Consider the following 72,089-nt stretch of genomic DNA (forward strand, 5'->3'; position numbering starts at 1 on the left):
ACATTCTATGGATTACAATAAGAATAAATATTATCGTTGGGGAAACAGGGCAGGCAAGCTTTTAGCAACCCTATCTAAACCCCACAGACAACGCCGTACCATCACTACACTGACAAACCCTATTACAGGAGAAACAATTACTGACTCTAAATAAATTGTTAATCAGTTTCAAACACATTTTGAAGAATTATTTCGTTCCACGCCTGTTGATGGCGCATTTCAAACCACCCTGCTCACCGATGAAGTATTACCTAAGCTAACAGAGGATCAGAGGGAGGCGTTAGCAGGCAGCATAACTATGGAAGAAATTAATAAAGCCATAACTTTACTTCCTGCGGGCAAATCCCCTGGGCCAGATGGCTTTTCTGGCGAATATTATCGAATGTTACAAACTCACATAACCCCAACATTATTAGAATTATATAAGACAATACATGATAACAACACACCATATGATACATTCAATGAGACACACACAATTTTGCTACCAAAACCTGATAAGGATCCAAATTTGATGTCATCTTATAGACCTATTAGTCTTTTAAAATTTGACTTTAAGATCCTAGCTAAGATTATGGCGTTACGACTCCAAACGATTTTACCCCACATAGTGACAGAACATCAAACAGGGTTTGTACAAGGGCGACATGCCGTAAAGGCTATAATCGCAGCAGTGGTGGCATCTGCAGGTGCGTCGGGTAGTGAAACTATATTGCTGAGCCTAGATATTCAGAGAGCCTTTGATATGGTCTTGTGGCCATACTTGTCTGAGGTGCTGGAGAGAAGAGCCTTTGAGTCAAATTTTGTTGGGCTAATACGTTATTTTTATTTAAATCCTTCATCATCGTTACTGGTCAATGGAATAGTAGGTCCCCGTTTTTATTTGGAAAGGGGCACCCACCAGGGTGCCCCTTTTGCCGTTATTATTTAACCTGGCATTAGATCCCCTTCTTAGAACCCTTCAGACTTGGCGAGAATTTAGAGGTATCTTTGTAGGTAGACAGTAACTAAAAATTTCCGCATTTGCGGATGATATTCTTCTCTATATAGGTAATCCTGAACAGTCCCTGCCCCAAATGTTACGTAAATTGGAACATTTCGGTCTAGTTTCTGGTCTACATATAAATATGAATAAGTCAGTTACTATGTCACTTAAAAGCTCTGCTAGATCTCCTAGATGGACCTTTCAATATCCCTTACAATGGACTAAACAATATATACCATATTTAGGAATTTTGTTACCACGTAATATTTTCAAACTTTATAGACTAAATATTAAAAAAGCAATAAATATATTGAGTGTGGATATTAGGGGGTGGGAACGTCTTCCTTTGTCATTTCTGGGAAGAGCTAATTTGTTAAAGATGGTGGCTATCCCCCGTTTAATGTATCCCTTGCAATCTCTCCCTGTTCTCTTGACAAAAGCTGATACATTTAAAATTAATAAGTTAATTTGTCAATTTATTTGGAGGGGAGGCAGAGCTAGAATAGCCCTATGAAAACTTTGCCAACCGAGGAATAATGGAGGTATAAACTTTCCTGATATAGCTATATATAATCAGGCGGCACTTTTGCAACATTTGGCTGCTTCAGTCCTCCATATATACTAATGTTTCAGTGGAACAAAGTTTTATAATAGAAAGTGATCTGATCAGCTTTCTTCATCAACATGATCAAGAGATATCTGAGATATATAAATCAAATCCGCTACTGTGGACAACTAGAAAGATATGGCATATTTTACGACATAAGGCTGGATTAAACGCCTATTACACTCTTCATCTCCCATTGCTCCGTAATCCCAGTTTCCTTGATGGCATGGCTGCTCACCCTTTTACACTGTGGCGTTTGGCAGGTACAACTAATATCAAATTCTTTGTTTCAACAGAGGGAAAACGTGTGCTTACATATACGGAGGTATCAAATCATTTCCCAATGATAGCTCCGTATCCATTGGCATTTCTGCAAATGTGCTCTTATCTTACACATGTGTTACAGCGTTTCTTTGATAAGGATTGGGATAACACGTTAGACTCTTTCTGTCTCACCATGTACCAAGCCGTAGAGCTATCTCAGTTCATTATACTTTCTTAAGAGATATAATAGACCATTCAACAATTTCCAGGAGGTATGGCTAAATGGTTAATTCATTTCCCAAATCTGATGATTCAGAGATTAGAAAAGGCATTGGAGCTCTCTAGAAGAACTTTGCCTGCCAGTATGTCTACTGAATTATTCATAAATGTTTATCACAATGTATATTTATCCCCAATCAGGCGTTTTAAAATGGGATCATCCAATAATCATTTATGTCCACGTTTGTCAACAAGAAGAAGCAGATAACTTTCATTGTCTCTGGGCATGCCCAATAGTTAAAAATGTTTGGCATCAGATTCGTAGATATGCAGAGACAAAATTTATAAATGATGTCCCTTTTACTCCTGAGTGGGCAATATTGGGGGTTTTTGACCCAGAACAGCGAATGACCTCAGAGAGTAAGAAATTACTGTTGATTATGAGTGCGGCAGGCGGGAAAACAATACTACAAGGATGGTTGGATAGCTCACCCCCCCAATGGTCTCTGTTCATGACAAAATTATATTTTATTTTCAAAATGGATTGGAAAGAGACTTTGATACAAAAAGAAAAAAGGTGGAACGTTTCTTTTCATTATGGGAAACATACATAGACACACTTCCAGATACCACAAGAAAACAAATACATCATAGCTTGAAAAATACCACATGGTATCTCACAAGATTAGCGGTAGATGATCCTGCTATTAATATTAATACTATTTAGAGGGATGGTTTGGCTGTTTCTCTCTCCGGGTCAATAATTTTTTACTGGTTTATTATAGTAAATAGATAAATATAATAGAAAAAAGGTGTATTTCACCCCCTAGCGCTTCCCCAACACCACATGCAAAAAGGTGATAAGGCAAAGAAGAGAGGACTTATAATCACCATAAAGCAACTCCACTTGCTATGGGACCATATAAACATAAATGAGTCTTGCAGTCTCTAGTTACAACAGGATCTGAATTTTTCTTATCCTCTAAGGTTTTAATACGCTGATCACAGCGGAGTATCACATATGGGGATAAAAGATACAAACATAGTGTAGATCCAAATAAAATAAAATATACTTTTAATTAAAGGTTACACTCACAAATGACAAGTCAATAACGAACATGTAGAAATCCATACAGCATGGCACAGCAACAGCATGTACGCGATTCCCTCCTAGGATTCTTTGGATGATGGAAAATGGAATACCAAAGATAACCGCTCCGGATGCAGTATTAAACCATAAGGTAACGCAAGTACAGCCCAGCCTCTGCCAATGATGGATATCGTCCTTAGAGCCCACGCTTAACGCGTTTCAGACCGATTGGTCCTTCCTCAGAAGCGTATAAATAGATAAATGCAAAAGATGAAACTGAAGGTTTGTTTTTCAATTTGAAAGATATGTTTTCAATTGTGAAGCTGTAATTTATACAGATGGAATTTGTTCTTATCATAATCTGTTCCATATGATTCTAAATTGAATGTGATCTGGAACAAAAAATGTTTTGTATTCTAAATGCACATTGTCTCAATAAAAAATGTTTGAAAAAAACAAAAAAAACCTATAATTTAATTTAGTCTTTATCAAAGAAATGGGGGGGGGTTATCCTGCTTCCAGAATTGAGCGATGGCTGCCCTAGTAGCAATAAGTACATATCCTATAAAATACCTATGGTAAACTGGAACATCATCCTGAAATATATGTAAGAGAGCAGCAGCAAACCAGTAACCTCCAGGATCAAAACTTCTACCTCCAGCCAGAGGGGACGTATAGTAGGGCAATTCCAGAAAATGTTGAAAATCTCACCAATTTGGCCACATGAGCGCCAACATAAACTAGATTGGGAAGGCCAAATTTTGTGTAATCTATCTGGGGTCAGATAAATACAATAGAATAATTTCATATGCATTTAGATATGAGAGATACATCTAGACATTTTGACTATAGAATAAATTAATTGGGACCATACATGTGGGTCTAAACATATATTTAAATGATTTTCCCATTTAATAATAGCTGGTGTCTTATCTGGTTCTTCCGTTGTTAGAATTAGAGAATACCAGAAAGATATACCTCCTTTGCGAGAAATTGAGAATATACGTGAACAAACAAACATGAGAAGGGATCGTACCAGTCAAACCTACTAAATGTGGGAAAGATTGAACCCAATGTCTGATTTGAAGAACTTTGTAAAAATCTCTAGAAGGAATAGAGAAACTAGCTTGTAATTAGGCGAAAGAAAGGAAAGTGTTATTTATAAAAAAATCACAAAGGGTACGAATACCTTTGGGGTGCCAGGAGGATAAATTTAAATTTGGAATTAATTGTGAGAGGCCCTGAATAGAGAGGTGTAAAGATGGCAGGTTAAATTGTAGGAGGGTAGATAGACTACCCCACACTTTTAAAGAAGCTAATGTAGCTCTGGACATATTTTTGAAAGACTTTCTAGAGCTGGATGGAATCCAAAGTAAATCACAGAGGGGGAATTTGCCCAACATATCACTTTCCAGCTTAACCCAAGGTTTAGGATTGAGAACATTTGACCAGTCACTAAGTTGATCGATCAGACATGCAATTTGGTAAAGTGCTAAATTGGGATAAGTCAAACCCCCTGATGATCTAGACATCATCAGATATGTTTTAGCAATCCTGGCTCTCTTATTATTCCAGATATATTTATTCAGCACTGCATTAAATCTATTTAGCAATGAGAGAGGGAGTGTCCTGGGAATTGATCTAAATAGATACATAAGTTTGGGGAGAAGAGTCATTTTGACGGCCGCCATTCTGCCCATCCAGGAAACCTCGTGATTCATCCAATCTTTTGTGTAAATAACAAATTGGTTCAATAAGGGACCATAATTAAATTCAAGGAGAGTGTCTTCTTTAGCTGACAAAGAAATACAGAGATAGCGGAGAGACTGTGTTTGCCAATTGTAATTATAACGAGATTTAAGAGAGTACAGGAGCTGGGGTGGGACATTTATTGCTACTACTTCCGTTTTAGATGTATTTACTTTATAATAGGAGGCTGCAGAGTAACTATAAAGCAGCTGTTGTAAATTTGAAAGAGAGGCTTCCGGATGTGTTACAAACAGAAGGACATCGTCCGCAAAAAGACAAATTCTATGGTGTGACCCGTTTATAAGAGGGCCATGAAGGAGGGAGGTGGTGCGGATATATTCTGCTACAGGTTCTATTGCTAAAACAAAGATCAAGGGAGATAAAGGACAGCCCTGTCTGGTACCATTGCTTATAGGGAACAAAGAGGATAAGAAACCATTACAACAAACACGTGCTCCGGGGGCACTATAAAGTGCAAGAATGGCATCTAAAAACCATACTGTAAAACAAATTTGGAGAGTACAGCCTTCATGAATCCCCAGTGCAGCCTATCAAAGGTTTTCTCGGCATCCAATGAAAGTGCCAGAAGCGTGTCCCCTACCTGTGAAAAATGTTCAATTACATTTAAGGTTCTTCGTGTGTTATCTGGAGCTTGTCGGCCCATCACATAACCAACCTGGTCTGGGTTAATCAAATCAGGGAGTAATGGATTTAATCTATTGGCTACACTTTTCGCATATAACTTAATATCAGTGTTTAATAGGGCTATGGGCCTATAATTTTGGGCATGGATGGGGTCCTTGCCCAGTTTAAGGATAGTTATAATTCAAGCCTCAGGAGGAAATGAGCCTGAATTGGTCCCCGCTTCAAACACCCCCATCAGCGCCGGTATAAGGTCCGATTGAAACTCTGTATAGAAATTGTTAGAGAAGCCATCAGGTCCAGGCGCTTTATCACATTTCAAGGATTTGATGGCATTTCTCATCTCTCCCTCTGTCCAGGGGGTATTTAAAGAAACTAGTGACTGTTCGGTAAGGGAGGGCAGAGCAAGGTCTGATAGAAAAGCAGAGATAGTCTCTGATGTGGGTTGAGCTGTGTGCACATCATCTTTCAGATTATAGAGACGCGAGTAATACTCTGCAAAGGCATTAGAAATGTCTAGTGGGTTGGTCAATTTGGCTCCAGAACAATTATAGAGGGCCCGAACTGAAGCACGAGCCTCTTTTCCTCTCAGCTTCCGGGACAAAAGTTGGGATGCCCTATTACCATCCACGTAAAATCTTTGATTCATTTTATCATCGTGAATTAAATTTTTTTCAAAGTGTAAATCTCTAATTCTTCTCTAACTTTAAGGATTATTTGGAAAAGTACAGAGTTGGAAGGATCAGATTTATGTTGGACTTCTAGATCCCGAAGTCTAGTTTCTACTTCCTTTTGATTTTGAGCTTCTTGATGCTTAATTCTAGATGCTACTTGGATTGCCGATCCTCTAAGAACTGCCTTAAGGGCACACCAAAAATTAAAGGGTGTAGTATCCGTGGGTTTATTATATTGAAAGTATTCTGATAGGGCAGACTGAAAGGCCTGCCTCGCCTCAGTAGAGGATAAATGAAAATTATTGAACCTCCATGGTCTACTAGAGGGGAGAGATACACTGCAATCCCACTTAATTGTCAAAGGGGCATGATCAGACCATGTGATAGGGAGAATATTTGCACCTCTACTCTGTTGAAGGAACCATTTATCCATAAGAGCAACCCGAGAGAGAAAGGTGTAATCACGAGTTGTAGTGTGCATTGCCCGCCAAACATCATACAGACCATACTCCAGAATCAACCAGCTAAAAGCCCCCGACACACCAGCAGGGTCAGCAGCAGTACCACCACCTATATTATTCAATTTATCCATACATGGGTCTAGAACTAAATTAAAATCACCGAGTCAGATAATCTGACCTGAGCACACCCTTTGGGTAACCCTGAAAAATTTCCTGATAAATGACAATTGACCAGTATTTGGGGCATATACAGATGCTATAGTAACAGCTTTACCCTCCAGCTCTCCCATCAAAACAAGATATCTACCCAAGGGGTCTGCTACTTGGGATTTTAAAACAAAATTACAATTGCGGTGAAAAAGAATTGCCACTCCCCTTTTCTTTGTGGGGCCTGCTGCAAAATAACCATACGGATAATAAGGGTCAGAAAAAGTGGGAGAAGCATCTTTGGCAAAATGAGTTTCTTGAATCGCTATTACATCCATTTTGTGAGTTCTAAAATAGCGGAGGGCAATCTTACGTTTCTAAGGGGAATTTAAACCCTTAGCATTGATAGACATGAAATCCACCATTTTAACAAATCTAAAAAGATGCGTAAATAGAGAAAGAACATCCTATCTGTCCTGGTTTGATCAACATTGGCATAAAGATACAAAAAAAAGGTAAACAATATATAGCCTGTAAATTGGATCAAAAAAGAAAAGGAAAAAAAAATAAAAGAGAATATAAATAGAAATGACTCCACGGCAGGTAGTGACACGTTTCCCAGCACCTGGGAACAAAATAACAAATAACACTCAAGAATAATATAGCAAAACACACACCGAATGTATCTGAAATAACAAATACTACTTGAAAGATATAAGGAAAAACAAAAAAAAATTAAGCCTATTTTAGCAATAATAGACATAGAAAATAGTAATAAAGCATATACACCTTACATAAATCAATATTGAGAACAAGTAAAATTTAGAAAATAGTTATCATAATCTATATCTGTACGACATATAGAAAAAACAATTGAAGTTTCAAGAAACTGTATAAACCAGAAAACTTCAATAAAATGGCCAGCGTCCACAATATAGGAGACATCATAAATATGGACACAAGAACTAAATTAAGATAAAGGAATGCAGATCATAAAACAATCAACCGTTTTTGCCTGCTAAGAGCCAATCAGAACTGATTGTAGGGATATGTTCAGTAGATTTCGTAATGTGTGGGATACGCCAAAGGTCTAGTGCCTTCATACCATCTTCCGGGGAGCATAGCACTTTTGTAGATCCATCGTAAGTGACAATAAGTTTAGATGAAAACCCCCATCTATATTGGATTTGAGCTTGACGTAAAGCTGATGTGATGCTAGAGAAGGATCTTCTTTTATTTAATGTAGCTGGGGAGAGATCTCCAAAAATTTGTAAGTTGCCCAATACATCGGAGGAAGATCCAGCCTCTTTAGATATTCGAAGTAGATGCTCCTTCACGTGGAAATAGTGCATCCTCATAATAGTGTCTCGCAGAGAGGCTTCAGGGGCATTGTGAGCTTTAGGGAGACGGTGAATACGGTCTAGTAAAAATTGTGTAGAAGGCATGTCTGGGATTAGTTTCTGGAATAGGGCCACAGCAAACTCAGGAAGCTCCGAGAACTGTATCGTCTCCGGAATTCCACGGATTTTAAGGTTATTTCTGCGAGCCCTGTCATGAAGGCAGTGGCATAACTAGGGTATTTGGAGCCCAGGGCAAATTTGAAAAGGGAGCCCCCCCCCCAAACGCTACGATATGTGCGCGGAAAAAATTGGGCGTGGTCACTTAAAAATGGGGCGTGTCAACATGACACACCCCTTTATTTTCACGCTGAACATTCCTATCCATATGCACCTTAACCCCAGTAGTACCCCTTATACAGTACCCCCAGTATGCAGTTGTGGTCCCTCTTATGCAGGCCCATAGTAGTGCCCCTTATAAAGCATCCCCAGTAGTGGTCCCCCTTATACAGCCCCCAATTAGTTCCCCTTACTCAGTACCCCAGTAGTGGTCCCCCCAAATGCAGTGCCCTATGTAGTGTTCCCCCTTATGCAGTGCCCCCAGTAGCAGTCCCCACAATGCAGTGCACCCAGTAGTGGTATCCCCTTATGCAGTGCCCTTTATATAGTGCCCCCAGTAGTAGTCCCCCCCCTATGCAGTGCCCTTTATATAGTGCCCCCAGCAGTAGTCCCCCCCATGCAGGTTTCCCAGTAGTGGTCCCCCTTATGCAGGCACCCAGTAGTGATCCCTGCTATCTAGTGCCCCCTGTAGTGGTCCCCGCAGTGCCCCTAGCAGTAAGCCCCTTATATAGTGCCCCCAGCAGTAGTCCCCCCCCTCCCATGCAGTGCCCCCAGTAGTGGTCCCCCTGATGCAGGCTCCCAGTAGTGACCCCCCCTATCCAGTGGTCCCTGTAGTGGTCCTTCCAGTTATTGCCCCCAGTTGTGGTCCCCCCAGTGTAGTGCCCCTAGTGGTAGGCCCCTTTTATAATGCCCCCAGTAGTAGTTCCCCCCCAAGTAGTGGTCCCCAGTTGAGGTTCCCCCTCCCGATTAAGTGCCCCCTGTAATAGCTGCCCCCCAATAGAGGTCCTCCCAATAATGGTGCCCCCAGTAATAGCCCCCCCAGTAGAGATCCTCCCAATAATGGTGCCCCCAGTAATAGCCCCCCCAGTAGAGGTCCTCCTAATAATGGTGCCCCCAGTAGTAGCCACCCCGCCCACCCGTTGTGCCCCCACCCCAGTAGAGGTCCCCCCAGTGGTAGCCACCCCCATTGTGCCCCCAGTAGTGCTGACAGGTTTTTAAAAATATATATACAAAAACTTACTTACCTGAATCCACGCTGCTGCTGCCGCTCCTCCTGTCCGCGCTGCCGCCGCCGCCCGCCAGTCCTCCCGGGCTGGCGCGCTCAGCATTATGGGACAGACGTCATGACGTCAGTCCCATTACCCACTGCAGGAGCCGGATGGAAGCCCGGCTCTTGCAGTGGGTGCTGCAGCAGTCAATGAGAGTCTATCTGACTCTCATTGGCTGCTGTTTAACACACGCATCGCCGCCAGCGCTGGCGGCGATGCGTGTGTTATGCACAGCCTGAGCCCGCCTCCTAGCGCTATTGGGCAAACACTGGGGGAGGGAACGGGCTCAGGCGTGCAGCACAGGACTGGTGCTGGAAGCCTAGCACCGGTCCTGTGTAAATGTGTAGCGCTGACCGCACTCATTGCGGTGGGCGCTACACTGGCTAACTAGGGCAAGCGGGCCGGTACCGTGGCCGGCGGCGGGCCCCCCCCCCGCGCCTCTGGTCCAACGGTGCCCAGGGCAAGCACCCCGCCCTACCCCCCCTAGTTACGCCACTGCTTCAAGGTCAGCCATTTTCTCCCGAAGTGCAGAGAGTTCCGCTTGGGTAGTTTCGTGAGCGGATATTAGGTCATTGTGAGAGTCGACTACCTCTCCCATCGTATTCTCGAGAAGGTCCGTACGGCCACCTGGTTCAGCAACATCATGCTTCAATTCCCCAACAGTAGAAGATAATTCGGCTGTGATATCTTTCTTAAGATCACCGAGGAGCTGCAGCATACGCCTCACAGTGATAGGTTCATCCATAGAAGCATCATCTGAGGGAGCATGTGTGGATGAAGCTGAAGGGGGAGAAGTAGATTTATCCCATGACATTCGCGGTCGTGGAGATTGTACGGAGTCTTTTGGCAGTGGGGGGGTCACAGATGCAGCCTTGAAGAAACTCACCGGAGGGATACCTTTAGTTAGTTTAGGATTCTTCTTAGGCCCCATGTTTACTGGATATATGACCAATTGAAAAAATAGCTTTTAAGTAATCGCTGGAAAAATGGGGATATGCTATGCGGTGTGTAGTTGTGGTGGTGGTGGGAAAATATTCACATTAGAAAATAATCACTAAAGCTGCATACACACACAACGATTTTTTTAATGATTATCGTTAAACGATATCGTTTAACGATAATTGATGGCAAAAATTGTTCACTTTCTGAGTCAAACGATGAACGATTATCGTTCATGCGCGTTCATGTTTGTAGTTTGTCGTTTATCGTTCAGTCAGACTTGTCAACTCAACGATTTTCATTAAGGGAATATGTAAAAAATCGTTTGTAGTTCATAAAAATCGTTCATGACATTTAGTGAATGAACAACTTTAGTGAACGATTTTAGTAAATTTTTTCAAGGGAAAAAATCGTTCATTAAATAAATCGTTGTGTGTGTATGCAGCTTTAGGGATATTGTAGTATAGGAGATTCCTTTTGAAGCAATGTATCACATTAGCCACACGATGGCAGTAGAATGTCACTGTTGGAGACCATTAGGAATTACATACACTCATAGCCATATATAGCAAAAATGGAAAATAGAAAAAAAGAGTACAGTTGGTTATTCACAGCAAGATGGTAACAGGGTGGAGATTGACATGTAAGATATATAGGAAGCAGAGTTGAGAGAGAAATAAACAAATGAATGTTGCAAATTAGCTGTGGCCAGTGAAGAGAATATGTTATAAATGCTTCAGGAACTATGAGAGCGCCGCTCTGCACTCAGATACCCAGCCCAGCAAAGGAGGGAGAGCATAGACCCCAGGCCAGCTGACAGGTCACTCACCGCGGGTACTGCAGAGAGGGATGTGGGGATCAGCGCTCACAGAGCCGGAGTCCGTCCTCCAAAATGGCAGCCGCCAACGGAGCAGCAGCAGCAGGAAGGCTCCCATCAGGGAGGTGCGCAGGCAGCCCCAGAGCAGTGCGGGGAAGCACCGATGTCACACCCGGGTAGGCCACCCAGCAAGCAGAGGAGGTAGATGACCCCGCTGGAGATCCTCTGCAGGATCGCGAAAACGCAGAGTATGAGGCCTCCGGGGAGTCCCGCAAATCGAGGCCGCGGCTTCAGTGTGCGTGGTAGGCCTCACAAGCAGGAGCGTCGGGATGCGGTCCAGGAGCACCACTCCACGTCCCAAGGTACAGGGGGGTATCAGGGCAGAGGGCTGCCGTATATTATCCCCAAAAGGGAGCCGTTTTGCACTATATTTGTGCTATAAAAGCAGAGCTCCCGTCTCCTGTTTCTTTCTCATTCAGCAGCTAGGCCACGCCCCCTAATATAACATTTTTGATAAAGGAAACTCACATTTTGTCCTGGCCCAAAACTTCTGTTACTATTATCTGTTGAACCTCTGTTGCATGAGGATGACTTTGGCTTTATTCCTACGCAAACAGGTGGCTTCCAGACCATGTGATCTCAGCATGAATAGTTAATACTGACTGAAGACGCTGCCTGTCCAGGGAGGATCAATTTCTTCAGAGGTTCCCGTAGCAGAGATATTATATAGGTAAGAAAATACTCCTTGTTATTCACATGCTTTCTGTGCTTATTCACTGGAGAGAGGGACTGTGGGCATGGCCATCAGCTTCTGGAGCGGTGGGCATGCCCCCAGCATGCGAAAATGGGGGGATTGGCTTGCGGGCATGGCCTTTCACATTAGGCCATGCCCACTTTTTTGGGGGAGCGCGCGCGGCAGGCGCCCGCACATTGGCCACTTTCATATTTTTTTTCCAGGGCCACTTTAAATTCCCAATCCGCCCCTGGGTTCGACTCACGGAGGAGGGGAATTGTTTGTTCCCTGAGGAGTATTTTTCAGTGTTGGGGGGTTAGTGAGCTAGGTAGTAAGGCGGCGGGCCTGGTTCATACTTGCCGACATTCAGCTCCCTCATTCTGGGAGGGGGCTGAATGTCAGCTTACAATGGGGGGCGTAGCCGCACGTTAATACTGTTGCGGGTGCGTGGCCAGGGCAGGGTATAGGCGTGGCTGCGAGATCGCGTCATCGCCGCTCCCCTCCCTCTTCACAATGCCGGAGTAAGCGGCGTTGTAAAGCGGGGGGCGGGACCACAATGACGCGATTCAGCGCGAAACGCGTCACCGGGCCCCCCCGCTGCGGGGGTTTTGCTATTAACTCTGTGGGGGGGTAGGGAAGGATGGCAGCTTGCGGGAGGCTTGCCTGTCTTCCCAGGGGGACCGGGAGTGGCACCCAATAATCGGGAGACTCCCGGCCAAATCAGGAGGGTAATTAAGCCTGTGGCGGAAAAGACCGACAATCTGTAAAGCGTCCATATGGCTACAGTAGGAGCGGTGCACACCCCTTCATGCACGGGTTAGGCTGCTTTCACCCTACTGGGGTCAGCGGCGCCACCCATCCGGGTGGACCAAAATGGTGCACCGGTGTGGGTGTTGGATACCGTCTTACTTGCTATAAAGGGAGAGTGGCCCTTGCAAGTATTTTAAATCTCACTTACCATTAATTGGGATATCGGCCCTGGTAAGTGGGGGACATCTATTGCCTAAGTCAAGTGGGCGCCGGTGGTTTGCCGTTCTTTCCTCTGCCACCATACTCATTATTGTAAATAAATAAAGCTGACCTATTATTTTTGAACCGCAGTGACTCATACTTGCCGACAATCAGTTCCCTCCTTCCGGGAGGGAGCAGATTGTTGGCTAATAGCGGGGGGCGTGCCCGGCCATGATGTCACATTTTGGGGCGGAGCCAGGGTGGAGCTGCGTCATTGCGTCATCGTAGCCCCGCCCCCTCTTTACAATGCCATTATTTTTGGCATTGTGAAGCAGGGGGCGGGCCACGATGACACGATTCAGCGTGAATCGTGTCACCGGCCCCCCCGCTGCGGGGGTTTTTAGTTTATTCTGGGGGGTGGTCGGGAGGGTTGCCGGCTGCCGGGAGGCTTGCCTGCCTTTCCAGGGGGCCTGGAGCGGCACCCGAAAATCGGGAGGCTCCCGGTCAAATCGGGAGGGTAGGCAAGCCTGCAGTAACTTGGTCTGTGTCTTTATTTTGAGAAATATGGTTTTAAAGAACTTATGGTTACATCTATCATATACGATAGAGAGTTTAACACATACAGACATACATAACCATATATACACACTAACACATAGACATATACAAACACATACAGACATACACAACCATATATATATACACTAACACATAGACATACATAAACACATACAGACATACATAACCATATATATACACTAACACATAGACATACATAAACACATACAGACATACATAACCATATATATACACTAACACATAGACATACATAAACACATACAGACATACATAACCATATATATATACACTAACACATAGACATACATAAACACATACAGACATACATAACCATATATATACACTAACACATAGACATACATAAACACATACAGACATACATAACCATATATATACACTAACACATAGACATATATATACACTAACACATAGGTATACATAAATACATACACACATACATAACCATATATACACACTAACACATAGACATACATAACCATATATACACACTAACACATAGACATACATAACCATATATACACACTAACACATAGACATACATAAACACATACAGACATACATAACCATATATATACACTAACACATAGACATATACATACACATATATACACACTAACACATAGACATACATAAACACATACAGACATACGTAACCATATATACACACACTACACATAGACATACACTAACACATAGACATACATAACCATATATATACACTAACACATAGACATACATAAACACATACAGACATACATAACCATATATATACACTAACACATAGACATACATAAACACATACAAACACAAACATAATTATTACTTACACTTCTGCACACCAGCTGGGTGCTAATGGGTGGCGTGCACATTGCATTATTATTCCCCGCCCCCTCCTGAATGATGTGGTGAGCGGAGGGCGGGGCTTGGCGCATATGCTTTGCCCCCATTACGAGCAGACCGAAGAGGACAATAGGGGAATCATGAAGGGAGGGGGGGTTTCTCAGGTTGGAGCAGGTCTGCTCAATCAAGTAGTGCATGCCGGCAGATGGTAGCAGCTCCCCACTCCCTTTGCACTCAAGGGGGTAGTGCGGGGGACTATGCAGCAGTTGTATGAGCAGGCTCTGGCCCCCACCCGTTCTGCCAGTGTCCGAGCCCATGACTCGAGTACCGGCAGACCCCCCCCTGATGGTGGCCCTGGACACTGAGGACCTCATTCAGACCCGCTCGCAAGATGTGATCGCTCGCTGGCAAAAACGGGCCGGATATTGTAATGAAGTGCTCACACTGCGTCTCGTAAGGATGCCCACTATGTTTTAGAGAGCTACGGCAAAGTGCGCTCACAAGTGTCTAAAGACGCCCCCTTGCCACTCGCAACAGACGTCATCTCCGGGAAATGAAGGATTAATCCAGACCATCGAGAGCCATCGGAGCTGCTCGCAGCCCTTGGGGTTGCCTTAGCTGCTAATTATGCACACCCTTTAAACTGCGTTTTGGTGGCCTGACACGCCTGCGTTCGCACATCCACTCCCCCGTTCACAAGCACCTTCCCCTGTTACCACCCACAAACGGCGCTATCTGTCACTCAAAGCAGCGACCTGAAAGTGGCTTGCGAGCTACCAAAATCAGATCTCAACAAACGACTTGCGCACACGCACTGTGAATTATATGCATGCGTAGATGTGCGAAAATCGCTCCCAGTGAGCGATCGTGCCATAGCAAGCGGTTTTGAATGAGCTCCTGAGTGTATATTTACATTTGCTGTATCATTTCTTTCATTTAGGACACAGGTTCTCAAACTCGGTCCTCAGGACCCCACACAGTGCATGTTTTCCAGGTCTCCTCAATGAATGTGAGTTGAATAATTAGTTCCACCTGTGAATCTTTTAAAATGTGTCAGTGAGTAATGAATACACCTGTGCTCCTGCTGGGTGACCTGGAAAACATGAACTGTGTGGGGTCCTGAGGACCGAGTTTGAGAACCACTGATTTAGGACATGTGAATTACACAGGTTCTGTGGCTGATTAATACCAGGTGAAATGGAGACTAACGGTGCGTACAAACGTAGCGATCTGCCAGCGATGCGATGTCGCTGGCATATCGTACTGCACCCTCCCTGGTGTGTTGGATGATCTATGTAGATCATCCAAGACACCACGAACTTACCAGCGACTATCAGCGATCGTGGGTCCCTCTAGTAACCTGCTCGATATTGAGCAGATTAACCAGCATGCACAGAGGACGGGCGATATCGCTATTGCCCAAACGTGCCCGCGCATCGCTGGTCGATTTGCGGTTGGATGGTGCCTAAAACTGCACAATTTGCAATATGATCGATATCGTTATCGTGCAAATCGTGTCGCTAAATCACTATGTGTGTACGCACCATGACAGTCAGCCAGCCAGAGAGCCTGTGTGATCCATGTGTGTCTGAAATCACTGGGGTGATATGATAATCCTATTTATAGTAACCATCAGGATCTTACACACATTATCCAGACTTATAATTCATCGTCTGCAGATGACAAAATTATAAATCAAATATAGAATGAGAAACGCAGCATTTATAGAATGTACGAGATGAGCTGGCTGGTTGCTATGGGCAACTTCTCAAGTGGACTACTGTAGACCACAGGTTCTCACACTCTGTCCTCAGGACCCCAAACAGTGCATGTTTTCCAGGTCTCCTCACAGAATCACAAGTGAAATAATCAGCTCCACCTGTGGATCTTTTAAAATCATTTTAAATGTGTCAGTGAGTAATGTACCTGCTGGGTGACCTGGAAAACATGGACTGTTAGCTTTCCTGAGCACCCAGCTTGAGAACCACTAATCTCGAAGGTTTGATAAATCTCACCCACAATGTAATCAGTCAGTAACATAGGAAACTCTTATATTCAGATCAGGAGGGGTTAAGCCTGAGTGGGCGTGTCCTGACTACATCTCCCAGCATGCAGCAGCCGGGCTGACGTCACACCCAGAGAGACAAGACTGAATGAGTGAGAAAGACAGACATAGGTGAGAGCCCACAGTATGTACTAAGACCTGCACCCCTATACTGTGTGTATATATATATATACTATAGTGCTGTAACACTCAGTGACTGGTATATATATATATACTGTGTGTGCCTGATACTATAGTGCTGTAACACTCAGTGACTGGTATATATATATACTGTGTGTGCCTGATACTATAGTGCTGTAACACTCAGTGACTGGTATATATATATACTGTGTGTGCCTGATACTATAGTGCTGTAACACTCAGTGACTGGTATATATATATACTGTGTGTGCCTGATACTATAGTGCTGTAACACTCAGTGACTGGTATATATATATACTGTGTGTGCCTGATACTATAGTGCTGTAACACTCAGTGACTGGTATATATATACTGTGTGTGCCTGATACTATAGTGCTGTAACACTCAGTGACTGGTATATATATATATACTGTGTGTACCTGATACTATAGTGATGTAACACTCAGTGACTGGTATATATATATACTGTGTGTGCCTGATACTATAGTGCTGTAACACTCAGTGACTGGTATATATATATATACTGTGTGTACCTGATACTATAGTGATGTAACACTCAGTGACTGGTATATATATACTGTGTGTGCCTGATACTATAGTGCTGTAACACTCAGTGACTGGTATATATATATATACTGTGTGTGCCTGATACTATAGTGCTGTAACACTCAGTGACTGGTATATATATATACTGTGTGTGCCTGATACTATAGTGATGTAACACTCAGTGACTGGTATATATATATACTGTGTGTGCCTGATACTATAGTGCTGTAACACTCAGTGACTGGTATATATATATACTGTGTGTGCCTGATACTATAGTGCTGTAACACTCAGTGACTGGTATATATATATACTGTGTGTGCCTGATACTATAGTGCTGTAACACTCAGTGACTGGTATATATATATACTGTGTGTGCCTGATACTATAGTGCTGTAACACTCAGTGACTGGTATATATATACTGTGTGTGCCTGATACTATAGTGCTGTAACACTCAGTGACTGGTATATATATACTGTGTGTGCCTGATACTATAGTGCTGTAACACTCAGTGACTGGTATATATATATATACTGTGTGTGCCTGATACTATAGTGCTGTAACACTCAGTGACTGGTATATATATATACTGTGTGTGCCTGATACTATAGTGCTGTAACACTCAGTGACTGGTATATATATACTGTGTGTACCTGATACTATAGTGCTGTAACACTCAGTGACTGGTATATATATATATACTGTGTGTGCCTGATACTATAGTGCTGTAACACTCAGTGACTGGTATATATATATACTGTGTGTGCCTGATACTATAGTGCTGTAACACTCAGTGACTGGTATATATATATATACTGTGTGTGCCTGATACTATAGTGCTGTAACACTCAGTGACTGGTATATATATATACTGTGTGTGCCTGATACTATAGTGCTGTAACACTCAGTGACTGGTATATATATATACTGTGTGTGCCTGATACTATAGTGCTGTAACACTCAGTGACTGGTATATATATATATACTGTGTGTGCCTGATACTATAGTGATGTAACACTCAGTGACTGGTATATATATACTGTGTGTGCCTGATACTATAGTGCTGTAACACTCAGTGACTGGTATATATATACTGTGTGTGCCTGATACTATAGTGCTGTAACACTCAGTGACTGGTATATATATACTGTGTGTGCCTGATACTATAGTGCTGTAACACTCAGTGACTGGTATATATATATATACTGTGTGTGCCTGATACTATAGTGCTGTAACACTCAGTGACTGGTATATATATATACTGTGTGTGCCTGATACTATAGTGCTGTAACACTCAGTGACTGGTATATATATACTGTGTGTACCTGATACTATAGTGATGTAACACTCAGTGACTGGTATATATACTGTGTGTGCCTGATACTATAGTGATGTAACACTCAGTGACTGGTATATATATATACTGTGTGTGCCTGATACTATAGTGCTGTAACACTCAGTGACTGGTATATATATATACTGTGTGTGCCTGATACTATAGTGCTGTAACACTCAGTGACTGGTATATATATATACTGTGTGTGCCTGATACTATAGTGCTGTAACACTCAGTGACTGGTATATATATATACTGTGTGTGCCTGATACTATAGCATCGGACCGGCCCTGCAGAGTAGCAAATGCTCACTGGGAAAACGGCGGTGGCCATTTTCCCAGTGATCTGTGCATGCGAAGAAAAGATGTCCCCCGGGAAAGTAGGCGCAGCCGCCATTTTCCTGGAGACCGGCTCATGCGCAGTAGATTCTGGCATGAAGCCAGAATCTACAGCGCTCAGTGCTTTTTATTGTACAGTTGTACTGAGAGATTTGTAATAATAATATTATTAATGCTCATTATATCCCATCTGGTTGTATATGGAATATTTGTTTGGCTGTAAAGCTGCCCATCCACTAGCAGACATGAAAACGACTGCGCGATGACGACATTGTAATCGTGCAGTCGTTTTTCAGTCTGTGATGTGTCGAGCAGTCGGTCAGTGTAGGCGCAATCCATCTGCAAACATGCTGAACCTCACCTTATCGTCGGGTTATCCAGCATGTTTGCCCGATGATAGAAGTCTGAACGATCGTTATCGTTCAGTCGCTCAATTAAATCGTCTAGTGGATGGGCACCTTAAGGGCTCTATTTATTAACAACATTTTTACTAAAATAAAGTGAAAAAGGCTGTTTTGTGTTTTCGCACCCTTTTCACATTGTTACTATCACCTATAGTTATTACAGGGCAATTGGAGTAGAATTCATAAAATTCTACTCCAACCCCTAAGTATCACTTATGTTTAGTAAGCAGATCGCATTTCCCATAACTGTAATGGGAAATGTGATCTGACCAAAGTTACTAAAAATAAAGTGTGAAAAAATACCGGGGAAAGCCCTGTGATAATAACGCCACCTGGAGGTGGCATTATCCAGGGTCTCCCCCCGGTTACCAGACTCCTGCTCCGCTATAACAGACAGAGCAGAGCCTGGAGCTGGCCCCAGTGATCAGCTGTGTGGTCTAAACACACCGCAAGGTGATAGCATGCTAAAAAAAAAAATGGTAAAAAATGTACTTGCCTGACTCCAGGGACCGGTGTTCAGGGCTCTGGTGATGTCTCCCCTCCGGTCAGCTGGTCTCCCATAGTGCACTGCTGCCCGGTCATCAGGTGATCGGGTCCCAGTGCAGTATGGGATATCACCTGACCGGAGGACATGGAAGACATCACCGGAGCCCGGATCATGCAGGTAAGTGTTATTTATGGTAGAGGCGGGGCTTAGCGCCGGGGGGTAGCAGCGACGGTCGGTCGGCTCATGTGCGGAGTACCGTGACTACTGTGCGGAGGAGATTCGCAGGGACAGAGCTTTATCGCAAGCTCTGTCCCTGCAAGGGATTTGTAGTAAATCCCTGTGATATTGTCTGAATTCGCAATGCAAATTCACTCTGTAATATCACACTACAATCTGCATTACCAATGCGGATTGTAGTAAATAGAGCCCTAAGTCTTTTCCTTAACTACTTATCTCAGAATCTTTTTATTTTTTAAATGGCTTTATTTTGTTTCCTTACTGTGAGACATTTTCCTACATCTGATTACCCGGCCCTGCAGCTATTTTTAGGTGTATCTGTGTGATATGTAAGATTACGTGTATCGTGGCAGGGCTGGTGCTTGCACAGGTGTGTACACACTGCAGGGTTTAGTAATCTCCCGTGCATACATCCTCCTGGTCGATGTCATTCAGTTACTTTAGTCTGCCTGCTCCTGCAGAGTAACAACGTGGCTGGATCAAGGCTTCAGTCCTGACCCCACCTGTGTGTGTAACACCGTATCCAAGAAGCCTTGTGGTAAGGATGGGAGATCATATTCATCATAGACCAGAATTGTCATGCATGGTGGCACAGTGGATAGCTTTACAGTTCTGGGGTCATGGGATTGATTCCAACTCGGGCTGTTTCTGTGTGGAGTTTATATGTTCTTTACGTGTTGCCGTGGATTTCCTTCCATGGGGGGGGGGTGGAGATTCCGCACTTGTGCCAAGTAAACTTTTTACAGGATATATCATAAATAACCAGCATTAAGAGAGACAAAAAATTTATACATTTGCAAAAAAGGCCGCTTAGAAACACGGATTTCACCAATCGCCACAAAATCTGTACATCGAGCAATAATAGGGGTTCAAGCGCTCTCATTAAGGTTCAGTCTAGTTTAACATCAGTCCCGCAATAATAAAAAAATAGTCTCTTCAAACTTAAATGAAACACAAGGGGGGAAACGAATATAGTGTAAAACCATAACATTTATTCATATTTTGATGACAAATATAAAATCGCATACCATAAAGGACTTTTTATGAAAGGCACAATCTCAAGCATATAGGGGTCTTAATGCTCCCCCCCCTATTGAGCGGTACCTTCCTAGGATCAGGGTCACAATGGTAGCACCATAAGATCAAACACCAACGCGTTTCAACCACTCAATGGTCTTTTTCAAGGTGCATGTAAAAATGACCAGGCTTTTATAGCAGAGGTTCCAGTCTCCACCCCTTTTTTTTTTTAATCAAGGGGCGTGTCATATCAATTAGTAATCCTAACTTGTCCCGGGCATCCTAATCGGAATACAGTGTATACTTTAAGATTATAGTCAGGTGCATAAATATCGGGACATTGACAGAATTTTCATATTTTGGCCTCTATTCACCACCACAATGGCTTTGAAATGAAACAAACAAGATGTGCTTTACCTGCAGACTTTCAGATTTAATTTGAGGGTAATTACATCCAAATAAGGTGAACGGTGTAGGAATTACAACGGTTTCTATATGTGCCTCCCAATTTTTAAGGGGCCAAAAGTAATGGGACAAATTAAATAATCCTAAATCTAACTTTCACTTTTTAATACTTTGTTGCAAATCCTTTGCAGGCAATTACAGCCTGAAGTCTGGAACACATAGACATCACCAGACGCTGGGTGTCATCCCTGGTGATGCTCTGCCAGGCCTCTACTGCAAATGTCTTCAGTTCCTACTTGTTCTTGGGTCATTTTCCCTTCAGTTTTGTCTTCACCAAGTGAAATGCATGCTCAATCGGATTCAGGTCAGGGGATTGGCTTGGCCATTGCATAAATTCCACTTTTTAGTCTTAAAAAACTCTTTGGTTGCTTTTGCAGTATGCTTCGGGTCATTGTCCATCTGCACTGTGAATCGCCGTCCAATGAGTTCTGAAGCATTTGACTGAATATGAGCTTATAATATTGCCCAAAACACTTCAGAATTCATTCTGCTGCTTTTGTCAGCAGTCACATCATCAATAAATACAAGGGAACCAGTTCCATTAGCAGCCGTACATGCCCACGCCATGATACTGCCACCACCATGCTTCACTGATGAGGTGGCATAGGTTTAATTACATATATCATAATACCCAGTGGGACCACTGACCTAAAATGTGGTAAAAATATCCACATGTACTTGTACAAACAAAAATATGTAAGGGATGATTCCTGGAAATAATAAATAGGTTTTTTTGTTTTTTTATAGATGCAGCCATTTTCAACCAAATAATAGGGCATTAAAACATCCCTATTCTCAGAATATTAAACTATACATCATCTCTAGATGTATACCAATTCTGACCTCATATAAAAATATATAATAGAGCACATGTATAAAACAGAGGAAGATACAGAACATGGAATACAAAGGTAATAAATTTAAGATCATGCATAAAAAAAAATCAATCTAACAAAATCACTAGTCTAAAACACTATATATAAATAATAGGTAGTAGAGAAAAGTGCAAAGAGTGTAATATGGTCCCCTATCTTCACAGGAACCACTTTAGTTAAATTCAGAGCACGTACATAGAAAAAAAAGAAAGACCCACATTGTAGAGTACATAAGTAATATCTAGATCTTTCATAAAAGAATCCACTAAAAGCATCAATTTAGAAACTCCTCTAAAACCCTCATGTAAATCTGGGGTAGTGAAGAAAAGTGCAAATAATACAATGTTATCCCGTATTGGATATATTTATAGGAACCACTTTAATTCAAAATCCGCGTTGAGGCCATGTGGTTCTAACGTCTTCACTTCTAACATCGCAGGAGATGCGTTATCTGATACAGGTACACTCAATACTGCCTGTTATGTACATTCTCCCAAAAATCCACAAAGATGTGACAAATGCCCCCCTGGCCATCCTATAATAGCTGGTACAGACTCGATCACTTCCAACTTTGCACATTATATTGATTTCTAGCTACAGCCAGAAGTAACTAGGTTTAAATCTTATGTTAAGGACATGATATATACCATCAAACATTTAAATAACAACATCAAAGTTTCTGACCATAATTTTTTTTAATTACTGCACATGTATCTTCCTTATGCACCATAATTGACCACCAATTAGGAATTAATGCTGTGGAATATGCACTAAGGAAGAATCAAAATCAGGTAAACTAAATTAAACTAGACTTCATTAAAGAGTCTATAGATTTTATCCTGAATAATAATTATTTTTGGTTCAACGGACCGTATTGCCTCCAAAAAAAAGGGAACGGTGATGGGTAGCAGAGTGGCTCCCTCATACTCCAGTCTCTTCATGGGATGGTGGAAGGACTTTGTGGTATGTAACAATAAACCCTACATTTAAAGTATACTTGTGTGGCTAAGATATATAGAAAATATTTTTATTTGGGGTGGGAAAGAGGAAGATTTTAAATTTTATTTTTTGAATATCTTAATCATCATTTTAATATCTCATCTTTAACATTGAGAAGGAAGTACATATTATTTATAAAATGGGAGACATCCAAGCTACAAGAAACTACGAGAAAGCAACTGGTGTATTAATGTGAATAGTCATCACCACCCGAGATGGCTTAGAAACATCCCTAAGGGACAGATTTGTGGAGTACGTAGAAATTGTACTAGCGAGGAGACTTTTAATGATCAGGTGAAAAGCTTAAAATATAAGTTCATTGCCAAAAGGATATAATAAAGAGAAAATAGAGGACACCATTGAGGAGATGAAGGGTCTTTTAAAATATAAAGATAAAACTAATTAACCAGAAAACTGAATGTCTTTTTCTCACCACCTACAGTAATAAGCATAAAGCAATAGAACATTGGTATTTGTTACAACAAGACCCAATTTTAAAGGACATTTGTCACATCTAGACCTATATTAACGTATGGGAGAGCTCCCAACATCAATAATAAACTGGTCAAAAATGCAAGAACCGAAAAGAGAATGGGAAGAATAAAAACAGTATTTTCATCGTTGTGGGTCGTGCATTGTATGTACTACACATACCAAACAGACAGCTAAAGATGAGACATTCAATTCGAGCTCTAATAATAGGACTTTTAAAGTACAGGAATTTATCACATGTAATCGCATGAATTGCATCTATATGATTGAATATCTGTGGCCTACAGTATATTGGTAAGACATCCAGAAAACTCAGAGGTGGGCTGAACACCTCAGAAATATAAAGAGGGATGTAACCATCTGCGTTCTGTGAATGGTATTCAAACGATTATGGGTATTAAAAAGGTGGAAGGCAATTGGCGGGCGAAAGGAGTAAAATCTTTTTTTAGCCAAAGCAGAAATGAGGCTTATATGAAGCGAAGACGTTAGAACCACATGGCCTCCAAGGTGGATTTTGAATTAAAATGGTTCCTATGAAGATATCTAATATGGGATCATATTGCACTATTTGGACTTTACTTGACTACCCCAGATTTACATGAGGGTTTTAGATAAGTGAGTTTCTTGATGCTTTCTGTGGATTATTTTATGTAAGATCTTATGAATATTACTTATGTAATCTACGTTGTGTATCTTCCCCCCCCCCCCCCCCTTGTTTTTTTTGTTTCTATTTACGTGCTCTGAATTGGTATATTTTTGAACTGAAGTGGTTCCAATGAATATATCTAATAGAAGATGTAGTTATGAGATGCCACCGGTCTCAATACAGACAACCGAATCCTGACGAGAGTTAAGCTAGGCATCGAAATGACAACGCATGTCTTAATCCCGATGGCGGCACACTGAAGGACGCAAGTCCGGGCTGCCCTTAGCGGTAACCATGGGGGGTGGGTAGGAGGGCTAGCTTTAGGGACCATAGTGGGGTTAGATTTTTTTTTGGGGGGGGGGTTAGCGTTAGGCACCCCCCCTGGGAGGGTTAGGTTTAGGGTGCAGTAAGGGGGGGGTTAGGCACTAGGGGGGGAAGGTTGGGGTTGGGCACAACTAAGGGAGGGTGAGGGGTAGGGATAGGGTACTTACCTGCCCTGTTGGGAGCTTCTCCCTTCGTGCTGCTGACCTTGGGATATGAACCGGCTGCCGGGACTTCATACCCATTCCGATGCCACAATAAAGAGGGATTAAATCAATAATATCAAAATAATTCCCCAAAGTAGTGCTGGTACAGGTTTTATTTCAATACACTGAACTAATTGTTACTTGGGCACTTGGCGCAGTCTAGTGCAGAATAATATTTGGTACCAGAAGTAATTAATGAGCATGAACAGTTATATGCAGGAATTAAGTATTAGATACGCACTATTTACCAAAAAGCACCCCCAAAAAAACATTCCTTGGCGCTAATAAATACTCCATTGAATTATAGTAATTTTTAACAGAACAAATTTTTTTCCCGAACTTGCTGGGCATTGTGCCCAGAGACACACAGGAGCCTTACCAGCCCGCATTTCAAAGGAAAGGCTTGTTCAGTAACCACCAGCCCTCCACTGCCAGGCTATAGGGCTATTACCATATCAATCCCTCTGTGAGGATGTCTAACCAGCAGTTTGTTGCCAAATGTCAATACCCTGTGCGTTTCTGTAAGTGCGTAGGCTGTGCGTTTCTGTAAGTGCGTAGGCTGTGCGTTTCTGTAAGTGCGTAGGCTGTGCGTTTCTGTAAGTGCGTAGGCTGTGCGTTTCTGTAAGTGCGTAGGCTGTGCATTCAAACCTGTTTCCCCAATTTCAAAAACTGCGCACAGCACTTTAAATGATAAATTTCAATATCACCCATAAATCTACAGTACATGGCGTCCTGCACCTACATTGTCCCTTTTAAAGATGGTGCCGTGCAATGAGGGTTAACCCCTTCAGTCCCTGAGTGGCTGTTTTAGCCACATGTGGTCGAGCTCCGGACACAGTAAGGGATTGAGTATTAAGACGGACTGTCGGCTATGTATGCAGTAATACTCTGCTTTATACTCTCCCTCTCTCCTGCCAATGCTGCTATTTAGGCAAAAATTAACTCTTCACGTGTCTGGTATGCTGCAAAAGATCTAACCATTAAAGCTTTGATGTATCTTTGCTGCTAAAGGTAGGTACACACCTGACCGATATCTGCAGACTCTCTGATTACTTGTGACTGACGTCAATCACCCCCAGTCCTTGAAGCAAGTGTACGTACACACATCACGATGCACCAATATACATGCAGCGGGTAAAATAAGTATTGAACACATCCACATTTTCTCAGTAAATATATGTGTAATGGGGCTATTGTAATGACATTTTCACCAAATGTCAGCAACAACCCATGCAATCCCCACATGCAAAGAAATCACACCATAGATGTCCATAAATTAAGTTATATGTAATAATATGAAATGACACAGGGAAAAAGTATTGAACACGCTTACTGATATATATTTAATACTTTGTATAAAAGCCTTTGGCAATGACAGCTTCAAGGACGCCTCCTGTATGGAGACACTAGCCGCATGCATTGCTCAGGTGTGATTTTTGTCCCATTTTTCCACACAAACAGTCTTCAAACCTTGAAGGTTCCGTGGCCTCTTCTATGAACTCTGGGCCTGATTCAGAGCCGAACGCTATGACCAGAGCACTCGCTCTTAATCAGTGCCCTCCTCCATGAAAATGGAGCGGCCTCCTGGCCGCTCGCATAGCTGTGGGTGACCACCCACAGCATATGCGAGCGTCCATGATGATGGTCGCGATGGTCTTGACCATCGAGCTTGCGATGGAGACCCTGCGGTAGGGTCTCGCTGCCCTGGAGTGATTTTGGCTCTATCAGAGCCAAAATCACTCCCACTGACATCACTAGTGATGTCAGTGGGGCCGGCTTCAGACGGTAGGCGTTCCCATGGGAACGCCTCCGTCTGGCAGGCACGCCCACCAAAGGGGGCGTGCTGTCAATCAACATCAACAGCACGCCCCCTTTGGTGCGAGACCCGGAGCGATGGAGAGCCCGTCGCTCGCCGGGTCTCGCGCATGCGCACGACGGAGCTCCCTCCATCGTGCGCATGCGCAGTGGGGGAACATCAACCTGCTTGCAGGCGTCCTGCGCTCGCGAGTGGGTCTGAATGACCCCCTCTGATCTTTAGTTCTTCCCATAGATTTTCAATTTGATTAAAGTCTGGTGATTGGCTGGGCCATTCTAGCAGCTTTAATTTCTTTCTCTGAAACCAATTGAGTATCCTTGGTTGTGTGTTTGGGATCATTGTCTTGCTGTAATGACCGCCCTCGTTTCATCTTCAGCAACCTGGGAGATGGCAGCAGATTTTTATCAAGAATGTCTCTGTACATAATTCCATTCATCCTCCTTCAATCACATGAAGTATGCCAGTACCGTATGCTGAAACACAGCCCCACACCATGATGTTCCCACCTCCAAACTTCACTGTTGGTATGGTGTTTTGGGGGTAATGAGCAGTGCCATTTCTCCTCCATACATGGTGTGTATTATGGCATCCAAAGAGTTCAATTTTGCTCTCATCTGACCAGACTTTATTCTACCAGCATTTCACAGGCTTGTCCATATGTTGTGCAGCAAACATGAAAGGAGTTTCAACATGCTTTATCTTCAGCAATGGAGTCTTGCGTGGTGAGCGGGCATACAGACCATGGCGTTTGAGTCCATTACTTATTGATTTCTTTGAAACAATTGTACCTGCTAATTCCAGGTCTTTCTGAAGCTCTGCACAAGTGGCTCTTGGACAACTCTTCTTAAAATTATTTTTACTCCTCTGTCTGAAATCTTGCGAGTATCACCTAGTCGTGGCCGGTTTATGAGGAAATTATGTTCTTTCCACTTTCGGATTATGGCCCCAATATTGCTCACTGGAACATTCAGAAGTTTAGAAATCCTTCTGTAACCAATGCCATCAGTATGTTTTGCAACAATAAGGTTGTGATGGTCTTGAGAGAGCTCTTTGCTTTTACCCATCATGAGATGTTTCTTGTGACACCTTGGTAATGAGACACCTTTTTTATAGGCCATCAATTGGGGCTGAACCAGTTTATATTAATTTGCTCTGACAAGGGGTAGGATTGCGTTCTAATTACTGATATTTCAGCTGGTGTCTTGGCTTTCCTATTATTACACATAACTTAACTTAATTTGTGGACATCTATGGTTTGATTTCTTTGAATGTGGGGATTGCATGGGTTGTTGCTGACATTTGGTGAAAATGTAATTACAATAGCCCCATTACACATATATTTACTGAGAAAAATGTGGATGTGTTCAATACTAATTTTACCCGCTGTATGTCTGTGCAGGACGTCGTGTGTACCCAGCACAAATTGCAACTGATCAAAGCTTCAAAATACTTCCTAACAATTGAAGTTCAAACAGCGTGACATTTACTTCTAATTCTTAAATTACAAACAAAGCACTTGAGATTTATGTTTGCTAAAACCAGCGCGATTAACCTCAGTCATTGTTTAAATCATACTGGGTTATAAGAAACCTGTGCCTGCTGCTAGAAGCAGTCTTTTGTTCTAAAGTTGCATCGGCTAAAGAATAACTCCTAATCCTCATTGTGGATTCAAGATTTATGTATGATTGGGTGTAATTACTTCCACAGTTTTGAAGTTTGGTCTTTTGTGTATATATGAAGTTGCAATATATTTTATCTAAGTAATAAAGTGAGTAACTGAATAGCACCCCTGGTTTTTGGCTTGTATAAATTGCTGTTCTAGGGGATTCTGGTCTCCCCTTGTAATAACTGAGACAGCTGTCAGGCAATTAGTGCAAAATTAAGATCCTATGTATTAATGTTTTACATAACCTGTCCTTTTGTGGTTTTATATAATTTTTATAACTTGTATTCTTCGTATAACTCCTTACTGCACCTGCCCGATAATCTCTATATGGGTCCCCTGGACACTGTTTACTGTACAGGCAGCCCCAGGGGAGAGTGGTGCTCTATCAGTCCACTGACTTATCACTCCATCAGTGCCCGATCACAGGGGCATAGGGGTGGCGTGTGTGTGTGATCTATTTTAGTATTGAGCTGCAAGGGGGAGGTAGATGGGAGAGCTGTAAAATGAGAGGGAAGGGGAGCAGAGGAAGACGGAATAGAGAGGGCAGTAGGGCTGTTTATTATAATTATTATTGACACTCGGTTACTGTTTTTTCACTTTACATTCTTCACAAGCTCAACAACCTACCTAGTTGCCTGCCTCAAGTCCTCTCCTGCCTACCAGCACGTGCTGGTCATCCTGCCCCCGTCAAGTACTGTCTATGCCTTTCAGCGTGCCTCCTTGCCCACCATCTAATCCTCTCCCGCTTACCCACACACCACTTCACTGGCTCCTTGCCTGACTCCAGTCTTCTCCTGCCTGCCCGCCTCATGTCCACTCCCGTCTAGCCACCTGCCTCTAGTACTCGCCCACCTCCTGTCCTTACCCTCCTACTTACTGCCTCCAGTCCTTGCCCGCCTCTCCGTCTGTGACTGTCATTACTTCTGGACAAGTGCCCTCTGCAGCTGCTGCTGGCAGTGGACTGCATAAATATGCATCCCCTCCCTGCCTTTATTTCATCAATGACCCGTCCTGACAGTCGGAGAACCATTGGTAGGTTGAGCTCCTGTTTTGGCAGATGTGGCCCACAACCACTTTGGCAAAATTGAGTAGAGGGAGGTGAGTGGAGGGGGCGCTTATCAATAGCATGCCCTGTGTGCCATGGCTTCATGCTGCACCTCTGTATAGGCTGCCCAGAAAGCACCACTCTGCCCTGCCCGTTGCTGACTCCTCATTCATATTTATACCCAATCACCTGACCCTGGGGATGAGTGGTAGAAGCATTCCCATTGGTAGAGGTGGAGGGCAGGCCTGTTACCCTAACAACCACTATGCTCCGCTCATGATTGGCTGCACTTCTGGGATTCCTGCATTGGAGAGAAATAAAAGGAGGACAGCTCACATTCACTCGGCAAGTAGGGATGGGCAATGGAAGCCTGGCATCAAATGGTTGCCGGGCTTCTGACATCAAATCCAGCGGTCGCAACTATTCCATAGTATAACCATCGCAGCGGATATACTGTGCAGAAGCAGTCATAGCTTCGCGCATTCGCACTTAAGATCAATAAGGGGGTGGAGCCTTGCGGTACCCCTTACGAGATGCTGGGCTGCCCACCTGCTCTACTTAACACTGTAAATAGATGCCATGCTCATGCGCACGGTATCTATTCTCCCTCTGCTATGCTAGGCTCTGCCCTCCCACCCACAGCCACCCACCAGATGGGAATTGGAAAGCTGCATCCGATGGCTGGCAACCATTGAATTCCCAATATTCGATGGAAAAAGTACTACCATCAATTAAGAAACATTGATGGTTGCTGACCTCCGGCTTCCGATGTCCATCCCTATCTGCAGGGGGAGCAAGCCAATAGTTGTCGAAATGAGCGTCCAGCTCAATTTGCGCATGGATCGGACCGCGAGGTAACTTTTGGTATTGCCAGAGTATTTTACTTCTATTTTCTATTAGTTCTCCAGACCGCTGTGTCTGTATGAAGATGTTATCATTATTGGACATATAATCACTAATTGACCGCAGTACTTGGGCATATATTGATTTTTATCAACGTGGATTTTTTTTTCTTTTAATGGATTTGCTATTACTTCTGTTTAGGTGCCATACCGGATTGTTATGTGACCCCAGTGCCTGTAGGCAGTGTCTGGGCATACATTTAGGTTACCGGTTTGGAGTTTGTTTACTGATGTATAAATGCCCTAGCTCAGATAGCAATCATACAAGTTACCTGTACCTGTCCAGCACCAGGCCTACGCACCACTATTCTCTGTACTTCAGCTGGAATCTCATTGCTGACGTTATCACTTTGCCTCCCCTGCAATCAGGGCTGGCAGTGATTCGTCCTCTCCAAAAGCAGATCCAACGTTACTACTCCCTTCTGTCAGAGTTATGCCACGTATCCACTAGCCGATACCGACACGACAGTCATCCCCCCCCCCCTGCAGCGCCTACACTGGACGATTGATCGTACAGTGTAGGCACATTGATCATCTCTGAACATGGGCAGTCTGTCGTTATCAGCAGACTGACCGGCATGTTCAGTAGATAATTGACGTCGGAGCACGCGTCTCTGGTGGTTTCCAACATAATAGTACCCGATTTGTGCACAATTACTGAGCGTTTGAGCAATTTCACGATTAAGACGCCGTAATCGTGCAGTCACATCACGTAGTGGATACGTGGCATTAGAACTTCAACCTATCAATCTGTGTTCTCACGCCCTTGTCCACTGCCTCACAGCAAAGAGGGGAATTCACTAGATCTTACACCAGTGTTTCCCATACTGTCTGCCGCCGGGCGTTTTCATTTATTTATTTTTTTTCAGGCTATAGGGAGAAGGAGTTCTCTTTAGCCAGTCTATGTAGCAATGTGGTTCTCCCCATTTTGCCGCATTAAGAAAGGACCTGGCGTCGGCCGGGATACCGGGCAGCTCCAGATCTTCCTTCCATTTGTTCTATGCTGGGTTCACTCTGGGTCAGAAGAGCGTTTGCTGAGCCCTGACTGGTGGAGCTCAGCACACGCTCCTCTGACCCCAGCAGAGAGGACTGGAGTACAACATGGAGGAAGGAGCTGCTGGCTCCACACCAAGCAAGGTGATGGAGGTACCGCAGTCTGCCTGCATGTTTATGTATGTGGGACATGTGTGTGTGTGTGTGTATATGTATGTATGACCCTGTGTGTGTGTGTGTGTGTGTGTGTGTATATGACCCTGCCTGTATGTATATCTGTGTGCCCCAGCCTGTATGTAGTATGTGTGTGTGTGTATATATGGTATGTATGACCCTGCCTGTGTGTGTGTGTATGTGTATGACCCTGCCTGTATGTATGTCTGTGTGCCCCAGCCTGTATGTAGTGTGTGTGTGTGTGACCCTGCCTGTATGTATGTCTGTGTGCCCCAGCCTGTATGTAGTGTGTGTGTGTGTGACCCTTGGCTTAGGGGTGGAACGAAAAAATTCGGGTGCCACGCACAGGGAGTTTGGGAACCACGGTCTTATTACACTACTCTAAATTCTGCTACAATGTTATGCTGGAGTTACTACAATATTGTATGTGTTGTTTGTTATCCATACTCTTGTTTAGATGCTGATCTATTGCACTAATAAAGAAATCTGTTCAAAAAGCCCCCAAAATACCCTATAAGGTATAATTTTGTGGCTACATAGTGCATATCTAATACTTGTTTCCTGCATTAAACTGTTGTAAATAACTGTTCATGCTCCTAAATTACTTCTAGAAACCGAACACTAAACTGCCCCAGTGACCCAAGTAACCATTCATACTGTATGGAAACAAAACCTGCACCGTGCAATACTCGGGGGTTATATATTGTGATATTGTTGATTTTACTCCCTTTTTCATTGTGGCATCACATAGGTGTCGCACTAACTTCCAGGCGATACAATGATGTCATCCTAATGAAATGCATTATAGGTACTCGCTCCATAGGGAAATTCTGTGTAATTAGGATTCTATAGTCATCAAACATGTTTAGCCTATTTTTGTTTCTAAAATATCACATTGACCATTGTGAAGGATATTGCCTTCTTGGCGTGATTTTATTTCATTACCCTGTTACAATAACTTTCAGGGTAGTTACCTCATCTATTCAGTTTTTATCCTTTATAAAAAAAAAAAAAAATCACTAGTACATGATGATGATGATCATTATTATTAGTTTTATTCCTTTGGCTGGCATATGGGAGGGGAATCAGTATGAAATACAGCGCTGGAAATCCCGATCGTCCCTAAGGTAAGTATAAACTAACCTAACCCCCCCTTCCTAAACCTAAGTCCCCCCCCCCGGGGGTGTCTAACCCTAAATCCCCCCCCGCGGCTGTCTGCTCGCGGCGCCCGGCATCCCTTTGATCGGGACGCCGGGCACCTGTCTCCCGGCGTCGGGAAAATGGCAGGCGTCTACATCTAGACGCCGGGGATATGACAGTCGGGAAGCCGGCTGTCGGTATTAAGGCAACCGGTTTCCCGATTGCATCCCATGGGAGGCCTTAGAAAACGTTGAACTGGGACTCCCAAATGTCCCCAAGCCAGGTAATCTGCTGAGCTGTACCTCTTAGGTCAGTGGAGGTGTGCCTCATACAAAGGCTGGTCCTCCCTCACCTGAGAGACGTTTGTGTGCCAGCCAGCGTATATACCCGATCACAGGGATGTGCTGAGTGCAGCAGAGCAGGTTTGTCCGGCTGCTCACCTCTGCGTTCTTACCTGCTGTATAAGAGGCTTGGGGGAGTAATCTGAGGTTTAGCAGGGAGGAGACATCTGACATTACCATTTCCCAGAGTATTCTGCACAGGACAAAAGGGAAATGAGTGTAGAAGTGTAAATAGAGCACCAGCCAGTCTCGAACGCAAGTAGGGAAATAGTTGCTAAGCAGCTTTTACAACAATGCTGGTGGTGCACCAGGGGGGGTAAAGTTATACTCAGAAAAAGGGGTTGATCGAACCGGTGTGAATCACAAAGCTAACACCCCCCCCCTTTTCTGGGTCGCTCTTCTAGAGAAATGGGATTAAAACAGCATTTAGAAGATCTTCATAAAAAATTATATTAACAACATGCAACAAAAATATAATTCATTAGGGGAATTAAGTAACAAAAATAAAGGTTCCCATGAGCTAATACGCGAAAATTATTTACATTAATGTTTTGAAACATCTGAAAATTATATTCCAATAGTAAATTGACTTAAATAGTTACATTTTAAGGGAGAAAATTAAATTGTTGCTCCGATCAGACGCCCATTAGTATTTAACACGCCCAAAAGCACTGAGTTTAGCCGTGCAAAGCGCCTAAACCCATCTTAAATCCTGGTATGAGCGCCCAAACTGCGGACTTCATCACACTTTTTATTTTATTTTTTTTCTCGCACCTCCGGAGGCTGGAGGAGGTGTCTCTGCCGGGACTGATGGGCGTCTGATGAATTGCTCTGATACACCCATTGGTTGGACGCCGGTTGCAATTGAATTTCAACAAATATTGGGAAAATCCAACAGCCGGGATCCATAAGCAACAATTGTGTTCAAATGACGGTATAAGGATCATTATGACATTAGGAATACTCCAAGTACAAAGAACATTAGACGATAAATCCTATATTACACCTGCAGACGTCGCTGTCACAGCAAAAGATGTCTGCCAGGCAAAATATGATGGATCTGTTCATTCATGATGGCGAATACCTGGTACAATCTATCGTACCCGCCGAGAATTAGCTGTCCCCATGAGACAAGCTGGCAGGGCACAGAATCTATACCATACATTAAAATGCTCAACTCTGAAGTCCCTGCTATAGTACATATCTGTGTACATCACATGTGAGTAGTGTATAATAGAGGAGAGATAAGAGACTCCTGATGTTTATTAGGTGTCTGTCTCTTACTTTTGGTCCATGTGCAAACGCAGTGAATGGACCAATGAGGGAGTAACCACCCAGCTTGGATTGGAAGGTAGAGAACGTGTTCTCACTTCTGTATAAGCTGTCAGTGCCCCTGTTGTGAATACACGTTGCAGGAGCAGGTACTGAGAGGGCGTGCTGAGATACCTACACCTGTAGGTGTGTGTGGGGATGGATCTCGGCAGCCATTGTGCATTATCTTAAAATGTCATAATGCAGTAAAATGTCTAGGGTTGGAGGTATTGAGATCACACCTAGTAAGAGTCCTGCTCACGGGAGCTTACACTCTAAAGAAGGAATTTTTTACATTATTGGGAGTAATTTTATGCTTTGGATCTAAGGCGACCTCTCCAGTGCTGGTATGGCTGTGCCAGTCCTGTGCTTGGCATGACGGAGTTCTGAGTGTTATAGCAGATTCTGTGTTACGTGTGGATAAATAACGTGCGTGGTGTTCTGTTACAGGGCAAGTTACCATGTCCGAAAAGAAAGCTAAGAGAATCTTGGTGACCGGAGGGGCTGGCCTGGTGGGGAAAGCCATTGAGAAGGTGGTAGCGGATGGAGAGGGGCAGCCAGACGAGGAATGGATCTTTGTGTCTTCTAAGGACGCGGACCTCACGTGAGTTTGGGGATTTCTGTTGCCCGCACTCATCCAGCCAGGATTACACGTATCTGAGGGACAATACACAGGACATGGAAGGACGGTGATGAAAGCGTGTCCTGTCTATGATCAGCAGAAATAATGCTGGGTATTTTCTTTCTCTTGCTTTGCAATGCTGTAAATACCGTGTTGTCAGCTTAAGGCGGGAGCTGGATGTACTTTATATGGAATGTATAGCAGACTGTGTATAGTTTGTCCGAGCATAGGATTATGGGGGAGAAATGGCGCCACCCCATGGCTAGGAAGTAGCAGTGCTGTCTGTAATGCTACGAGTACACATTTATATATAGCCACATCGCTGCACCCAGTCTCTGGCAGAGTCAGGCTCTGCAGGGTAATTGGCTCCTATGATATATAGTTTGTCTTCCAAATAACATGCAGAACCTCCCATCATTACTATGCATAGCTAGATCGTAGGGCGCGGTCACACGTACACGCATGTCTTATCCGTGCCCATATACTACAGCTGCTATACGCACCCACATTAGGGTAATGTGCTCCTGACAATACAGTAACTGCCACCTTTGGGAACGCGCTATTTATGTCGCCCCCTTTTCATTCCAGATTTCTATAGCAGAATAGAGCTATTCATAATAATCCTGCATTAACCCTTTCACACTTATAAATCCTTATTTTAGCCTAAGTTCATGTTGTTTTGCTGGTAATAGGATAAAGGATGAGGTCTTCTAGATGGTGCATGTAATTCATCTAGTTTTGTATTGGCACTACTCATACCCCTCACTGACACATCGGAGGCAATAAGCTTACACACGTTCTCCCTGCTTCTCCCCACATCCAGCCGCATGTTTCTGTATTATCAGTCTAGATTTCATTCTCTTTACCTTCTGTCTCTTATCGAATAAAACCCTTTATTGGGAAACAGTTTCCCAGCCTCAGACACGTTCCAGGCTGAGGTCTCTGTCATTCATATATACACAGCTTCCAACTTTTCAGACGGGTTAAGAGGGGGCACTTACATGCGACTAAGGCAGGCGGCAGAAAATAGGTGCGTGGCCTATCGGCAAGGGGAAGTAGCTTCACAGAAAATGTTGCTGTTTTCGGAATGCTGGGGGCTTTGCCTAGCGCTCCAGGAGCTGCGGGACAAACTCCCCAGCTTCTACCAGAGCCGGCAAAGTGTGTATGGATGACTCGAGCATGAACGCGTCATCCGCTCACTGGCCTGCGGGTGAGACGGGGCCTGTAAAACGGGACTGTCCTGACAAAATTGTGACTGTTTTGATACATACATACATACATACATACATACATACATACCTGATCATATGTGTATATTTTCTTTTTGGAGCTACCATATGGTGTCTAGAAGTGGTTAGTTTTGTGCGGTGTGTCCTTGAACATTGTTCGTCCAATAACAAATGATCTTTAAACCAATAATGGAAGCTAAAATATAGGCTGTCACCTAGTTTGCTGCTTACAAGATAGCATTTTTTTTTTTTTTTGTTTCTCCTTGTCAGTGACTTAAGTCATGAGACAGTCTTTCTTAAACTTTAGGCAGCACACAATGAGCAACTTCCTAACATCTAATATAATAAGCGAGGAAGCGTGTCTGTCCGATTATTTGTCCTTTTATGCACGGCCAGCTACACCAAATTTGGCAAGTTTGACCAGCATTAGGTTTTTGACTAGGTTTGAACTTCTTCGTCAGGACTACATACTGTCACACAATCCCTAGAAATGGATTTTTTTTTTTAAATTGTTTATCTGTGGGGGCGGGACATTACATTGTATAGGCTCCATTCTATACTGTAATCGCTGATTCGCTGGCTCTCCTTACATTGCAGGAATGCCGCAGACACCCAAGCTCTGTTTGAGAAGCATAAGCCCACCCACGTCATTCACTTGGCAGCGATGGTGGGTGGTCTGTTCCGTAACATGAAATATAACCTGGATTTCTTGGTAAGCAATGTCTCCTGCAGTGATATGTATAATGTCACATTATCCCCTCCCCCTTGGCGACCACTTTCACAAGAAGCCGCCACTTTCTAAATCATCGCGCTGCATCTGCACTGACCGTAATCTGGAATATACCAATGTGGTGCTGCTTCCTTACCCGGGAAACTTACATATATTTGACACTCTGCTGTGATGACCACAATTTATTTGGAGCAATACCAGATAAGCCTGACATGTATAAGCAATGGAATCACATTGGTGCCCTCGGCGCAATGCCATTGGTGCCCTCGGCGCAATGCCAAATAAACTCCAATTGTATAAGCAGCTACAACAGTTCTGCAATAAATCCCAGCACCACCACAAAATAATAGCGTAGTATTTAAAAAAAAAAAAAAAAGTTAGAACCTGTACATGTAACTAGTACATATGTGCATTACATATCATTCACCAAGTCCCAAGAGGAAGAGTTGGGTACACGTCACAACAATACTCAGAGTGGGAGTCCCAGTTGTGGTGCAACTTCCAATGTGAGCGATGGCAGGATATCAACGGGAAACCCCCCCCGACGCGTTTCGTGTAACACGACCTCATTGATAATTGCCGTACAACTGGTGATCCCACTGTGAGTGGTGGTCCGCCTTGCTTGTGCCAGTATTTAAATCTGTGGTTACATTAATCTTTTTAATATAATAATATAAAGTAGTCGGGATTAACCCGTGGCAACTGTTTTATTTGCAGTGTGTAGAATTGTATTTTAATAAAACTTTTTTTTTTTTTTTTTAACATTTTCAAACAGCACCTGTGGATGATCGGAGTTAATTTGTGTTTCTATAAGTGTGTGTGTGTGTGTGTGTGTGTGTAAAAAGACAAGTGCCTCCTAGTGCAATGACATATATGAACACCACCAAAGTGTATAAAATCAAAGTATAGGTGCACCCGTACCAAAATTGATTTTTAAAGCCACTTATCTGTTTCTTGTAATGATCCACGAAGTCATCAACCATGTGACGTTTCAAAGGTTTTAATACAGAACCGAAGTACATCAAATTCCTAAAACTGGAACAGATATAGCGTAATCTATTTACATGTAAAAACACAGGAACATAAGGGAATGCTAATACATGTACATGAAAATAGAGAAATGACAGCTTATCTGAATAGCAGCATGCTGCAATTATCAACCCCCCCACCCCAAAAAAAAAATTATATATATATATATATATATATATATATATATATATATATATATATAATTATTTATTACACACAGTGTATGTATAGAGAGAGAATAGTCCGACACTCTGGTACTGTTATAAAGCAACTTGCTCCGGTGCCATATCCAGTAAGCCTGAGATTGTTAGTAGTAGGGATGTGCAGGCTCGGGATTAGTTTGGTTTTGCACGCTAGGTTCGGATTTTTCCCCTCCAAAAAGCGGGACTCAGAAAGAGGCAAAACGTCATCTTTCATGTACAAACATCATCATTCCTGGACTTTTGTCCAGGAATGATGATGCTTGTACATGAAAGATGACATTTTGCCGCTTTTTGGAGGGAAAAAATCCGAACCTAGCGTGCAAAACCAAACTAATCCCGAGCCTGCACATCCCTAGTTAGTAGTAATGAAAAATTTGCTAAATCACCAGGGAAAAATAAAAGTATTTACATAAATATCTCCGCTCTGCTAAAGAGCCGCGTTCCTGGAAGAGTCGGCGTAACCGCTTGTGCCTGTGAGTAACCTAAATCGCCCTATGAAGACACGGAGCCAATGACTGTATGATAGTGACCGGTCCTGGCTGACACTATCGCTTGGTGGGAACGTGCCCTATGGCGGATTATATTCTCCTTTTTATAATAAGCAGAAACAGGACGGAGCTTACAGGACTGAGCCACAGATGGTAGCGGTGAGTGATACAGGTATATGTGATATATGTGACACATCCTCTTCCCTTGCAGAGGAATAACCTGCATATTAATGACAATGTCCTGCATTCGGCATATGAGCTGGGAGTAGAGAAGGTGATTTCCTGCCTGTCCACCTGCGTCTTCCCAGACAAGACCACTTATCCCATCGATGAGACCATGGCAAGTGACCCCCATGATGTGTGATAGATCTCTGTATACAGTATATATATCTCCCTGTATTCATCTCTCCCCGTCCATCTATCCTCTGCAGATCCACAATGGGCTTCCTCACAGCTCAAACTTTGGCTATTCCTATGCCAAGAGGATGATTGACGTCCAGAACAGGTAATATGTGACCTGCGTGAGGATCATTATGCAGCATGTGGGTGCGCTATGTGCAGGGGTATAGCTGGCGATTGCCAGTCCCTCCCCCCCCCCCCCCCCCCATCACTGGCTGCACATTAGAGGGACTATAAGTAGCCATTCTGTCCTTTATTAATGTCAGTTTTTAGGTTTAGTCCCCTCTTTATGCGAAGTGCTGTCCCCAAATGTCCGTATACAGGAGCACATGCAAATACTGCTCCAATAGAGGAATAAGGGATGTCTTTATGGTCTTTACCGTCTAATCCATTAACCATTGAGATCCAGAGCTCAGCAGTGACCAGTGTATCCCCTTTGCTCCAGGGCTTACTACGAGCAGTACGGTTGCAGATTCACCGCCGTCATCCCAACAAATGTCTTCGGGCCGCACGATAACTTCAGCATAGAGGATGGACATGTCCTGCCGGGTCTCATCCACAAGGTGTATCTGGCTAAACGTGAGCATTGCTTCCTATGTAGCTGGGCCAGATCCCTGTAATGTTGGTACTCCCTTACTGAGCCCCTCTCCGGCCCTTCCTGTCTCCGGTCGTGTCTGTTCCCTGCAGTAGTTCTGCCGCTCTGTGATTATTAATGTGTAGAATTGTACATTTTGATTTCAGAAAACGCCACAGCACTCTCCATATGGGGCACCGGAAAACCGCTGCGGCAGTTCATCTATTCTCTGGTGAGTCGTTGTGCCACATCGGTGGGGGCAGTAGTCAGGTCAGGGGGTAAATTGTGGATGTTTAGTAAAATAGAAGGAATTACTACTTCTTACTGTGTTTGTTTGTTTGTTCCTCTCCTCTAGACTATTAACTTTTCTGTGGTCTCATGGTGGAACAGTAATTTTTAACCTATATACTTGTGAGCTCTCTGACCTGTATAAAGTGAGTGTGAAAAGATGTAGGTTTGAGCTCGCTCACTCAATGGGGGCGATTTTCAGTTCAGCGGGAGTTAAATAGCGCCGGGAAGTTGGTCCCGGATCTATTCAATTCAGCGCGCTGTTTAGTCCGACACTTAAGTTAAGTTGGGAAATGCCGGATCTTGCAACATAACCTGGGTGTTTAGTAGGAGAATGACAGTTCTCGCGACTTAAGTGCTGGCCGTGAGGCTGTTACCGCGCCGCACTAAGCCGGACAACGGCCTCGCTGCTGGCACTTTAGTGTCATTTCTCCTCGCACCCTCAGGAGGGTGCAAGGAGAAATAATTGTCCTAACAGCGCGCTGAGTGGAATCAGCCGCAAAGTGACAGGTCAGGCTGGGAACCACGAGGACTGTGATTTATGGTTAGTGAAAACCCTGTCGTCGTAGCATTAACTCCAAGGTGCGGAGCAGCTGCCGCCTGACATAATCGGAATAACTATGTTGGGGTTCAGGGACTGATCTGTGATCTGCTGCTGAGCTAACTATGTATATAGTATAATTAAAGAGGAGACCGATCTGTACCCCAGGCTTCATCTCCTCCTGTGAGTTTCCTTATTATCCCCGTACATGGTAACCGATCAGTCTTGGTGCAGTAACAGGAGCAGACTATTGGATTTTTGCTTTTTAGGATCTTGCCAAACTGTTTATCTGGGTGCTGAGAGAATACACCGAGGTGGAGCCGATTATCCTGTCCGGTAAGACAATGGCTGTGTCTCTCTCTATTACTAATTAGTTTTATATGGGGCACCACAATGGTCCGCAACGTCTTGCAGAGCGTATATCCGGATCAAATGCGCCCATTACAGGTGTGTACTGTAAACAACACTGATACAGACAAACTAGAGACGACCAGTTGTGCGCATACAGATGTTTCCTCTGGGCTCTAGCCCTGATTCAGAGCCGGACGCTCTGACAGAACGCTCGCTCTGAATCGGGGCCGGCCTTCTTGTTTTAGAGCGGCCTCCTGACCACCCACAGCTATAGCGAGCGGCCAGGTTGATGGTCGCGATGGTCAAGACAATCGCAACCATCGGGCTTGCGACGAGACCCTTGTGATAGGGTCTCGTTGCCGCAAGCCCCAGAGAGATTTCGGCTCTCACAGATGTGAAATCTCTCCCACTGACATCACTCCAGTGGGGCCGCCCCCAAACGGAGGCATTCACATGAGAACGTTCCGTTTGGGCAGCCACTCCCCCGGCACGCCCACCAAAGGGGGCCTGCTGTCACTCAACATCGACAGCGCGCCCCCTTTGGTACGAGACCCTGAGCGACGGTTTGCCCATCTCTGTCCAGATCTTGCGCATGCACACGACGGAGCGGGTCTGAATCAGGCACTCAGTAGGGCATGAGGGGCCTGGGTGGACTGAGCCGCTCCGAGGGGAGTAGCGCGCAAACTTTTTTTCTTTACATTTGGCGTCTTGGTCGCTTCGCAGACGCAGCAGAACTCCACTCGGAGTGGGCTAGAGAGGCTGGGCTACGCCTTCAGCTGCACAGGAATTTGATTTAAACACTTAAAAAGTCCCAGATGAAGCACGACGGGACTTTATGCGAGCAAACGCCACAGCCGCTGCCTCGTAGCACGTTTTTATACAGATTCAGACTCTCCCGCACAAATGTATAAATGTCGCACATCAGATTGGTCGCTGTAATCTAGTAGTCTCGTCGCTTCCCATTGTTTATGCGAATAAAATGCTTGGCGCAACAGAGCCTGATAGGGGCTGTTTGGCGTGACTGAAGCCGCAGTCTATGAGGACACATCTGTAATATATAAGGTCTGTGCTGACTGACGCCTATACCCTGATAGACGGCTCAGAGCTACTGTAAGCGGCGCGGGGGGAGGAGACAGTGGCAGGAGGGAGGGAGGGAGGGAAGAGTGCGCCATGGTCTATAAATGTCATTCTGTCTGCACCCCCTACATCAGGCTCTTATCTGTGTGTTTTCAGTGGGAGAAGAGGACGAGGTGTCCATCAAGGAAGCGGCGGAGAGTATTGTGGCTGCCATGGACTTTAAGGGAGAAGTTATTGTATCCTCAATATCTGTGATCCAGGCTCCATACAGACTAGAGACCAGCGCTGTCCATTATACATGACCTTCAGGCTAGGTTGCAGGTGTAACACAGCGTATAGTGGTAGTTTGGCCAATGAGCGGTGAAATTGGTGACCACACGGTAGAGGGACGTACATACGGGTGCATCCCCCAATGGGAAGTTGGGCAGAGACCTCTTTACAGCTGTTGTTTTAAAGCTTTATATTAAGCCTTGTCTGCCACAATTGTAGCCTCTGGGTAGAAGGCTGGAAACGGTGCCACCTGTAGGTTATACAGAGAAACTACATTTAAGATGTGTCCAGGTAAATGTTTTATTGACTAGAAATCTACCACATTGTAGGGGCATCATTAGAGTGTTGTCCATCAGCAATAAAGCAGCAGGGTGGTTCTAGATTCCCCCATCAGTGTTAAATCTTCTCCTGTATAATTGGTTCACTCTCTTAACGACGCATTCAGTATGACAGCACCAAATCTGACGGACAGTTCAAGAAAACGGCCAACAACAGCAAGCTGAGGAAGTATCTTCCCGACTTCAAGTTTACCCCGTTCAATCAGGGTAAGTGCTTGTGCCTCCGCCTCCTCCAGGTGCCTCCGCCAGGTGCCTCTGTGTGTATGGGAACATTGAACGTCTTGCGTCCAGGGAAATCTAACATAAAACAGATGAGGCACTTGTTACACGGCTATTGCATCCATCCTGTCTGTCCTAATGGTGGGTACACACTTGGACGACTGATTTGGAGGGATCTGATTGCATACACACTTTCCAATTGTCGTCCCAATGTGTGGTGACTGATGTCACCACCGGCCAGGCATTTACATGTACACCCAGTGGTGACGTCGGTCACCTGCGACCTCTGCAGCAAGTGTATGGGCTGTCAGCTGCCCGCCCATGCGTGCACACACACCGTACGATGATCCGATATATCTGCCATTTGCTGTGCTGCAAAGCTGACTCGATATGTCTCTGATCGATGACGTATTGTCCGCACACACTGCTCAATGTACACGATATATCGGTCATTAATCGAGCGGCTGATATGTCAGCCAGTGTGTACCCAGCAATAGTGTTGTGCTCATCGCAACCAGGGTCGGCCTATAACATGGCAACGTGAGGCAGCCAATGAGCCATAATGGATTTACAAAATGCTGCTTTTGGAGACAGAAGTCTAAATTTGTGGTGTGTAATAAGCTGACCTGTGTCACTACTTACTGTATTTAATGTTAGTCTGTGTAATAGGAAGGGGAATAGGTCATAGTGGTGTGTAATAAGCTGACCTATATCACTACTTATTGTATGTAATGTTAGTCTGTGTAAGAGGAAGGGGAATAGGTCATGTCATAGTGGTGTGTAATAAGCTGACCTATATCACTACTTATTGTATGTAATGTTAGTCTGTGTAAGAGGAAGGGGAATAGGTCATGTCATAGTGGTGTGTAATAAGCTGACCTATATCACTATTTACTGTATGTAATGTTAGTCTGTAAGAGGAAGGGGGAATAGGTCATGTCATAGTGGTGTGTAATAAGCTGACCTATATCACTACTTATTGTATGTAATGTTAGTCTGTGTAATAGGAAGGGGAATATGTCATAATGGTGTGTAATAAGCTTACCTATGTCACTACTTATTGTATGTAATGTTAGTCTGTAAGAGGAAGGGGAATAGGTCATAGTGGTGTGTAATAATAAGGTGACCTATATCACTACTTACTGTATGGAATGTTAGTCTGTAGAAGGGGAATAGGTCATGTCATAGTGGTGTGTAATAAGCTGACATATGTCACTACTTACTGTATGTAATGTTAGTCTGTGTAAGAGGAAGGGGAATAGGTCATGTCATAGTGGTGTGTAATAAGCTGACATATGTCACTACTTACTGTATGTAATGTTAGTCTGTGTAAGAGGAAGGGGAATAGGTCATGTCATAGTGGTGTGTAATAAGCAGACCTATGTCACTACTTACTGTATGTAATGTTAGTTTGTGTAAGAGGAAGGGGAATAGGTCATGTCATAGTGGTGTGTAATAAGCAGACCTATGTCACTACTTACTGTATGTAATGTTAGTCTGTGTAAGAGGAAGGGGAATAGGTCATGTCATAGTGGTGTGTAATAAGCAGACCTATGTCACTACTTACTGTATGTAATGTTAGTCTGTGTAAGAGGAAGGGGAATAGGTCATAGTGGTGTGTAATAAGCTGACCTATGTCACTAATAGGAAGGGGAATAGGTCATGTCATAGTGGTGTGTAATAAGCTGACCTATGTCACTAATTACTGTATGTAATGTTAGTCTGTGTAATAGGAAGGGGAATAGGTCATAGTGGTGTGTAATAAGCTGACCTATATCACTACTTATTGTATGTAATGTTAGTCTGTGTAATAGGAAGGGGAATAGGTCATAGTGGTGTGTAATAAGCTGACCTATATCACTACTTACTGTGTAATGTTAGTCTGTGTAATAGGAAGGGGAATAGGTCATGTCATACTGGTGTGTAATAAGCTGACATATGTCACTACTTACTGTATGTAATGTTAGTCTGTGTAAGAGGAAGGGGAATAGGTCATACTCATGGTGTGTAATAAGCTTACCTATGTCACTACTTACTATATGTAATGTTAGTCTGTGTAAGAGGAAGGGGAATAGGTCATGTCATAGTGGTGTGTAATAAGCTGACCTATATCACTACTTATTGTATGTAATGTTAGTCTGTGTAAGAGGAAGGGGAATAGGTCATGTCATAGTGGTGTGTAATAAGCTGACCTATATCACTATTTACTGTATGTAATGTTAGTCTGTAAGAGGAAGGGGGAATAGGTCATAGTGGTGTGTAATAAGCTGACCTATATCACTACTTATTGTATGTAATGTTAGTCTGTGTAATAGGAAGGGGAATATGTCATAATGGTGTGTAATAAGCTTACCTATGTCACTACTTATTGTATGTAATGTTAGTCTGTAAGAGGAAGGGGAATAGGTCATAGTGGTGTGTAATAATAAGGTGACCTATATCACTACTTACTGTATGGAATGTTAGTCTGTAGAAGGGGAATAGGTCATGTCATAGTGGTGTGTAATAAGCTGACATATGTCACTACTTACTGTATGTAATGTTAGTCTGTGTAAGAGGAAGGGGAATAGGTCATGTCATAGTGGTGTGTAATAAGCTGACATATGTCACTACTTACTGTATGTAATGTTAGTCTGTGTAAGAGGAAGGGGAATAGGTCATGTCATAGTGGTGTGTAATAAGCTGACATATGTCACTACTTACTGTATGTAATGTTAGTCTGTGTAAGAGGAAGGGGAATAGGTCATGTCATGGTGTGTAATAAGCAGACCTATGTCACTACTTACTGTATGTAATGTTAGTTTGTGTAAGAGGAAGGGGAATAGGTCATGTCATAGTGGTGTGTAATAAGCAGACCTATGTCACTACTTACTGTATGTAATGTTAGTCTGTGTAAGAGGAAGGGGAATAGGTCATGTCATAGTGGTGTGTAATAAGCAGACCTATGTCACTACTTACTGTATGTAATGTTAGTCTGTGTAAGAGGAAGGGGAATAGGTCATAGTGGTGTGTAATAAGCTGACCTATGTCACTAATAGGAAGGGGAATAGGTCATGTCATAGTGGTGTGTAATAAGCTGACCTATGTCACTAATTACTGTATGTAATGTTAGTCTGTGTAATAGGAAGGGGAATAGGTCATGTCATACTGGTGTGTAATAAGCTGACATATGTCACTACTTACTGTATGTAATGTTAGTCTGTGTAATAGGAAGGGGAATAGGTCATAGTGGTGTGTAATAAGCTGACCTATATCACTACTTATTGTATGTAATGTTAGTCTGTGTAATAGGAAGGGGAATAGGTCATAGTGGTGTGTAATAAGCTGACCTATATCACTACTTACTGTGTAATGTTAGTCTGTGTAATAGGAAGGGGAATAGGTCATGTCATACTGGTGTGTAATAAGCTGACATATGTCACTACTTACTGTATGTAATGTTAGTCTGTGTAAGAGGAAGGGGAATAGGTCATGTCATAGTGGTTCGGAGCACTTTCCGTACCGGTTGTTCTGATAACCTGACCCGTGTTGTGTGTTTTTCTTTCTAGCTGTCCAGGAAACGTGTAACTGGTTTAATTCCAATTACGACCAGGCCAGGAAATGAGAGCGTCAGAGACGTGGGATATATTACGGACGTGCTGGTCATGAAGTCTCTCCACGTGTACGGATATCGGTTTTGGGAAATGGTGTGAAAATTTGGGACTCATTGTCTGCACACGTAGATGGTCAACTGACGATCCTCTGTCCTTCATACAGCTGGCCGCAGCGCCAAATGTGTTATCTCCGCAATAACGCGGATACATTGCTACAGAGCAGAACATAACTAGTTCTCATACGGACAATCTCTTTAATGTGTAAACCAATATCCTACAAATTCATCCTCTACAATCACCTCTGATTTCATCCAATATATCTATGCAAATGGGGAGAAGTTGATGATTAATATATAGTCTCCAATTTTCTGGAAACGGAGAATTAGTACATTATGTGGAAATTTTGTGTAAAGTATTTTTATATATTTGTCTGAACAATGAGATCTTTATAAATTTAACATTTCCCAGTGTATGCCTTTGTACTGGGCACAGAGTGGCCTGAATGCTGGAAGGAGATTAGTGGGAGACATCTTACCCCTCCTGTGTTATATTTCAGGTGATCTTTCCCCTAGTATGTACTAATCTCCTGTATGATATAGTATCACTGCTCCTGGACACTTTTTTTCTTTTTACTGACGCGTTTCACAGCTTAATCTAAATTTGTCTGGACAAAATATCCTCTAAGTCTTTGGTACAAATGGACCTTTAGTTTACTGATCTAATAAAGTAATTTATCCTTGTGCTGTCTATTTATCCTCTTCTGTTCATAACCAGTAACAATGCTTCTCCCAGTGTGCCCATTGCTGTGGCCTTATATCTGGGAGCTGGGACTGGTTTCTTTATCACCAACCGATAATCACCGCTGTCAGTATACAGTGATCAGTATTTATCCGGATGTGCGATTGCCCCTTGTCTGCTCATATATTCATTACCATCTATGCTTTTGATACAATGTATCAATAGCGCAGATCTGTGCACCCAGTCTGGCATTATGCCAATACCTCAAATCTATATACAGTATATATATATCACACTGACACTCTGTACATGTATTGGAGCTCTCTGGCTTTATCTAGTGCTAGGATTAATCTTTAGTATTACCTCCTTGTTATCACGTGGAAATCATCAGTACAGCACAAATCTATATAACATTTCTATATATGTAGTATCTATTGGTGGGTGGTCGCTACGGGCAGCAGAGTCTTTATTTCGTTTTCTTAACAGCACCAGAATGTTACATACCGTCTGCTGTATCGCAGCCCCCTCCATAACCCCTAATCCGCCATCTGCAGTGCCCCCCCGGCGCTGGGCGCTAGTGTTATTTCTGCTCCTAGCACCCATCCTTCTGTTATCCTTAGGCTTCATTATCTGGGGAGGGCTGGAGAAGGCTACCAAGGTGCCACCATTGGGATTGTCTACAGGGAGGGAGGGGTACTGGTGGGCAGGGGCATTGATGGTGCAGCTCTCACATTGGGGACACTTCTGTAAACGTGTGCTGTAATGTCCAATACGTGAGTGATGTCATTTACAGGTGTGTGTGTGTGTGTATGTATGTATGTATATATATATATATATATATATCTATATATCCATATCCAGGGCCATAGATCTGATCTCATCACTACAGTTTTCATGAGGGAATAATACTCCCTACAGTACGATACTATAGATATTAGTCCCCTCAGTAATATGGTCCCAGAGCTCTCCTATGGCTTCGCACATAGTTATAATTGTGTATCTTAGCCTAATACATAATTACCTGGTTCTCCGCAAGTAGTGAACAATTACAGTGGCTGCAGCACCTGGACGGTATAGAAAGGGGGGTGAACATATAACAATTTGGGTGGAATTCAATTGTTTTCATCCCCTATCGCGCCCGACGGAGCTATTCTATTCTTGCTCCTGTCGGGCGCGATCAGCTGCCAGCGCTACATTTCAGCTCGCAGCCCCTGGGGGATGAGAGCTGAAATGTGCGAAAAGTGACATGTTTGGGCGCCCAAACATCACTTTTCGCGATCGCGCCCAGCACTTTGGTCGGGTTTAGCTGCTTTACGCAGCTAAACCTGACCTCTATGGGCGCGATCAGCGCGAAGAACGGCAGCAATTGAATGGCGGCCCGCGATCTCCTGTCACTTTAGACGGGAGATCCGGACCGTGTAATCAATGGAATTCCGCCCTTTGTGCCCAACTTAATAAATATTGTGAGTTATAACACAGCTTATTGTAATTGTGCTGTGTCAGTGTAATGGGGGCTCTCCCGTCAGTGTAGTGGGGGCTCTCCCGTCATTGTGCCGCGTCAGTGTAGTGGGGGCCCTCCCGTCATTGTGCCGCGTCAGTGTAGTGGGGGCCCTCCCGTCATTGTGCCGCGTCAGTGTAGTGGGGGCCCTCCCGTCATTGTGCCGCGTCAGTGTAGTGGGGGCCCTCCTGTCATTGTGCCGCGTCAGTGTAGTGGGGGCTCTCCCGTCAGTCTAGTGGGGGCCCTCCCGTCATTGTGCCGCGTCAGTGTAGTGGGGGCCCTCCCGTCATTGTGCCGCGTCAGTGTAGTGGGGGCCCTCCCGTCATTGTGCCGCGTCAGTGTAGTGGGGGCTCTCCCTTCAGTGTAGTGGGGGCTCTCCCGTCATTGTGCCGCGTCAGTGTAGTGGGGGCTCTCCCGTCAGTGTAGTGGGGGCTCTCCCGTCAGTGTAGTGGGGGCTCTCCCGTCATTGTGCCGCGTCAGTGTAATGGGGGCTCTCCCGTCATTGTGCCGCGTCAGTGTAGTGGGGGCTCTCCCGTCAGTGTAATGGGACTCTCCCGTCATTGTGCCGCGTCAGTATAATGGGGGCTCTCCCGTCATTGTGCCGCGTCAGTGTAGTGGGGGCTCTCCCGTCATTGTGCCGCGTCAGTGTAGTGGGGGCTCTCCCGTCATTGTGCCGCGTCAGTGTAGTGGGGGCTCTCCCGTCATTGTGCCGCGTCAGTGTAATGGGGGCTCTCCCGTCATTGTGCCGCGTCAGTGTAATGGGGGCTCTCCCGTCATTGGGCCGCGTCAGTGTAATGGGGGCTCTCCCGTCATTGTGCCACGTCAGTGTAGTGGGGGCTCTCCCGTCACTGTGCTGCGTCAGTGTAGTGGGGGCTCTCCCGTCAGTGTAGTGGGGGCTCTCCCGTCATTGTGCCGCGTCAGTGTAGTTGGGGCTCTCCCGTCAGTGTAGTGGGGGCTCTCCCGTCATTGTTCCGCATCAGTGTAATGGGGGCTCTCCCGTCATTGTGCCGCGTCCGTGTAGTGGGGGCCCTCCCGTCATTGTGCCGCGTCAGTGTAGTGGGGGCTCTCCCGTCACTGTGCCGCTTCAGTGTAGTGGGGGCTCTCCCGCCATTGTGCCGCGTCCGTGTAATGGGGGCTCTCCCGCCATTGTGCCGCGTCCGTGTAGTGGGGGCCCTCCCGTCATTGTGCCGCGTCAGTGTAGTGGGGGCTCTCCCGTCATTGTGCCGCGTCAGTGTAGTTGGGGCTCTCCCGTCAGTGTAGTGGGGGCTCTCCCGTCACTGTGCCGCTTCAGTGTAGTGGGGGCTCTCCCGCCATTGTGCCGCGTCAGTGTAATGGGGGCTCTCCCGCCATTGTGCCGCGTCCGTGTAGTGGGGGCCCTCCCGTCATTGTGCCGCGTCAGTGTAGTGGGGGCTCTCCCGTCATTGTGCCGCGTCAGTGTAGTGGGGGCTCTCCCGTCAGTGTAATGGGACTCTCCCGTCATTGTGCCGTGTCAGTATAATGGGGGCTCTCCCGTCATTGTGCCGCGTCAGTGTAGTGGGGGCTCTCCCGTCATTGTGCCGCGTCAGTGTAATGGGGGCTCTCCCGTCAGTGTAGTGGGGGCTCTCCCGTCAGTGTAGTGGGGGCTCTCCCATCATTGTGCCGCGTCAGTGTAGTGGGGGCTCTCCCGTCATTGTGCCGCGTCAGTGTAGTGGGGGCTCTCCCGTCAGTGTAATGGGACTCTCCCGTCATTGTGCCGTGTCAGTATAATGGGGGCTCTCCCGTCATTGTGCCGCGTCAGTGTAGTGGGGGCTCTCCCGTCATTGTGCCGCGTCAGTGTAATGGGGGCTCTCCCGTCAGTGTAGTGGGGGCTCTCCCGTCAGTGTAGTGGGGGCTCTCCCATCATTGTGCCGCGTCAGTGTAGTGGGGGCTCTCCCGTCATTGTGCCGCGTCAGTGTAGTGGGGGCTCTCCCGTCAGTGTAATGGGACTCTCCCGTCATTGTGCCGCGTCAGTGTAATGGGGGCTCTCCCGTCATTGTGCCGCGTCAGTGTAATGGGGGCTCTCCCGTCATTGTGCCGCGTCAGTGTAATGGGGGCCCTCCCGTCATTGTGCTGCGTCAGTGTAATGGGGGCTCTCCCATCATTGTAATGGGGGCTCTCCCATCATTGTGCCGCGTCAGTGTAATGGGGGCTCTCCCGTCATTGTGCTGCGTCAGTGTAATGGGGGCTCTCCCGTCATTGTGCCGCGTCAGTGTAATGGGGGCTCTCCCGTCATTGTGCCGCGTCCGTGTAGTGGGGGCCCTCCCGTCATTGTGCCGCGTCAGTGTAGTGGGGGCTCTCCCGTCACTGTGCCGCGTCAGTGTAGTGGGGGCTCTCCCGCCATTGTGCCGCATCAGTGTAATGGGGGCTCTCCCGTCATTGTGCCGCGTCAGTGTAGTGGGGGCTCTCCCGTCAGTGTAATGGGACTCTCCCGTCATTGTGCCGTGTCAGTGTAATGGGGGCTCTCCCGTCATTGTGCCGCGTCAGTGTAGTGGGGGCTCTCCCGTCATTGTGCCGCGTCAGTGTAGTGGGGGCTCTCCCGTCACTGTGCCGCGTCAGTGTAGTGGGGGCTCTCCCGTCAGTGTAGTGGGGGCTCTCCCGCCATTGTGCTGAGTCAGTGTAATGGGGGCTTCCCGTCATTGTGCTGTATCAGTGTAATGGGGGCTCTCCCGTCAGTGTAATGGGACTCTCCCGTCATTGTGCCACGTCAGTGTAGTGGGGGCTCTCCCGTCATTGTGCCGCGTCAGTGTAGTTGGGGCTCTCCCGTCAGTGTAGTGGGGGCTCTCCCGTCATTGTTCCGCATCAGTGTAATGGGGGCTCTCCCGTCATTGTGCCGCGTCCGTGTAGTGGGGGCCCTCCCGTCATTGTGCCGCGTCAGTGTAGTGGGGGCTCTCCCGTCACTGTGCCGCTTCAGTGTAGTGGGGGCTCTCCCGCCATTGTGCCGCGTCCGTGTAGTGGGGGCCCTCCCGTCATTGTGCCGCGTCAGTGTAGTGGGGGCTCTCCCGTCATTGTGCCGCGTCAGTGTAGTGGGGGCTCTCCCGTCAGTGTAATGGGACTCTCCCGTCATTGTGCCGTGTCAGTATAATGGGGGCTCTCCCGTCATTGTGCCGCGTCAGTGTAGTGGGGGCTCTCCCGTCATTGTGCCGCGTCAGTGTAATGGGGGCTCTCCCGTCAGTGTAGTGGGGGCTCTCCCGTCAGTGTAGTGGGGGCTCTCCCATCATTGTGCCGCGTCAGTGTAGTGGGGGCTCTCCCGTCATTGTGCCGCGTCAGTGTAGTGGGGGCTCTCCCGTCAGTGTAATGGGACTCTCCCGTCATTGTGCCGCGTCAGTGTAATGGGGGCTCTCCCGTCATTGTGCCGCGTCAGTGTAATGGGGGCTCTCCCGTCATTGTGCCGCGTCAGTGTAATGGGGGCCCTCCCGTCATTGTGCTGCGTCAGTGTAATGGGGGCTCTCCCATCATTGTAATGGGGGCTCTCCCATCATTGTGCCGCGTCAGTGTAATGGGGGCTCTCCCGTCATTGTGCTGCGTCAGTGTAATGGGGGCTCTCCCGTCATTGTGCCGCGTCAGTGTAATGGGGGCTCTCCCGTCATTGTGCCGCGTCCGTGTAGTGGGGGCCCTCCCGTCATTGTGCCGCGTCAGTGTAGTGGGGGCTCTCCCGTCACTGTGCCGCGTCAGTGTAGTGGGGGCTCTCCCGCCATTGTGCCGCATCAGTGTAATGGGGGCTCTCCCGTCATTGTGCCGCGTCAGTGTAGTGGGGGCTCTCCCGTCAGTGTAATGGGACTCTCCCGTCATTGTGCCGTGTCAGTGTAATGGGGGCTCTCCCGTCATTGTGCCGCGTCAGTGTAGTGGGGGCTCTCCCGTCATTGTGCCGCGTCAGTGTAGTGGGGGCTCTCCCGTCACTGTGCCGCGTCAGTGTAGTGGGGGCTCTCCCGTCAGTGTAGTGGGGGCTCTCCCGCCATTGTGCTGAGTCAGTGTAATGGGGGCTTCCCGTCATTGTGCTGTATCAGTGTAATGGGGGCTCTCCCGTCAGTGTAATGGGACTCTCCCGTCATTGTGCCGCGTCAGTGTAGTGGGGGCTCTCCCGTCATTGTGCCGCGTCAGTGTAGTGGGGGCTCTCCCGTCATTGTGCCGCGTCAGTGTAGTGGGGGCTCTCCCGTCAGTGTAATGGGGCTCTCCCGTCATTGTGCCGCGTCAGTGTAATGGGGGCTCTACCGTCATTGTGCCGCGTCAGTGTAGTGGGGGCTCTCCCGTCACTGTGCCGCGTCAGTGTAGTGGGGGCTCTCCCGTCAGTGTAGTGGGGTCTCTCCCGCCATTGTGCCGAGTCAGTGTAATGGGGGCTCTCCCGTCATTGTGCCGCGTCAGTGTAGTGGGGGCTCTCCCGTCATTGGGCCGCGTCAGTGTAGTGGGGGCTCTCCCGTCATTGGGCCGCGTCAGTGTAGTGGGGGCTCTCCCGTCATTGGGCCGCGTCAGTGTAGTGGGGGCCCTCCCGTCATTGGGCCGCGTCAGTGTAGTGGGGGCCCTCCCGTCATTGTGCCGCGTCAGTGTAGTGGGGGCCCTCCCGTCATTGTGCCGCGTCAGTGTAGTGGGGGCCCTCCCGTCATTGTGCCGCGTCAGTGTAGTGGGGGCCCTCCCGTCATTGTAGTGGGGCTCTCCGGTCATTGCGCCGCGTCAGTGTAGTGGGGGCTCTCCCGTCATTGCGCTGTTGGGGGACCCTACTTCTCCCACTGTAGGGGGTCTGGTCACATGGTTGACATTGACCATGTTGACATCTGTAGAATGTCAACATGTTAAACTTTTTGGAATTCCAACTGTTGGGATTAGACGTTGCAGAGAGGTTTAGGCACTAGGGGGAGGGATTAGGCTTAAGGAAAGGGACCAAATTCTTACCGGATACCACTCCTCAAATGCCTGTGTCAGAGTTACACGTCACATTACAGGGACCCAGAAAGATGACACTGGAGTTGCTGCAGCTGCTGACACTAGGTAAGTGACTGCTGGGCTACAACAGATCTTGGGTCTCTGTTTTAGTATGTTGACATGTCATCTGAGTAGACATGATGTTTGCCAACATAATAAATGTCAACCTAACATACCACATCCACACTATATAACTCTCAGTATGTGACTTCCTGCTGCCTCCATTACCCCTCCTCACATCATGTCTCTGCCCCTGTCACATGCAGCCCTGTACTCAGTAATACATCACTCATCTCCTGATATACTCTGTGCTGCTGGGGACCCTGCTCCTCCCACTATATAACTCTGTAGCCAGTGCCGTAACTAAGGTAGTGCGACCTGTGCCACAGGGCAGGGGCTGCTGTTTGGGCCTGTCAATTTTGCGGTTATTATCATTCTCTCTTGTAGCTTCCTCTTCTTCTTTTATCCCCAGCATTCCCGGCTGCCCCAGGAGTACCCTTATCTCTTCCCCGGCTCTTTCCCATGAAGACATGGCCCTTTTTCAGGTGCACACTCTTGTCCCTATTCTAAAAATGGAAGGGGGGGGGAGAGGCAATGCTCTCTCTGGCACAGGGCACCAAGAAGTCTAGTGACTGCTCTGTGGCTTCCTGCTGCCTCCATTCCCCTCCTCACATCATGTCACTGCCCCTGTCACATGCAGCCCTGTCCTCAGTAATACATCACTCATCTCCTGATATACTCTGTGCTGCTGGGGACCCTGCTCCTCCCACTATATAACTCTGTCTGTGGCTTCCTGCTGCCTCCATTCCCCTCCTCACATCATGTCACTGCCCCTGTCACATACAGCCCTGTCCTCACTAACACATCACTCATCTCCTGATATACTCTGTGCTGCTGGGGACCCTGCTCCTCCCACTATATAACTCTCAGTCTGTGGCTTCCTGCTGCCTCCATTCCCCTCCTCACATCATGTCACTGCCCCTGTCACATGCAGCCCTGTCCTCACTAACACATCACTCGTCTCCTGATATACTCTGTGCTGCTGGGGACCCTGCTCCTCCCACTATATAACTGCCTGTGGCTGCCTCCATTCCCTCTGCTATCTATCCAATTGTGTGTTCTGCTGATGATTTTGTTTAACAGACAAACGACACTGGCTCAAATCACATCCACATCCCATGCAGGTGTGTCAGACAAATCTAGCAGGTCAGTGTTCTTTACTCTCCATGGGATATGGGAGCAGAAGACACACCAGTGTGCCCTGTTAACCATATGACAACGGACTCAGCGCCTCACCTGCGTTTGTGACATATCTAATTGGACCCTGGAGGACTGGTAACATGTGGTGTGGTCTGCTGGGTCACTGTTTCAGTTGTTGCAGGATAATGGTAAGGTTCATCTGTGGTGCAGACTCCATGAGGACTTAGATCCCAGTTGTCAAGGCATCGTGCAGGCTGCTGGCGGTTCCATAATGGTGTGGGGTATGTTCACGTGGCATGAGTTGGTTGCGCTGGTCTGCCTGAACACGCCATTGACTGGTAATGGCTACATTCCATTGCTTGATATATATTTGCAGCCCTTCATGGACCCCCACAATAATGGAATATTCCATCAGGATTGTGCACCGTGTCATCAGTCCCAAGTTGTCCAGAACTGATTGGAGGAGCGTTCTGCAGAGTTCTGACGAATGATGTGGCCATAATGTTTGCCAACATGAACCCAATCGAGCACTTATTGGATGTGGTGGAGAGGTCCATTCACACCTACAAATATCGGGGAGCTGTGGGAAGCTATCCCGGCGCCATGGTTCAACATCTGTGCAGTCTTCTGTCCACTTGTGGAATTGATGCCACATCAACTTGTTGCACTTTGCCGGGCTAGAGGGGGTCCTACACGATACTAGGCATCTGTCCCATGACTTCTGGCACTTCAGTGTACATATGGTAGCATCTGTCTGAATGTTGTCCCCTATATGCAGGGTGTGTGTGGATGTTGTCCCCTATATGCAGGGTGTGGGTGTGTGTGTTGTCCCCTATATGCAGGGTGTGTGTGTGTGTGTATATGTTGTCCCCTATATGCAGGGTGTGTGTGGATGTTGTCCCCTATATGCAGGGTGTGTGTGGATGTTGTCCCCTATATGCAGGGTGTGTGTGTGTGTGGTTGTTGTCCCCTATATGCAGAGTGTGTTTGTGTGTGTGGATGTTGTCCGCTATATGCGGAGTGTGTGTGTGTGGTTGTTGTCCCCTATATGCAGAGTGTGTGCATATAGGGGATAACATACACACACACACACACACACGTCGGAACCAAATGGTCAAGGTGGTAGCAAGGATCAGAAGTAAACAGGTTACAGGGAGTAGCCAAGGTCAAAACCGGAATCTCGGACGCAGTACCAGGGATGAGGCGGAATCAGGTCACAAACAAAGCCGAGGTCAGGAATGAACAGTAAGTATCACTAGGATTTCTGGAGTATGGTTGAGAACCTATACTCAAAATTCCACGTTTGGCGCACCTGCCCCTTTAAATTTTATACAGGATAGAGCATGCGACCCTATGGGAGCCATGGCCGCATGTGTTCTGGACCAAATGTGGAGGGAGTAAGAGAGAACCGGAATCTGAGGCTGACGCGCTGTGACTCAATGCCCATGAGTCTCTCCAGCACCATTCCCATGTCTCTCCGTGTATCTCCAGTACCATTCCCCCCTGTGTGTCTCCAGCTCCATCCCCCATGTCTCTATAGCATTATCCCCATGTGTCACTCTAGCACCATCCCCCTGTGGCTTTCTAGCACCATGCCTCTGTGTTTCACCAGTACCATCCCCATGAGTCTCTCTAGCACTATACCTCGGTGTGTCTCCAATGCCATCAATGTGTCTCTCCAGCACCATCCCCATATGTGTCTCCAGCACCACAGCCCCTTTGTCTCTCCAGCGCCATCCCCATGTCTCTCCATTAACATCCCCCTGTGCTTCCAGCACCATCTCCCAGTGTGTTACCAGCATCATCCTCCTGTCTTTCTCCAGTGCCAACTCCTCTGTACCCCAGCTCCATCTCATCTGTGCCTCCAGAACCATCTCCTATGTAACCAGTGTCATCTCCTCTCCTCCAGCAACATATCCTGTGTTCCCAGCACCATCTTTTCTACCCCAACACCATCTCCTGTGTCCCCAGCATCTCTCCTTCAGCACCTTCTATTTCCCCAGCTGCATCTGCCCCGAGCACCATATGCTGTAACCCCAGCACCATCTCCGGAGTTCCCATCTCCTGTGTCCCAAGATCCATCTCCTTTCCCCCTGCTCTATCTCCTGTGTCCACAGTTGCATCTCATGTTTATCCAGTTCATTCGGTTTTCTCCCCTGCTCCATCTCCTATATTACCAGTGCCTTCTTTGTGTCTCAAGAGCCATCTCCTGTATCCCCAGAACAGCTCCTCTTCCCAGCTCCATCTCCTGTGTCCCCAGCATCATATTATTTGTCCCAAGCACCATCTCCTGTGTCCCCAGCACCATCTTTTCTCCCCCAGCTCATCTCCTGTGTCCCTATCTCATCTACTGTATCCCCAACTCCATCTAATCTCCCCCTGCGCCATCTCTGGTTTCCCCAGCTCCATCTCCTGTGTCCCCAGCACCATTTCCTATGTCCCCAATGTCTTCTATGTCCAGCTCCATCTTCTCTCTCCCAGCAACATCTCCTTTCCCCATAGTGCGGTCTCCTGTTTCCCCAGTTCCATCTCCTCTCCCCCAGCTCCATCTCCTGTGTCCCCAGCTCCATCTCCTCCCCCCCAAGCGCAATCTCTTGTGCCCCCAGCTCCATCTACTCTGCACCAGAACCATCTTCTGTGTCCCCAGCTCCATCTCCTCCCCCCCAGTGCCATCAACCATGTCTCCATCTCCTCTCCACTTTTTCCTGTGTTTCCAGCTGCATCGCCTCTGCTCCAGAGCCATCTTCTGTGTCCCCAGCTCCATCTCCTCTCCCCCAGCACCATCTTCTGTGTTTCCATCTCCATCTCCTTTACCCCAGTGCTGTCTCCTGTTTCCCCAGCTCCATCTCCTGTGTCCCCAGCTCTCATCTCCACCAGCTCCATCTCCTCTCCTTCAGCACCATTTCCTGTCCCCTCAGCTTTATCTCCTCTTCCCTACCACCATATCCTGTGTTTCCAGCTTTATCTCCTCTCCCCCAGAACCATCTTCAGTGTCCCCAGCTCCATCTTCTCTCCCCTAGCATCATCTCCTGTGTGTTCCCAGCTCCATCTCCTGTGTATCCAGCACTAGTTCCTCTCCTCCATTTCCATCTCCTGTGTCCCTACATCTATTGCCTCTCCGGCAACATCTCCTGAACCCCCAGCACCATTTCCTCTGTGCCCCAGCTCCATCTCTTCCAGTATCATCTCCTGTGTCCACAGCTCCATCTTCTCTCTCCCAGTGCCATCTCCTGTGTTTCCAGCATCATCATCTTTTCCCTATTGACATCTCCTGTGTTTCCATCTCCTCTCCCCCAGCACCATCTCCTGTTTCCCCAGCTCCATATTTTCTCTCCCTGCAACTTCTCCTGTGTTTTCAGCTCCATCCCCTCTCCCCACTGTCATCCCCTGTGTTTCCATCCCCTCTCCCCTAGTGCCATCTCCTGTGCCCCAAGCTCCATCTCCTCTCCCCCAGCACCATCTCCTGTGTTTCCATCCCCTCTCCCCTGTCCCTCTCCCCTGTGCATGTCTGAGGTCACAAAGGTCTTCCTGGGAGGGGGTTGGATGCGAGTGGCAGCAAATACTCTGGAGTCTAGAACTGGAGTCTCTTTATGACCTTCGGAAGATGCATCAGAGGAGAGTGAACGAGAGAGAGCATCTGCTTTTTGATTTAGCGAGCCTGGGCGAAAAGTCAAAGTAAAATTGAAACGAGAAAAGAATATTGCCCACCAAGCCAGTGCCCGGTCAGTAGAGACACTATATATGCCACTTTGGAGATGGAAAGTTTGCAGGCTGTAGTGTGAAGTGGATGTCACACTGGTTGAGAAACCCTCGGCACAACTTGGGGTTCCCGTCAAACTTATTGGGAGTCGGAAAGTGCAGATGAGATGGTGCAGGTGGAACAGGGACAACAAGAGCTGCTGGCTGGTTCGTGGTGGCAGGCATATTAACGGTAACCAGGGAAGCTTGCAGCGTGTCCTGACGAAGAGACATTTCCTGCGGGAACTGAGCCATTTGACGCTGAGACGCCTCTAGTCCCTCTAGGCGACTGGCGATACCCTGGAGCAAGTCGGCCCTCAAATCCTGTCCACTAGCCGAATCCATTTGGCCAGTGCAAACTGTCACGGCTTGGCGTGCACTTGGACCTGGAGTGGAGTCAGATGATGAATGAGAATTCGTTTGCTGGTAAAGCAGCCGGCCTTGGGGGAGTATGACTCATGAAGGAGTGGTACACGACGGGATCCGAACAAGGCTGCGAGACACTGGCGGAACTCAGAGACCCGGGGTAGGCTGGGTAATAGCAGATAGCCGGTGTCAGGAGACAGGTAGTAACAGGAGCAGAACCGCACCAAGGCTGAGAGGGGAGTCTGCAGAAACACACTGGTTAAATGGCACTTTAAATGAGCAAAGGAGCACAGAGAACTAGCTCAGAGCATACGCTGTGATAGACGTTGCACTGGCAACTAAAGAGCCTCTTGACAGCCCTTTAGTACCCTCAGGTAGCGCAGGATTGGTTGCTAGCCTCCCCAGCCCAGACTGACCCTGACTGGCCAGAAAACGACATGTGACCCAAATCCAAGATGGCCACGCCCAGTGGTCACCGCGCGGAAGCGCTGCCGGTCTCAGCCCCTCTCACCTGCCTCCAGATGGAAGCCCTTGGTCTGCGGAGGTTCACAGCACCCAGCGCTGCTCTCCAGGAGCCTGCACCTCTGCTGGAAACGCCATGCCACAGCACCCGGAGCGGTAAGTACCGCGATCTCGGCAGCCTGTCAGCCCTGGTCGTAACAATAGTTGGCCATGCTATGGGTGTATTAGAGCAACTCATTTAGTAGCAGGGTCTATTAGGAGTGTGTCTATGTAACAGATCCCCTTAATTGATCATGACTAACAATACAATACCTGACACCCTGTTAGAGCACATAGTTTAATGGTGATACCACTAATGACAGACTAATACTAGGTATATAAATCATACTTACCTACTTTAGAAAAAACATGTCAGGGAGATTGTGAAAGCAGCACCTATGAGCGCGGCGGTAAAGTGGGCGTGTACTGCTACATCCGAGAGGCGTGTCATAAACCTGACTTACACCCAAATGTAAATGAGCCCCAGAGCAGTCAGTAAGATCTACTTGTTGATGAAAACACACTGATACTTTTCAGAAAATACATGTAACCATAGGGATCATTGTGCCTTATACCCAATGCAGGGAAATAATACTTATCCCAGTTGAATGTATTTTTTTTTTTTTTTAACAAAATGGTGGTAAGGTGCAATCAGGGAGTCTATTAGACTCTTCAGGGTGTCAGGGAGATTACTACTGTTTCAGGGAGAGTTGGTATGCGGTGTGCAGGGCCACCAATTGACTGCAACGCCTCATACATATGCCAGGCGGCCAGGAGATTGGCAGTGCCCGGCAGTGCCATCTGTCTGTCTCTCAGTTGCCGGTCAGTCCAGGTAGTATAACTACTAAGGTGCGGGATTTTAGAAGTGGAGATGTTGCCTTTAGCAACCAATCAGTTTCTAGCTATTATCTTCCAGAAGGTGCTAGATCAGGGTTGCCGACATTCTGGCTGCCCCTTCGGCATAGCAAAGTCTGGCATTTTTGGGCAGAGTGGGGCGTGGCCATACGATCACATCATTTTGGCCCTGCCCCCGCTACACAATGCCGAGATTACCGACATTGTGAAGCAGGGGGTGGGGTCAAAATGACGCGATTCAGCATGAATCGCTGTGGGGATTCTCTTTGTAGCCACGTTTTGCCTTTCCTGGAGGCCAGGAGCGGCACCTGATTTTCGGGAGGCTCCCGGCTGAATTGGGAGAGTAAGCATGTATGTGCTAAAAAAATAAGAATCTGATTGGTCATTATGGGCAACATCTCCACTTCTAAAAACCCGCACTTTGTTAAATATGGGATCTATTAACTAAGCCTTGGATAAAGTACCAGCCAATCAGCTCCTAGTTGCCATGTCACAGGCTGTGTTTGAAAAATGACAGTTAGAAGCTGGTTGGTTGGTGCTTTATATCCGCCTGCTTTATCTCAATCCAAGGCTTAGTAAACAGACCATTAGAGTGGCAGCTGTGGACTGTAGTTTAGGAGCTGGGGTATGATTTTTGAATGAGGAAGGGATTCAGAATTAGTATTTGACTAATGATAGAGTGTTGGAGAGAAGAGCACACCTGTGTTGTCTCCTTCCTCCCTACAATGACTCCAAGATGGCCGTCAGTACCCTGGTGCGTATGCATGACCCCGTGCCATTACTGAGTTACGCGTCGCAGTGCTTAGCTCCCATAGAGTGTGTATATATATATATACTGTACCACCATGTATACCACTAATATTACCACCGATGTATGTCTCCTACACCGCTGTGTGTTTACCGCTGTTCCGTAATAAGCCTGGTTAAGGATCACTGTGAGGCTTAAACTTAAGGTAGGGTAGGGCAGATTTAGGAGTCAATCAATATTAGTCGCAAGGTGGACAAGTTGCCGTGTCAACTGTGAGTAAACGCCAGCAATGGCTCTGTAATTCGCCATACGGCCTTCAATGATGAATAGGCCCCTTAGTGTGAGAATGGGGAGAGGAGGCCGGGGTCAGAGCCAGCGATCAGTGTGAGAATGGGGAGAGGAGGCCGGGGTCAGAGCCAGCGATCAGTGTGAGAATGGGGAGAGGAGGCCGGGGTCAGAGCCAGCGATCAGTGTGAGAATGGGGAGAGGAGGCCGGGGTCAGAGCCAGCGATCAGTGTGAGAATGGGGAGAGGAGGCCGGGGTCAGAGCCAGCGATCAGTGTGAGAATGGGGAGAGGAGGCCGGGGTCAGAGCCAGCGATCAGTGTGAGAATGGGGAGAGGAGGCCGGGGTCAGAGCCAGCGATCAGTGTGAGAATGGGGAGAGGAGGCCGGGGTCAGAGCCAGCGATCAGTGTGAGAATGGGGAGAGGAGGCCGGGGTCAGAGCCAGCGATCAGTGTGAGAATGGGGAGAGGAGGCCGGGGTCAGAGCCAGCGATCAGTGTGAGAATGGGGAGAGGAGGCCGGGGTCAGAGCCAGCGATCAGTGTGAGAATGGGGAGAGGAGGCCGGGGTCAGAGCCAGCGATCAGTGTGAGAATGGGGAGAGGAGGCCGGGGTCAGAGCCAGCGATCAGTGTGAGAATGGGGAGAGGAGGCCGGGGTCAGAGCCAGCGATCAGTGTGAGAATGGGGAGAGGAGGCTGGGGTCAGAGCCAGCGATCAGTGTGAGAATGGGGAGAGGAGGCCGGGGTCAGAGCCAGCGATCAGTGTGAGAATGGGGAGAGGAGGCCGGGGTCAGAGCCAGCGATCAGTGTGAGAATGGGGAGAGGAGGCCGGGGTCAGAGCCAGCGATCAGTGTGAGAATGGGGAGAGGAGGCCGGGGTCAGAGCCAGCGATCAGTGTGAGAATGGGGAGAGGAGGCCGGGGTCAGAGCCAGCGATCAGTGTGAGAATGGGGAGAGGAGGCCGGGGTCAGAGCCAGCGATCAGTGTGAGAATGGGGAGAGGAGGCCGGGGTCAGAGCCAGCGATCAGTGTGAGAATGGGGAGAGGAGGCCGGGGTCAGAGCCAGCGATCAGTGTGAGAATGGGGAGAGGAGGCCGGGGTCAGAGCCAGCGATCAGTGTGAGAATGGGGAGAGGAGGCCGGGGTCAGAGCCAGCGATCAGTGTGAGAATGGGGAGAGGAGGCCGGGGTCAGAGCCAGCGATCAGTGTGAGAATGGGGAGAGGAGGCCGGGGTCAGAGCCAGCGATCAGTGTGAGAATGGGGAGAGGAGGCCGGGGTCAGAGCCAGCGATCAGTGTGAGAATGGGGAGAGGAGGCCGGGGTCAGAGCCAGCGATCAGTGTGAGAATGGGGAGAGGAGGCCGGGGTCAGAGCCAGCGATCAGTGTGAGAATGGGGAGAGGAGGCCGGGGTCAGAGCCAGCGATCAGTGTGAGAATGGGGAGAGGAGGCCGGGGTCAGAGCCAGCGATCAGTGTGAGAATGGGGAGAGGAGGCCGGGGTCAGAGCCAGCGATCAGTGTGAGAATGGGGAGAGGAGGCCGGGGTCAGAGCCAGCGATCAGTGTGAGAATGGGGAGAGGAGGCCGGGGTCAGAGCCAGCGATCAGTGTGAGAATGGGGAGAGGAGGCCGGGGTCAGAGCCAGCGATCAGTGTGAGAATGGGGAGAGGAGGCCGGGGTCAGAGCCAGGGGATCAGTGTGAGAATGGGGAGAGGAGGCCGGGGTCAGAGCCAGCGATCAGTGTGAGAATGGGGAGAGGAGGCCGGGGTCAGAGCCAGCGATCAGTGTGAGAATGGGGAGAGGAGGCCGGGGTCAGAGCCAGCGATCAGTGTGAGAATGGGGAGAGGAGGCCGGGGTCAGAGCCAGCGATCAGTGTGAGAATGGGGAGAGGAGGCCGGGGTCAGAGCCAGCGATCAGTGTGAGAATGGGGAGAGGAGGCCGGGGTCAGAGCCAGCGATCAGTGTGAGAATGGGGAGAGGAGGCCGGGGTCAGAGCCAGGGGATCAGTGTGAGAATGGGGAGAGGAGGCCGGGGTCAGAGCCAGCGATCAGTGTGAGAATGGGGAGAGGAGGCCGGGGTCAGAGCCAGTAATCAGTTGAGAATTGCTCAGGATTTGTTTTATTAAGCGCATCCTTGATGAATCAGGCCCACTGAAACTGAGCCAATGTTCTATTGTACAGGTTCTCAAACTCGGTCCTCTGAACCCCAAACAGTGCATGTTTTCCAGGTCTCCTCATAGAATCGCAAGTGAAATAATGAGCTCCGCCGGTGGATCTTTTAAAATGTGTCAGAGTAATGCTGGGTGACCTTGAAAACATGACCTGTGTGGGGTCCTGAGGACCGAGTTTGAGAATCACTGCACTATTGTGTTCTAAAGTCTGCATTTTCGTGGATTCTCGTCGGATTTCCCTTTAGTGAATCAGCGGACTGCAAACTTTGCAGAGCAAACCCACTGGGAATCAGCCGAAAACCCAAATCCCACCTGCAGTAAATGTACCCTCTGGTTCCTTGTCGGACTATGAAAACCACTAGCGATCATTCACTCTATCTGCCTTTAGTCTGTACTCCTCACTACAGATGTGTCATTGCCGCATTGACGCCTAACAGGCGGGCCAGGTCCCTCGAGAGCCTGCTAGCGCAGGACATCTTATTTGCCAAAAAAGTGTCTTACTCGCAATGCGATGCGACTAGGACGCACCAGCTGAGTAATGTGATATGTGATACTTGTCTGTCAGTGTGTGACTGAGGGCCTGACTCAGCAAGCAACGCAAGCGAGAGAACGCACGGTGCGAGCCAATGTATGCGATCTGTGTATGCATTGCGTGTGCGCGAACAAGTTGCTGAGTACGGTAAGGGCTCTCTCAGAGTACGCAGGGAGCCCGCAGGGACCTTCGGTATTGATTGACAGGTAGTGCCATTTGTGGGTGGTGACAGGGGAGTGGTCGGCCGAACGCAGGTGTGCCTGTGCGTTCACATACCGTTACATGGGCGTGCATAAATTAATCTCAGCGGCGCCGCACGCAGCCGGGCGACTCTCTGCGTGCAGGAATCTCTCAAGTCCTGCGGCAGGGTCAGGTGTAACCTTAGCTTACACGCAGCTTCGATGGCACACGATGTTCCCGATGTTTACGCTGTCAATCACGGCATAAGTGGGCGGATTTATGTTTTGCTGGCTGTCTGCTTCTTGTGTTGCAGTCTCCATGCGTATGGATTGATTAGCATATTCTCGCAGCGGCTGGGCGCGTGCGTCTGCTAGCGTGCATTCCTTGCTGAATCAGGCCCCGAGTCGCTGAATCTGTATACGAAGTGTTACAATGTAGCGGCCGCAGCTTTTTTTTCTTTCCAAGTTCCATTGTGAATCATATACAGAGTCAGGTGCACACAGGTATACAGCTGTCACATATTAAATTAATCAGCGCAGTCTCCTGGCGCATCCTAGTACATCGCAATGCGATTGATGCTGGGCATACACTATACAATTATCTGTCAGACATCTGTCCAATTTGGCTGGTTGGAATGAAAATCTGGTAGTGTACAGGGGCAAATTACAATCTATCATTTGTCACATACACAGGAAAACAGACAATATTGGTCGTTCAGAGAAATTGGTTAAATCAAACAAATGTTTTTGTCCATTCTCCAGTGTTTGGGACCATATGGACGATTTTCATTTGCTCCCATTCACTACCAGGTTTCATTCCAAACAGCCGGATTGGACAGACGTCTGACAGATAATTGTATAGTATGTGCCCAGCAGAAGACTCATTTTTCGTCTCCCTCACGCCGGGCATCTCGCATCACATGACGTATTGAGGCTGGATGTATGAGGACACGTCTGTAGCTGATATATAACTTGCAGAAGAGTAAATATAACGGGGGCACATTGGCATAAGGATTGCGGTGCACAGAGATACCAGCGCACGTATCCTGGAGCCGGGATATTACTATAATATGGTGAGAATAGCCAGCTGACCGTACAATATCTTACTGTCGTTATACATGGCGGCCATTGCTGCTGGGTAACGGCCTGTTGGAGACGTCGGTATCAGCATCAGCATCCGGGTGACAGTTGGAGAAAAATGGTTTAAATCGTTTTCAGCAGCTGGAAGTATCTGGGTGTAATCAGGTCACCCCGAAATCAGAGGGACACCGTGGCCCAAATCAGAGGTACACCATTACATCACAAACAGTATATACACAACAACTACACTAATACACACGACTACACTAACTTACACCCCTACTACACTAATATATCTACTACACTAACTTACACCCACTACTACACTAATATATCTACTACACTAACTTACACCCCCTACTACATTAACTTACACCCCTACTACACTAATATACACTATTACACTAACTTACACCCCTACTACACTAATATATCTACTACACTAACTTACACCCCCTACTACATTAACTTACACCCCTACTACACTAATATATCTACTACACTAATATACACTACTACACTAACTTACACCCCTACTACACTAACACACACTATTACACTAACTTACACCCCTACTACACTAATATATCTACTACACTAACTTACACCCCTACTACACTAATATATCTACTACACTAATATACACTACTACACTAACTTACACCCTTACTACACTAATATATCTACTACACTAACTTACACCCCTACTACACTAATATATCTACTACACTAACTTACACCCCCTACTACACTAATATACACTATTACACTAACTTACACCCCTACTACACTAATATATCTACTACACTAATATACACTACTACACTAACTTACACCCCTACTACACTAATATACACTATTACACTAACTTACACCCCTACTACACTAATATATCTACTACACTAACTTACACCCCTACTACACTAATATATCTACTACACTAATATACATTACTACACTAACTTACACCCTTACTACACTAATATATCTACTACACTAACTTACACCCCTACTACACTAATATATCTACTACACTAACTTACACCCCCTACTACACTAATATACACTATTACACTAACTTACACCCCTACTACACTAATATATCTACTACACTAATATACACTACTACACTAACTTACACCCCTACTACACTAATATACACTATTACACTAACTTACACCCCTACTACACTAATATATCTACTACACTAACTTACACCCCTACTACACTAATATACACTATTACACTAACTTACACCCCTACTACACTAATATACACTATTACACTAACTTACACCCCTACTACACTAATATATCTACTACACTAACTTACACCCCTACTACACTAATATATCTACTACACTAATATACACTACTACACTAACTTACACCCCTACTACACTAATATATCTACTACACTAACTTACACCCCCTACTACACTAATATATCTACTACACTAACTTACACCTCTACTACACTAATATATCTACTACACTAACTTACACCCCCTACTACACTAATATACACTATTACACTAACTTACACCCCTACTACACTAATATATCTACTACACTAATATACACTACTACACTAACTTACACCCCTACTACACTAATATACACTATTACACTAACTTACACCCCTACTACACTAATATACACTATCTTACACCCCTACTACACTAATATATCTACTACACTAACTTACACCCCTACTACACTAATATATCTACTACACTAACTTACACCCCCTACTACACTAATATATCTACTACACGAACTTACACCCCCTACTACACTAATATACACTATTACACTAACTTACACCCCTACTACACTAATATATCTACTAAACTAATATACACTACTACACTAACTTACACCCCTACTACACTAATATACACTATTACACTAACTTACACCCCTACTACACTAATATACACTATTACACTAACTTACACCCCTACTACACTAATATATCTACTACACTAACTTACACCCCCTACTACACTAATATACACTACTACACTACCTTACACCCCTACTACACTAATATATCTACTACACTAACTTACACCCCCTACTACACTAATATACACTATTACAATAACTTACACCCCTACTACACTAATATATCTACTACACTAATATACACTACTACACTAACTTACACCCTTACCACACTAATATATCTACTACACTAACTTACACCCCTACTACACTAATATACACTATTACAATAACTTACACCCCTACTACACTAATATCTACTACACTAATATACACTACTACACTAACTTACACCCTTACTACACTAATATATCTACTACACTAACTTACACCCCTACTACACTAATATATCTACTACACTAACTTACACCCCTACTACACTAATATACACTATTACACTAACTTACACCCCTACTACACTAATATATCTACTACACTAACTTACACCCCCTACTACACTAACTTACACCCCTACTACACTAATATATCTACTACACTAATATACACCACTACACTAACTTACACGCCTACTACACTAATATACACTACTACACTAACTTACACCCACTACTACACTAATATATCTACTACACTAACTTACACCCCTACTACACTAATATACACTACTACACTAACTTACACCCCTACTACACTAATATATCTACGACACTAACTTACATCCCTACTACACTAATATATCTACAACACTAACTTACACCCCTACTACACTAATATACACTACTACACTAACTTACACCCCTACTACACTAATACACACTATTACACTAACTTACACCCCTACTACACTAATATATCTACTACACTAACTTACACCCCTACTACACTAATATACACTACTACACTAATATACACTACTACACTAACTTACACCCCTACTACACTAATATACACTATTACACTAACTTACACCCCTACTACACTAATACACACTATTACACAAACTTACACCCACTACTACACTAATATATCTACTACACTAACTTACACCCCTACTACACTAATATACACTATTACACTAACTTACACCCCTACTACACTAATATATCTACTACACTAATATACACTACTACACTAACTTACACCCTTACTACACTAATATATCTACTACACTAACTTACACCCCTACTACACTAATATATCTACTACACTAACTTACACCCCCTACTACACTAATATACACTATTACACTAACTTACACCCCTACTACACTAATATATCTACTACACTAATATACACTACTACACTAACTTACACCCCTACTACACTAATATACACTATTACACTAACTTACACCCCTACTACACTAATATATCTACTACACTAACTTACACCCCTACTACACTAATATATCTACTACACTAATATACATTACTACACTAACTTACACCCTTACTACACTAATATATCTACTACACTAACTTACACCCCTACTACACTAATATATCTACTACACTAACTTACACCCCCTACTACACTAATATACACTATTACACTAACTTACACCCCTACTACACTAATATATCTACTACACTAATATACACTACTACACTAACTTACACCCCTACTACACTAATATACACTATTACACTAACTTACACCCCTACTACACTAATATATCTACTACACTAACTTACACCCCTACTACACTAATATACACTATTACACTAACTTACACCCCTACTACACTAATATACACTATTACACTAACTTACACCCCTACTACACTAATATATCTACTACACTAACTTACACCCCTACTACACTAATATATCTACTACACTAATATACACTACTACACTAACTTACACCCCTACTACACTAATATATCTACTACACTAACTTACACCCCCTACTACACTAATATATCTACTACACTAACTTACACCTCTACTACACTAATATATCTACTACACTAACTTACACCCCCTACTACACTAATATACACTATTACACTAACTTACACCCCTACTACACTAATATATCTACTACACTAATATACACTACTACACTAACTTACACCCCTACTACACTAATATACACTATTACACTAACTTACACCCCTACTACACTAATATACACTATCTTACACCCCTACTACACTAATATATCTACTACACTAACTTACACCCCTACTACACTAATATATCTACTACACTAACTTACACCCCCTACTACACTAATATATCTACTACACGAACTTACACCCCCTACTACACTAATATACACTATTACACTAACTTACACCCCTACTACACTAATATATCTACTAAACTAATATACACTACTACACTAACTTACACCCCTACTACACTAATATACACTATTACACTAACTTACACCCCTACTACACTAATATACACTATTACACTAACTTACACCCCTACTACACTAATATATCTACTACACTAACTTACACCCCCTACTACACTAATATACACTACTACACTACCTTACACCCCTACTACACTAATATATCTACTACACTAACTTACACCCCCTACTACACTAATATACACTATTACAATAACTTACACCCCTACTACACTAATATATCTACTACACTAATATACACTACTACACTAACTTACACCCTTACCACACTAATATATCTACTACACTAACTTACACCCCTACTACACTAATATACACTATTACAATAACTTACACCCCTACTACACTAATATCTACTACACTAATATACACTACTACACTAACTTACACCCTTACTACACTAATATATCTACTACACTAACTTACACCCCTACTACACTAATATATCTACTACACTAACTTACACCCCTACTACACTAATATACACTATTACACTAACTTACACCCCTACTACACTAATATATCTACTACACTAACTTACACCCCCTACTACACTAACTTACACCCCTACTACACTAATATATCTACTACACTAATATACACCACTACACTAACTTACACGCCTACTACACTAATATACACTACTACACTAACTTACACCCACTACTACACTAATATATCTACTACACTAACTTACACCCCTACTACACTAATATACACTACTACACTAACTTACACCCCTACTACACTAATATATCTACGACACTAACTTACATCCCTACTACACTAATATATCTACAACACTAACTTACACCCCTACTACACTAATATACACTACTACACTAACTTACACCCCTACTACACTAATACACACTATTACACTAACTTACACCCCTACTACACTAATATATCTACTACACTAACTTACACCCCTACTACACTAATATACACTACTACACTAATATACACTACTACACTAACTTACACCCCTACTACACTAATATACACTATTACACTAACTTACACCCCTACTACACTAATACACACTATTACACAAACTTACACCCCTACTACACTAATATATCTACTACACTAGCTTACACCCCTACTACACTAATATACGCTACTACACTAACTTACACCCCTACTACACTAATATATCTACTACACTAACTTACACCCCTACCACACTAATATACACTATTACACTAACTTACACCCCTACTACACTAATATATCTACTACACTAATATACACTACTACACTAACTTACACTCCTACTACACTAATATACACTATTACACTAACTTACACCCCTACTACACTAATACACACTATTACACTAACTTACACCCCTACTACACTAATACACACTATTACACTAACTTACACCCACTACTACACTAATAAATCAACTACACTAATATATCTACTACAATAATATACACTACTACACTAACTTACACCCCAGCTACACTAATACACTACTACAATAACTTACACCCCTACTACACTAATATACACTACTACACTAACTTACACCCCTACTACACTAATATACACTATTACACTAACTTACACCCCTACTACACTAATACACACTATTACACTAACTTACACCCACTACTACACTAATAAATCAACTACACTAATATATCTACTACACTAATATACACTATTACACTAACTTACACCCCTACTACACTAATATACACTATTACACTAATATACACTATTACACTAACTTACACCCACTACTACACTAATAAATCAACTACACTAATATATCTACTACACTAATATACACTACTACACTAACTTACACCCCAGCTACACTAATACACTACTACAATAACTTACACCCCTACTACACTAATATACACTACTACACTAACTTACACCCCTACTACACTAATATACACTATTACACTAACTTACACCCCTACTACACTAATATATCTACTACACTAATATACACTATTACACTAACTTACACCCCTACTACACTAATATATCTACTACACTAATATACACTACTACACTAACTTACACCCACTACTACACTAATATATCTATTACACTAATATATCTACTACACTAACTTACACCCACTACTACACTAATATATCTACTACACTAATAAACACTACTACACTAACTTACACCCCAACTACACTAATATATCTACTACACTAATAAACACTACTACACTAACTTACACCCACTACTACACTAATATATCTACTACACTAACTTACACCCCAACTACACTAATATATCTACTACACTAACTTACACCCCAACTACACTAATATATCTACTACACTAATATACACTACTACACTAACTTACACCCCTACTACACTAACACACACTATTACACTAACTTACACCCCTACTACACTAATATATCTATTACACTAACTTACACCCACTACTATACTAATATATCTACTACACTAACTTACACCCACTACTATACTAATATATCTACTACACTAACTTACACCCCTACTACACTAATAAACACTACTACACTAACTTACACCCCAACTACACTAA

At 45.3% G+C, this 72,089-nt stretch overlaps 1 protein-coding gene across 1 annotated transcript; it reads left to right on the plus strand.

Annotated features, from left to right (window-relative positions):
• Positions 1 to 16,512: 16,512 nt before the first annotated feature.
• Positions 16,513 to 47,099, plus strand: LOC148451013 (GDP-L-fucose synthase-like). The gene is made up of 11 exons (XM_088462378.1): positions 16,513 to 16,619; positions 34,859 to 35,012; positions 36,857 to 36,971; positions 38,921 to 39,049; positions 39,141 to 39,214; positions 39,554 to 39,687; positions 39,850 to 39,914; positions 40,781 to 40,847; positions 42,096 to 42,175; positions 42,655 to 42,754; positions 46,315 to 47,099. Exons 2-11 carry the CDS (start codon positions 34,870 to 34,872, stop codon positions 46,368 to 46,370), a joined length of 963 nt encoding a protein of 320 aa, XP_088318504.1. The 5' UTR covers positions 16,513 to 16,619; positions 34,859 to 34,869; the 3' UTR covers positions 46,371 to 47,099.
• Positions 47,100 to 72,089: the final 24,990 nt, after the last annotated feature.

Source organism: Taudactylus pleione, unplaced genomic scaffold (assembly GCF_031769625.1).
Source record: "Taudactylus pleione unplaced genomic scaffold, aTauple2 ptg001221l, whole genome shotgun sequence".
Classification (NCBI taxonomy): domain Eukaryota; kingdom Metazoa; phylum Chordata; class Amphibia; order Anura; family Myobatrachidae; genus Taudactylus; species Taudactylus pleione.

What these genes read in the sequence shown, in the direction of transcription:
- LOC148451013 (XM_088462378.1), top strand. Translation starts at nt 34,870, where the DNA reads ATGTCCGAAAAGAAAGCTAAGAGAATCTTGGTGACCGGAGGGGCTGGC. An exon ending in ATGATTGACGTCCAGAACAG is followed by an intron (nt 39,215 to 39,553) that starts GTAATATGTGAC and finishes CCTTTGCTCCAG; the next exon opens with GGCTTACTACGAGCAGTACG. An exon ending in ACTTTAAGGGAGAAGTTATT is followed by an intron (nt 42,176 to 42,654) that starts GTATCCTCAATA and finishes CGACGCATTCAG; the next exon opens with TATGACAGCACCAAATCTGA.